Source organism: Triticum urartu, chromosome 3A, assembly GCF_056163025.1.
Source record: "Triticum urartu cultivar PI428250 chromosome 3A, HENAU_Tu73, whole genome shotgun sequence".
NCBI classification, from domain to species: domain Eukaryota; kingdom Viridiplantae; phylum Streptophyta; class Magnoliopsida; order Poales; family Poaceae; genus Triticum; species Triticum urartu.
The window spans coordinates 108,589,678-108,661,766 of record NC_141875.1 but is presented as its reverse complement, the minus strand read 5'-3'; the positions used below and the strand labels follow the sequence as shown (position 1 = coordinate 108,661,766).

Here is a 72,089-nt window from a genome sequence, read left to right as displayed (position 1 = left end):
CATAGTATTCAACACACTCATAAGAGAATTTATTGTTAATCTTGCATACCAAGCATATTAGGATTTTAAGCAAATTACCATGATATTAAGACTCTCAAAATAATCTAAGTGAAGCATGAGAGATCAATAGTTTCTATAAAACAAATCCACCACCGTGCTCTAAAATATATAAGTGAAGCACTAGAGCAAAATTATATAACTCAAAAGATATAAGCGAAGCACATAGAGTATTCTAACAAATTCCAAATCATGTATGGCTCTCTCGAAAGGTGTGTACAGAAAGGATGATTGTGGTAAAATAACAAGCAAAGACTCAAATCATACAAGACGCTCCAAGCAAAACACATATCATGTGGTAAATAAAAATATAGCTCCAAGTAAAGTTACCGATAGAAGTAGACGAAAGAGGGGATGCCTTCCGGGGCATCCCCAAGCTTTGGATTTTAGGTGCCATTAGATTATCTTGGGGTGCCATGGGAATCCCCAAGCTTAGGCTCTTGCCACTCCTTGTTCCATAATCCATCATATCTTTACCCAAAACTTGAAAACTTCACAACACAAAACTTAAAGTAGAAAATCTCGTGAGCTCTGTTAGCGAAAGAAAACAAAAGACCACTTCAAGGTACTGTAATAAACTCATTATTTATTTATATGGGTGTTATACCTACTGTATTCTAACTTCTCTATGGTTTATAAACTATTTTACTAGCCATAGATTCATCAAAATAAGCAAACAACACACGAAAAACAGAATCTGACAAAAACAGAACAGTCTGTAGTAATCTGTAGCTAGCTCAAGATCTGGAACCCCAAAAATTCTTAAATAAATTTCTGGACGTGAGTAATTTATCTATTAATAATATGCAAAAAGAATTAACTAAATAGCACTCTCCAAATAAAAATGGAAGCATTTCTCGTGAGTGCTAAAGTTTCTGTTTTTTACAGCAAGTTCAACAAGACTTTCCCCAAGTCTTCCCAATGGTTCTACTTGGCACAAACACTAATTAAACACAAAAAACACAACCAAAACAGAGGCTAAATAATTTATTTATTACTAAGCATGATCAAAAATCAAGGAATAAAAATAAAATTGGGTTGCCTCCCAACAAGCGCTATCGTTTAACGCCCCTAGCTAGGCATACAAGCAAGAATAGATCTAGGTATTGCCATCTTTGGTATTAGGAAAGAAAAGAGCAAACTTGCTATCTATAGAATTAATCCTTCTATTTTGATAAAGCACATGGCTATTAATGGTAGAAGAGAGATTAAGCATGTTACGGAAGTTTGTATCTAGGCTAGCCTTTATCTCTTTAATAGATTCATTTTGGTAAGAGAGCAAAAGATATGTAGATTCAACTTTCTCATTCATGGGGTGCCCAAATATAGTTTTCATTTTTTTCATAAGTGTCTACGACATCCCCTTCAAGGAAACCTTCTTCAAATATAAATCTAAGACATGCTTAAAAGAAGAAGGAAGGGCAATATAAAAGCTTTTTAGGTAAACTTCAATTTGATATTGAGGAACATAGCTAGCCCTAATCCTTAATAATCTATACCAAGCATCTTTCAAAGATTCATCAAGTAAATAACGAAAAATTCCAGAATCCTCTTCATCAAAATTATTAAGACTCTCATTGATAACTCCGGTAGGTTTTTCCATAGTATCCTTATTTATAAATTTAGCGAGGATAGAGGGGTTGTCCAAAGTACTAAAACTCTGAAGAGAACCCCCAACCCTTTTTGATTCAGACATAGCGGAAGAAAGGCAAGCTGAAAGAGAGGGAGGATAGAGAGAGAGGGCAAATAAAACGGCAAGGGTGAATTGGGGGGAGAGGAAACGAGAGGCAAATGGCAAATAATGTAATGCGGGAGATAAGGGTATGTGATGGGTACTTGGTATGTTGACTTTTGCGTAGACCTCCCCGGCAACGGCGCTAGAAATCCTTCTCGCTACCTCTTTTAGCACTGCGTTGGTTTTCCCCAAAGAGGAAGGGATGATGCAGCAAAGTAGCGTAAGTATTTCCCTCAGTTTTTGAGAACCAAGGTATCAATCCAGTAGGAGGCTACGCGCGAGTCCCTCGTACCTGCGCAAAACAAATAAATCCTCGCAACCAACGCAAATAGGGGTTGTCAATCCCTATAGGGCCACTTACGAGAGTGAGATCTGATAGATATGATAAGATAAGATTTTTGGTATTTTTATGATAAAGATGCAAAGTAAAATAAAGGCAAAGTAAAATAGCAAAGTAAATAACTAAGTAGTAGGAGATTGATATGATAAAGATAAACCCGGGGGCCATAGGTTTCATTAGTGGCTTCTCTCGAGAGCATAAGTATTCTACGATGGGTGAACAAATTACTATTGAGCAATTGACAGAATTGAGCATAGTTATGAGAATATCTAGGTATGATCATGTATATAGGCATCACATCTGACACAAGTAGACCGACTCCTGCCTACATCTACTACTATTACTCCACTCATCGACCGCTATCCAGCATGCATCTAGAGTATTAAGTAAAAACAGAGTAACGCCTTAAGCAAGATGACATGATGTAGAGGGATAGACTCATGCAATATGAAGAAAACCCCATCTTGTTATCCTCGATGGCAACAATACAATACGTGCCTTGCTGCCCTTACTGTCACCGGGAAAGGACACCGCAAGATTGAACCCAAAGCTAAGCACTACTCCCATTGCAAGAAAGATCAATCTAGTAGGCCAAACCAAACCGATAATTCAAAGAGACTTGCAAAGATAACCAATCATACATAAAAGAATTCAGAGAAGATTCAAATATTATTCATAGATAGACTTAATCATAAACCCACAATTCATCGATCTCAACAAACACACCGCAAAAAGAAGATTACATCGAATAGATCTCCACAAGAGAGGGGGAGAACATTGTATTGAGATCCAAAAAGAGAGAAGAAGCCATCTAGCTACTAACTATGGACCCGTAGGTCTGAAGTAAACTACTCACACTTCATCGGAGAGGCTATGGTGTTGATGTAGAAGCCCTCCGTGATCGATGCCCCCTCCGGCGGAGCTCCGGAACAGGCCCCAAGATGGGATCTCGTGGATACAGAAAGTTATGGCGGTGGAATTAGGGTTTTGGCTCTGTATCTGATCGTTTGGGGATACGTGGGTATATATAGGAGGAAGAAGTACGTCGGTGGAGCAACAGGGGGCCCATGAGGGTGGAGGGCGCGTGTGCTCATCGAGAGTCGTAGGGAGGTGGCGTCCGGAATCGAGGGGACAGACGGCGGCAATTCGAGGAAGAAGAAGAAGATGGCGACGACGTAGAGGCTTCCCGGCTCGTTCCGTTCGGCGTAGTCGACGTCGGGGAGGCGTTCGAGCACGTCGGCGAGGCGAACGGGAGGCGGTGGCCGCGGAATCGACGCGGCGACGGCGGCGAGCCTGCTCGGAGGAGCTCGGGCAGAGGGGAAGAAAGAGCGAGGGAGTGGGATGGCAGACGAGTGGGAGGCGAGGGGGCCGATGCGTCGGGCGGTGGAGGCCTTATCCTCTCGTAGGGGTCGTCGCCGGCGAGGTGGTTCGGCGGGAGCCAGCCCCTGTAGCGACACAGCTCGGGGAACAGGAGAAGGCGTCCGGGGGGAAGTGGGCTGGCTGGGCCAGCCTGTTAGGCCAAGGCCCACTGGGGGGAACAGGGGAGGTTTTCTATTTTCCCCTTTTTGCCTTTTCTTTTACTTTTTTTATTTTTCCCAATAGAGTTTTCATTTTCTTTTAGCCACAAATGACTTTGCAAAAATATGCCACTAGCCAAAACAAATTCAAAGAAATATTGGGAACTGTCACAAAAAAGGTTGTGAGGCTTTTGAAATAGTTTGCAATTTTTATAAATGAAAAAGGCATTAATTTATTGCTTAGGTCACTGTTTTAAGCAGTTTAGGCCACTTAAGCATTTTACAAAAATGTTGGTTCACCACCAATATTAACAAGTGATTATTTGCCACAAGATGAAAATTTTAGTTTTCATGTTTGAGCAATTTGAATTTCACTCAAAGTTTGAAATTGAATTCAACTGGAATTTGAAAGAGACAAGAGACAATGATGAACAAACACTTGTTTAGCAAAAGGATTAACTTAACCCCAGGGGTTACTGTAGCATCATTACACAGGGGTGTTACAGCTACTCTCCTGCCGAGTGCCAAAGTATCGCTGACCGCCTGAACTGTCAGCTCGGATCCTTCCCCACGACCTATTTGGGGATCCCCATTAGCGATTCCAGGTTAACTGTGGTTGAACTACACGCCATGGTGAACAAGCTCCAACACCACATTGAGCCTTAGCAAAGGTAGATGGCTATCTAAGGCCACACGAATGGTCATCATTAACTCGTCCCTATCCAGCCTCCTCCTGTTCCTCATGAGCTTCTACAGCCTTCCTGAGACGCTCCACCATCAGATTGCTAAGATTTAGGCCCGTTTCTTCTGAGCAGGTGAGGGCGATAAGCAGAAGTACCATATGGTCCGTTGGCCCGAGATCTGCAAGCCACGAGACTAGGGCGGACTCGGGGTCATGTCATCCAAACGCATGAACATTGTGTTGCTTACCCGGTGGCTGTGGAGGATTGCGTACGGGGAGGGTGGGCTTTGGCTGCACATCATTTAGGATAAGTACCCACGTGGTCAGCCCCTTCCCTTCTGTCATCGCACTAGAGGCTCCTAGTTCTGGCAATCCTTCATCCAACTGCTTTCTGTCCTCCACAACAGGACCTCGATTGCGGTCGGCTCTGGCGCCTCCACCATGTTCTGGTTCAATTGTTGGTCCGGCGACCTCCCCTTCACGGCACGATTCCCAGACCTGTTCGCCATCACGGTCGAACCTAGGATTTTTGTTGAGGTGGCACTTAATGACTTAGGGCACCTTGCGTTCCGGTGGCCATTCGGGCCTATGGAGGCTGCCTCCTGGCAAGACCTCCTCGACTGCATTGCCCTCCACGAACCTGCAATGGACCAGGCCAGTGACCACCTCTCGTGGTGCCTTGAGCCCTCAGGCAGCTTCTCCACTAAATCCCTCTACCAGGCCATTGCGGTGTCTCCGGGTCCAGAGCCTCTCACGGCGATCTAGGAGATCCGTCTTCCGTTGAAAATTAAGATTGTCCTATGGCAATGGATTCATGGTCGCATCCCTTCCGGCGTGGAGGTTCTCAAATGCAACGGCCCAGGTGATGGGCTTTGTCTGCTCTGCGGGTTGGAGGAAGACTTGAACCACATTATCTTCTCATGCATGTTCGCGCAGTTCCTTTGGAGCTGTTTCTGCGAAGTGATGGGTGGAAATTTGTGCCACAACAACTTCCCTGACCTCTTCACCGAACTCCAGGCCCTACCACCCGTGGTTTGCCACATTAGGTGGCTGATCATTGGGGTGCTTGCCTAGACGATGTGGACGGTTCGGAATAAACTTGTGATTCAGCACATACCCCTGCGACGCACTACTGACATTGTATTCAAATGGTGTGGTTATTTGCAGCTTTGGCGGCCTCTTAGCCGCCCCAAGGACCGAGACGCCATCAACTCCATCATTACTCATCTACGCATGATGGCTCTCCGATTGGCACAACCGCTTCCCCCTGCACCACCAAAGCTGGACTAGATCCTCTCCGCCCGCGTTGCCGCCTGTGTTGTGTTGTTGATTTTCTTTGGGCTCGTTGAGCTGTGCCCTCAGCAAAAACCTTCCGCTTGTGTTGTGTTGTATTGTGGTACTTTGCGTGCGGCGGGTGTTTGTGTGTTTTGCTTGTTGGTTACCTTGTTGAACATTGTGCTCAGTGGTTTGCTTTATATATAAAGCGAGGCGAAAGCCTTTTTCGGTAAACCTTGGCTTCTCTTCAGGTTTGTTGATAGGATGGATTGTTCATACATAACATCTAGAACTAGGATTCTTTTCCATTACAATGCGCAAATAATATCTGATACAGGCCGACCCTGAGGGGGACAGGGGGGCGATCGTTGATACATCTTAAATTTATCTATAATTTTTATTGTTTTATGCTATTGCACAAACGTGCAAAAATTTGTTGAAATATCAGTGTGGGCCTAGGGCTCATCTAACAATTTCAGAAAAAACTCTAAGGGCTCATGTGGGTTAAATGGCAATGGATGTGGTGGAAAGTTTAGTCCCATACTGCTAGTTGGAGAGGAGTTGGACCTCCTTGACGCGCCGCGCCACAGGTTGCGGGAATGAGCCGAGCCAACTCAAACCTATGCGCTTATTTTTGCCGTCCAGGAGCGGAGAGTCTTTGACAGATGGACCACGATCTGAGACATCGGATCGTGGGTTATTACCGACTTAGGTGTGGGTCCAGCCCACGTCCCTCAATCCGGACGCGCCTATATATGTGAGGCGTCAGCCAACCCTAGCCGTCACAAGAATCAGATCACATCTACCTCCACGCCCACGTCATCCCATTGCTGCCGCCGCTGGTGATCCCATCCCATCTGCCGCGTACAACGGTCGAAAGAAGAGCAGGCCTGCGAAACCCTGTCTCTCCGAATCCTGTATGGGAGAGGGGCGATTAGGTTTTTGGGAGCATCTCCTACGTGACTGCTCACCGCCGTTCGTCCACGTCTGCGCCGTCTCCGTCGTCATCATGTCCATCGACGCCGAGAGAAGAATATACATCGATCGATGACAAAATTTCCGCCTAAAAACTTAGGGTTTCACGGGGGAGAAGAATACCTAACCAACAGGCAGATGTAGGGGGGAGACGAGCAGACCTTGTGGTGGGGAGGAAGGTGGGGAGAGGGTTGTGGAGACAAGCTTACTCGACGATAGAGGAGAGCTGGTTGGGCTCCATCATCGGCGGCCCTTCGCCAGCAAAGGGACGATCCCCGCCACCTGCTCTTATGTGCGAGGTATTTTGTGCAAAAAAATGCAAAAATAATCCAATAAATCATAAAAGCACTCGCTAATATTCTGGGGAAAATTCAACTCAATTTGAGCAAATGATTGTGATATGTTGACAGTTCTAGTTGGTTGCTGACATGGCAATTTTTTTCTGCCACCGATGCACTTAGAGCAACTCCAACCGGGTGACCCATTTCGTCCGCCCATGTCTGTTTGGGTCACGGCGGACAAAAATGCATGCCCAACGCGGCGACCCAAACACAAAATGCGCCCGCTTCGTGTCCATGCCGATGCTTTTCAGGCCCAAATTTAGGCCTGAAATGCATCGCCGCGGACACGAAGCGGACGCTCCGCGCGTCCCCTCAATGTCCGCCGTGGCCCCACATGGCGGTCGGCCAACCACCGCACATTGTCGTAATTAACGCGGCCACCTACTAAGGCCCGCCTGGCAGTGTGTGGAAGGGTCGCGTGCCCATCCTTTTTAATGGAACCATGCGGCGGCGCCGACCTTATCCACTTCCCGTCCACATCTGGTCACCTTTTCTCCCTCGCCGGCGACCAGTAAACCCTAGCCAGCTAGCCCGAAACCCTAGCAAGCCATGAGATTCTTCAGCAGGAAGGGGAAGGGAAGGTTCAGCGCCGGCGCGAGCTCTTCCCGCGGGCTCCCTCCTTCACCTCCGCCGGCTAGACGCGGCAGGCCACCACGGGAGCGAGAGCGGCTATACATACCCGTCCACCAGGCGCGGTTGCACTGGGAGTACCGCTAGCCCCTGCAGTATCCTGATGTGAACCTGCCACACGGCCGGCATCTGGACCCACAACGCATCCTCATTCCGTCGGCGCCGCGGTCGGCGTGGGCGCACGCGGAGGAGGTTCGCCGGCGGCGCAAGCTCCTTACGCCGGAGCAGCGCGCGATCCGTGCCTACACGTCAGACTCCCCCAACTGGGAGCACTGGTTTGCGCTAGAGCACGAGGAGGAGTGCCGCCGCGGCGTCCACATCGACCACGACGTTGCCCCGCTGTCCTCGCATGTACTGCCAGAGGATGAGAAGGCGGAGACGGAGTACCAAGCCACCCTCAAGGAGGCCCAGCAGCATGCGCTGGAGGCGAGCTGGCTCAAGGAGGACGCCCGTTGGGATGGGCTGGAGCACGCCCTTGACTTGTCGGCGGCGGGGGACCCGTCGACACACCGATGTTCGTCCCTCCACCACCGACGCTGCCGCTCGTCGTCGAGCCTAAGGCCGAGCCGGAGCCGGAGTGCGAGCCCACGCCCACGAGGAACCCGAGGAGTCCTATTCGTGGACCGGCCAGCTCCGCAAGTGGGTGAGCACGTCTCCCTACTACTACGCCTCCACGCCGAAAGAGGGGCGTCCGACCTTGAGCGTTGGAAGGCGCATTGGCTCACCGAGGAAGAGGCCGATGGCGAGCGGCAGATGCGCCGGGAGCAGTATATGCGCCGCGACGAGGAGGCACTGCTCCAGGAGGACGAGGAGGAGCGCGCCCGCCTCTCCGCAATGCCGCCGCCGCAACAGACACCGGAGGAGGCTGCCCCAGCAGACTATCAAGCCGCGTTCAGTTGGGCTGGGCCGCCTCCTGTCTTCATCGGCCTAACTGACGGCAACGACGGCGGCAAGGGCAAGACGGTCTACTAGGGCAGCGTGCGGGCGCTTATTTGGGTTTTTAATATTTAGTTTAAGTGTGGACTTTGGCCGGCAGTTGACCGGACATTTATGTATAATTATGTTTTATTAAGTTTGTTTCGGCCACGTGGCAAAAATAGATATGCCTCTCATTGGGTACACGTGTCAACCCAAATGAAAAAACAGACATAGGCATATGTGGCCAAGCCAAACAGATGAAAAAACAGACAAAACACACGTCTATTTGGGTCGTCGGTTGAAGTTGCTCCTACAAACTAAACTCACTTGTCAGAAATCATATCAACACACCTAAATAATGGATTATACGGTGTTTTGTGCGACAAACCTGTAAAGTATGGCTGACGCGATGGCGAGACAGAGGGAGACAAGCGTTTTCGTCGCCCCGGACTGGCAGCACGGCAGCGCAGACCCCAGACGTGACACGCCCTTCCCCCCTCCCCAGACATGACCGGCGTCCACTCGTAGAGTAACGCTAGCATGGCAAGCAAACCGTGTCACCGCGACCGCATGGCATGCATGCGCAGGCCGATTTTCGTGTTTTGACCTTTTTGCTAAAGTTTAACCGGATCTGACCCCAGTTGAAAATATTTCAGGATCTGATCCTTTTTCCTACCGCCATTGTTTATGGTGGTAGGGTTTAACTACCTATCGTCAGGGTCAATGGCGGTAGAAATTGGTCAATATTCAGACGGCGTTTATACATGACAGAAGCCTACCGTCAAAGATGGTGACAGTAGCCTTCAATACCATCCCGCCATGGCATCTGGCGGTAACTCCTTTTCCATTACACACGGCCGGCCGCTGGCGCTAATGCATGTGTTAATCACCCACAGTCATGTACTAATGCATGTGCTACGCAGCTATAGCAAATGGTATTACGGTCGACCATGTTGGATTTGAACTTGAATCATCCGAAAGCATCATGCGTATGTGAAAGCTAAGCAAGCAAGCAAAGTGCTTGATTGATTTTGCTGGACCAAGTACGTATACGTATGTGATACCTATGTGAACCTGGATCGATTCTATCTTCACGGAACGGAAGAGCTCTCCCTCTCTTCAGCACTCTCGTAACTTAGCAAACAAAATAGAACAGATGAAATATTTTGCGATGGGTGCAACTTGCATGTTTTTATTGATATTTTTTTCTAATATATATAGGAGTACATGGAATTGCCGTGTTCAACACGTAATTTAGTTGGAGACCAACACGACGCGGCCCGGTGTTAGTTTACAGTTTTGCTGCACGCCAGTCGCCTGAATATATAAGGGTGAGTCGATTTCTGTTTGGGAAGAAATAGGCACGCAGAGGTGCAACAGTCGTCGGCTTGCCAGGAACCAGCAGTCTCTAGGTCTATCTTAGGAATGCCGCGGGTGCAGGTGCTCGCCGGGGAGCTGAAGCCTCTGGGTCTATTTTAGGGGTGCCCGGGGGTGCAGGTTCACCGAAGAAGTTGGGTAGTTCGCCGGCTTTAGAGGGATGACCGGGGGCGGCGGCAAGCTCAGCGGTGGGAGGAGGTCGAGGGAGGGCGGGGCGGTGAGGCGGCCGCTGGCAGCGGATGCAGGCGGTGAGGCCTGGGCTTGAAGGCGGCCAGAGGAAGAAGAAGAGTGTGCACCATCCAGAACCACGCTGTCCTCCTCCCCCTTGTCGAGCCCTTCCTCCTCTCCTCTCCGAGTAGCGATGCCGAAGTCCTGGTTCTCCGCGCTGGCCGACGGCCACGGTGGCAGTTCATCGTCAGGCGGATCATGGCGTCACCGTCCTCGCTCACCTGGATCATCAGCATCCACGGTAGCGGGCTCCTCCCACAAGGAGGACATAGTAATCTCCTCCGGTGACGAGGATGACCAGCCGTAGCAGCGGCGTCAGGGGCGCCGGCTACCAGACGGCCGGGATCATCTTGCGCAACTGTAACACCCTCGATGCGACTATAGCTCCCACGTGTCGAGGCATGACTTAGAGACATAATCGCATTGAAGGCATATGTCGCAAGTGAAGTAATCTTCACACAACCCATGTAATACATAAGGAAAAGGGATACATAGTTGGCTTACAATCGCCACTTCACACAATTACAGGAATAAACATTACATCAATCAAATACACTCATGGTCCGACTATGGAACCAAAATAAAAGAAGAACCCCAAATGCGACAAAGGTCCCCGATCGACCCCAACTGGGCTCCACTACTGATCAACTGGAAACGGAACAACACAAAGGACAAGATCTTCATTGAGCTCCTCCTGAGCTTGGTTGCATCATCTGCACGGACTCATCGGCACCTGCAAGCTGGTTTTGGAAGTATCTGTGAGCCACGGGGACTCAGCAATCTCGCACCCTCGCGATCAAGACTATTTAAGCTCATGGGTAAGGTAAAGGTATGAGGTGGAGCTGCAGCAAGCGACTAGCATATATGGTGGCTAACATACGCAAATGAGAGCGAGAAGAGAAGGCAAAGCACGGTCGATAAAAGTATGATCAAGAAGTGATCCTGGACTACCTACGTCAAGCATAACTCCAACAACCGTGTTCACTTCCCGGACTCCGCCGGAAAGAGACCATCACGGTTACACACGCGGTTGATTCATTTTAATTAAGGTCGACTTCAGGTTTTCTACAACCGCACGTTAACAAATTCCCATCTGCCCATAACCGCGGGCACGGCTTTCGAAAGTTCAAATCCCTGCAGGGGTGTCCCAACTTAGCCCATCACAAACTCTCACGGTCAACGAAGGAATAGACCTCCTCCCGAGACGTTCCGATCAGACTCGGTATCCCGGTACAACAAGACATTTCGACAGGGTAAAACTAAACCAGCAACACCGCCCGAATGTGCCGACAAATCCCGATGGGAGCTGCACATATCTCTTTCTCAGGGCACACTCAGATTGTCTTAGGTACGGGTAGGCCAGCCCAGAGTTGCCCCTGGTGGTCACCGGCAGCTGACAGGTTGGACCAACACTCAGAGGAGCACTGGCCCGGGGGGGGGGGGGGGGGTTAAAATAATGATGACCCTTAAGTCCGCGAAACCCAAGGGAAAAAGAGGCTAGGTGGCGAATGGTAAAACCAATGTTGGGCATTGCTGGAAGAGCTTTACTTAAGGCGAAATGTCAAGGGGTTCCCATTATAGCCCAACCGCGTAAGGAACGCAAAATCCGGGAACATAACATCGATATGACGGAAACTAGGGCGGCAAGAGTGGAACAAAACACCAGGCATAGGGCCGAGCCTTCCACCCTTTACCAAGTATATAGATGCATTAATTAAATAAGATATATAGTGATATCCCAACAAGTAAATAAATATGTTCCAACAAGGAACGGCCTCCAATCTTCACCTGCAACTAGCAACGCTATAAGAGGGGCTGAGCAAAGCGGTAACATAGCCAATCAACGGTTTGCTAGGACAAGGTGGGTTAGAGGTTTGACATGGCAATTGGGAGGCTGACAAGCAAAAAGTAGGCATCGTAGCATTGGCATAGCAAAAGAGCGAGCAACCTAGCATAGCAAAGATAGTAGTGATTTCGAGGGTATGATCATCTTGCCTGAAATCCCGCAAGGAAGAAGAACGAGTCCATGAAGAAGACAAACGGACGTAGACGAACGGGTCCTCAAACACACGACGTTACCGGAACCAACCCGAAGAAGCAACACCGGAAAAGAAGCACACAACATAGTAAACAACCAACACATCAACATGGCATGATGCACAAACAATTATGATGCATGTCCGGTTTAATGAGGCATGGCATGACAAAGTGCAACAAACAACACTACAAATTACGTGGAGCTCAATATGCAACGAGTTGCATATTGACGAAACACCACGACACGTTATTTAGTTTGATCTCGTTTATGTACTCAACAATATTAAATGTTGGTTAACATGGCAAGAGGGTGAAGCAAAGTAAAACTACCTATCTAGTTAAGTTTAAATGAGGCCGGAAGCAACGAACAACAATTCCGGAAACTCCTCATAAGCATAAATTAGGTTTGGTACTGTTCTGCCCTAAACAATATTTTAGAGTTGTTAAACATGCAAGATGATGCCACCATGTTAAACTAGGCAAAATTCTACCCCATTTACATATAAAGATTATTAAAAACGGAGCTACGGTTATTTAATTATGAATTAAATCATTTTAACATGGCATAGGAGCAAATTAATGCAAACAGCATTTTAAATATTTTAAACATAGATGAAAGTTGGATATTATTAATCTACACAAAATTCTGAGCAAGTTTCATATATAAAACATTTTAATCCGATGCACCAATTGTGAGTTAGTAAATGCATGAGCATGAGGGTCTAATCTGCAAAACTGGCAATCTCTGGATAAATAGCTAAATTCGTAGAACTGGGAAAAACATGGCACGGGCCGCATCTGAACAGTGCACTGGGCAAGCCCAACGGCAGGGAAAAAAATAACAAGAGGAGGGGGCGCTGGGGGCGGCTCACCCAGTGGGCTCGGCCCGTGGAGGAGGAGGCAGGCCGCGGATCTGGCATGGAGATGGGCCGGACTCGGGCGAAGGGGAGGCATGCTAGGCCTGCTGGATCTGCTCAGGCCCACGAGGCGCGAGGGCGTCCTCCTCCTCGATCCCGCCTGGATCGAGGGAGGCAGGGGGGCGGCGGCGGCGCCGTTCGTCGATGGGCAGCGGCAAGGAGGGGCGGAGGAGGCCGGCGAGTGCAGGGAACGCGCGGATCCGGGCGCGGGGAACGGAGGCCGAGGCTGCGGGGCCCGTTCCCGAGGTCAGCAGGGCTCGGCGACGCCGGCGTCGAAGATCGGAGAGGCGGCGGCGCAGTGTTCCGGCGTGGGCGGCGTGGCCTGGGCGCGGCGAAGCAGGCGCGGGGAGGCGGGAGCCTCGGAGTGGCCCGGTTCGGCCCCGGGGCGGGCCGGATCTGGGCCCCGGGAGGATGGCGGCGAAGTGGGCGCAGGGGAGGTGAGGTGGCGGCTCGGGATAGGCTGGCGGCGGCGGCGAGGTGACGTGGCAGCCTCTGGTTGGCTGGAGCGGCGTGGAGGGGCGCGGACATGTCCGGTGAAGGTGGGGATTTCGTCCGGCGGCGCGGATCTGAGAATTTTTAGGGTTAGGGGAAGAATGAACCGTGAATTTCGGAGGGGGGTTGTATATATAGGCATAGAGGGAGTTAGGAGAGTCCAAATGAGGTGCGGTTTTTGGCCACGCGATCGTGATCGAACGACCGAGATGATGGAGCAGAGTTAGGTGGGTTTTGGGCAAAATTGGAAGGGTGTTGGGCTGCAACACACATGAGGCCTTTTCGGTCCCTCGGTTAACCGTTGGAGTATCAAACGAAGTCCAAATGGTACGAAACTTGACAGGCGGTCTACCGGTAGTAAACCAATGCCGCTTGGCAAGACTCGGTCCAATCCGGAAATGTTTAATCCCCACACATGAAAGAAAGGTAGAAAGGACCACCGGAGAAGAACGGAACGCCGGATTGCGAAACGGACAACGGGGAAAATGCTCGGATGCGTGAGACGAACACGTATGCAAATGAAATGCACATGATGACATGATATGCAATGCACGACACGCAAGCAATGACAAGGCAACAACAACGAATAACTGAACGACACCTGGCACATCGGTCTCGGAGCGTTACAGCAACCGTGAGCTAAAGTTGTGGGAGACTCCACCACGCTGCAAATGCCATTCGCCGCTGCTGGAGCCAATTTAAATCCAAATTTTAATATTTTGTTTCTAGCAACCATCATATTAAAATTCTTATATTAAAATCATGACTAACCTATCATATTAAAACTCTTAATATTTTGTTTCTAGCAACCATCATATTAAAATCAAACAATATATGACATTAGCCATATAGAATATCTTAAATTATTTTGAAATATGATAGCTTTCAAGCCAAGAAAATATGAAATGTACTTAACTTGTCACTCATGTGCAAAGTGCACAATAACTTAATTTCTTTCTTTCCTATCATGACTAATCCATAGAATTAATTTTTTATTGTAGAAGACTTTTTCTTAAGTGCGTGATATATAGGGAGGGAAACAGTCGATCGATTAGCTCTCCCTCCATTCCAAAACAAATGACCCAGTTTTATACTAGCTTTATACTAAAATTAGTACAAAGTTAAGTCATTTATTTTGGAACGAAGGAAGTACTACCATTTTATCGCATAGTGTGCTAGTGCAGGATTGTTGTCAGTCGAGTGCAGGATCAGAGTACTAGTCTTCAATAGCATGCTAGCTAGTGCACATGCTGATCCATATGCTGGGGTGATTAGCACATGCATTAGCGCAGCGGCCGGCGGAAAGTAGCTACCGCGAGGTGCTATGGCGGGAAAGGTACCGAAGGCTACCGCCCTCATCTTTGGCGGTAGGCTTCTGCTATGTATAAACGCCGTCTAAACGTTGACCAATTTTTAATGTCATTGACTCTGGCAGTAGGTAGTTAAACCATACTGTCGCAGACTATAACGATAGGAAAAGAGTCAGATTTCAAAATATTTTTAGATGAAAGTCAGATCCGGCTAAACTCTAGCAAAAGGGTCAAAACATGAAAATCGGCCGCATGCGCACGGCAAACTACTCAATGCGACGCCATCCTGCCACAGCGGCACGGAGGATGCCTTTGCTTTGCAGATCAACAGCGTGGTGCAGTCTACTGCTGCATGCTCGCTCGTCTTCGTGTTAATCCATCCTGGCTTTATGGTGTGAGGAAAACAAGCAGGCCCGTTGCTCTGCCATGCCATCCATGCCGTGAATGCTGACCAATTTAGCCTTATCGGCTTCTATTTGTACTGCTAAATAGGATGATTTTATTTATCATTGCAATAACTTGTTTTCTATTTGGCGCGGGCGAGGACATCTCCAACCTCACCCACAAATGTCCGGATCAAATATGTTCGGATGCAGTTTATCATCCAACATCGCCTCACATCCAGTGGCGAATCTACCAGGGGCTTTCCCCTAAAAAAAATTGGAAAATAAAAATTACTAGTATTCATATAAAAGTTTTGACCTTATTTGGACTAAAGAACTGGGAGTTTTTGAATTTTTCTGCACACCGTTAAGTATTGAGCCCTTCATTTTCTTTTATGATTTGTCACTGCTCACATCGGTCTGTGGACGCGTCCGCGTTTTCGAGTAAAACGGAAGCAAACCAGGGGTCTTTGTCCAAGTCTGGACCTCCAACATGCAAGACTCTGACACCCTCGGCCCACCCAAAACCACACCCGGTGCCCATATTCATCTTGTCCCCCTTGCTCTGCATCCGCTCTCTTTATGGCCGAAGCTGTTCTTGTGCCATCCGGCCGCTTGTCAAGGCCTTTGCCGGGCCTCCACTGCTCCACCGGGTCCCCATGCCGCTTTTCCTATGTCGTTGCTCGGCCTCTCATCCGTCTACCGTGCAAGTATCATCTGCCCTGCAGATGTCGTCCATAGAGTCACCACGTTCCCACAAGTGTTTGATAAAATATCTATGCTCAAATTTTGACGAGTGTTATGCGCGTCATACATAGGCGTGGAAACGTGCAACTACGGTTCATTGTACGCCAGAGAATGAGTATGGGCCTCCGAGGCACCGACTCACATGTCATGCCTAACAACAGGCACAACAGGCGGACGCCACGTCGTCGGAAGGTCGTCATCCATGATCAAATGTGTCTTTACGTAAGAGCATGGTTAATAATATAGCCAATAGTCGGTTATAAGAAGTTGTCATGTCATTTACAGCCAACCTTTTATTCGGCATGCACAATAATAAGTTTTAAATATGTACTAGTTTATTAACCGTTGGTTCATCTTACATCCTCACAAAGCGTCTTGGGTCTCGTGTTGCAGCCGGCTACTAACCAAGAGCCCGCTTCTTTTCTCTCTCCTGCAACTAAGCAGAGATATATTATTTTATTCCTTATAGTCTGCTTATGTTACTCTATTGTACTTGCTCTAAGGCGTCTTCACATGTACTTTAAATATCTGATTGTAAGACACGGATGTGGGGGTAGATACTGAAATAAGTTTTTCCTAGGAGGGGGGGGTAGTGTGCTAATTAAGTTTCTTAAGTGGCCATTTAGTAAAAATAACACCACTAGTAGTCACCTTACTATTGCCACAAGTGACACATGTTCTCTCGCTATCCTGTCCACGACCTTCATCCAAGCGCAGTCTTGACTTTTTGAACCGCCTCTTCGTCCCTTATTTAACATCACCATTGCTAGGTGCAACCAATGAAGCTTAGACCTTTGGTTTTCACCAAGTGATCGCACCTGGTACTCGGAATGCACCCCAAACCAAAAGTCGTCGCGTGTTGCATGCCACCACTCCTCGAAGAAGATGATCTTGCATGGACGGGGCCGCCCACACACCATGATCACGGAGACCCGAAATCCAAACTATTCCATGACAATGTATGTCCGGACAGCTGCTCGCGTGCATAACCTTGACGTGGCATCACCACGTGACCAAAGCCATGCCTTCGAACACAAACTATTGCACCACACGGAGAGTCGGGCATCATCATGGGAATTTCAACACCTCACCCGCACCTGCACCAAAGTCGTTGTGGTAGAGGTCGAAGACATTCAGACGTGGCAACACGTAGCTGCACCATCACAGTTTCACGCCGCTACCATTGATGCTGCATCGCTAAGTCGGGTAGCCCCTAAACAGCTCCCAGACCATCATCGACCACATTAAGGGAGGCACCGATCCGCCGCCAAGCGTCGCCGGCTAGGTCAGCATACCCTGATCTGCCGCAATGGGTGTCTGTGGGCACACGCGACACCTCATGTACTTCACACAAACATCACGGAAAGGGTCGCGGCGCCACGCCCAAGAGCCAACCACCACCGCCGCTCGAGGAGAGGGAGCGCCCGACCACCACATCATTGGCATTTGCGCGAGCTTTGCACGGGGAGTTCTCTGATGCAGTAAGATGGGAGGAAGGAAGTGGCGGTGAAGCAGTCAGCGGCCTAGGTTCCCCATTTGCCGGGCTAGGGCCACACGGGGTCTGGTTGCACCACCCACTGGTATAAGACTATCTTCCAAGGATTGGCCACCGCATGAAAAGACTAGGTTGGGTTTTTTTGAACCGCAGGCTGGATTCTATTCGGCACCTTCTTCATCGGTTAACGTGTATTTCGTTAACTGGCACCTCAAGGCGTTCTCCATGGCCCAACCCACCTAAGCTTTGCAGCGAGACAGAGCTGTTCCGGGTTTTGGGAAGCTTCTCATCCGTTTTTTTTCGTTTAGGTTATTTTAGACTAGTTTTGTTCGTTTTTTATCTTTAGTTATTTTTCTTTTTATTTTTTCTTGTTCCTTTTTAAAATGTGTGACTTTTTTTTGAAATCCAAAACTTTTCTTCAAATCTGTGTACTTTTATCATTTTTGTGATTTTTTTAAAATATAAGACCTATTTTCAAATTCGTGAACTTATTTTTTCAAATCAGTGAACCTTTTTTCAAAATCCCGCGAACTTTTTCAAATTTGTGAACTTTTTTAAATTATTATTTTTAAAATCGATGAACTTTTCTCAAATTCGTAGTTTTTTCATACTTGATGAACCTTTTCTAGTTTCCACATCATGTTTTCAAATTCATGAACCTTTTCGTTTTTATGTTTTTTGAATTTTTTTCACATACTTCTTTTGTGAACTTTTCTCAAATTCGCAATGATTTAAAAAAACGTGAACTATTTTTAGAGTACATTTTTCTCTCAATATTATGAACTTTTTAAAAGGTCCATGGTCAATTGGTCAGCCAGCCAACCGGTGAGAATGAGCTAATTACCGCTTTATAAATAAAGCAACGACCAACATACAATCCGATACAAACACATGCCACCACAACACACACACCCAAGGTAGAATATATAGGAGCTGAAGATCAACAACACCACCTGATACAACTCCAAGCAAACATCAGGCCGACAATAAGCATCACTATGGAGATACCGGGTTCTCAACCGTGAACAAGCCACCGCCAAGAGAGGATGTCAAACACCGACGAGACATGGGCTCCAAGGCGGTGCCTTCAAGAAAGGTACGACACCGGGGCGCCGCCACCGGCCGATCCAAAGGATCAAGATCTTTACCCAGAGCAACTCGAAGGACAGAGAGACGCCGCGACGGAGCCTTTAAGAAGGGTACGGCGCCCATAGACACCGCCACTGTCGGTCTAGCCGAGGCCAGCCAGACATGGTATATCCCCGGCAAACCCGTTCCGCCTCCCATCAAGGTGCGACCAACCACAAGATGAACCACACCAATGCCATGAAACAGTCGAAACCCAGCCTCCACGTCGTCCACACGGCCATGGAAGCCATACAACCCCTAAGCCACGAGATTCGCCCACAAGCATTATGGCTCCCACCACTAAGGCCACCGCCCTGCAACCTAAATTGCAAAAAACCATCACAATTGAGACCCTAATTCAAAAAACCACCACCATTCGTTTTTTTTTTCAAAAAACATCCGGTATTCAGTAATTATTTTGCAAAAAACACTAATAGCATGATTTACAACGTTGAGGCTGAATCTGACAAGTAGGGCCCGCTGCATCTGATGACATGGCATGACGGTGACGGACATGGGAGACGGAATTGTTGCTGAACAAGTAACTCCTTTTTTTACACAAGTGGGGTCCGACTGTCATTGAAACAAAAAATATATAAAGGAAAAAAGCACATCCAGGCAATGGCAGCCCGTGCGCTGGATCCCGGCGAGTACATAGCGTCGCGGCGTCGCTGGGGCTCGCAGGACCGGCCGCAGCTGGGGATGCGGGACGCCGGATCCTGGCTGCTGTCACCGGATCTCGGCTGCGGGCACCGGAGCCGGCCCGTGCGTGCGCAGGATCCTGACGGCGGGCACAGATTGGGCGCGTCGCTGGCGGGAATCCCTCTGGCAGCTCGGGCTCCGGGCACGCCTCGCCGGGCACGTGCACCGCTGGCATGGCGACCTCGACGGGAGGGGCTCCGGCGCCGCCACCTTGGAGCGGTCAAGGAGGTGGGCGAGGGCGACTCCGGCGACCTGGGAGCGGCTTCTGCTCCATTGCGCCACCACCCCGAGCAGGAGGTGCCTCGCTGCTGGCTAGCTGCTGCTCTGACGGCGGACGCCGGATCTCAGCTGCGGCACCGGAGCCAGTCCGTGCGCGGGAGGCGGCCGACGCAAATGGGGCGGCGTCACACACCGGCTGTGGGTTCACTTGATGCGGCTCCTGCGCGGTGCACAGCTTGGGGGGATTTTGACCTCGTCTTGGATTCGGGCTGGATCCAGCGACGGCGCTCGCCGGAGCTGGAGCGGCGCTGCTCGCCGACTCGCCGTTGACCTCGTCTGCCTCCCTCGTCGGGCACCAGCGTCCTCGCCGTTGACCTCATCTTGGACCCGTGAGACGCATGAGACACTGACGAGTGCCCCTTCTGCTAGTGTAACAGGCAGGTGCAACGGTGTCATGTTAATTTTGCCACATCAGCACTTACAGCGGGCCCCATCTGTCAGAAGCGATGTCAACATGCGTTTAGCGACAGATCAGTGTTTTTCGAAAACTGTCAGCACAGTGTTGGCGGTTTTAAAAAAAAATCAAATGGTGATTGTTTTTTGAATTAGAGTCCTCAATTATGATGGTTTTTTACAATTTACTCCACCGAGAGCACCCAAAGGTATAAGCCTCAAGTCTACCGGCAGACCTCGACCACGGCAAAGCCCCCAACGACCAGCCTGCCTCGAACAACGCCGAATTCGGAGCCAGGAAGCACCAGGTCAGGGAAAGTGGGAGGAGGAGGAGCGGAACACATCCATTCCCGGCGCACCACTACGCCGGCGACGGGAGGCCAGAGGTCCGTCGTAGCCCCCATCTCCAGCCAAGCTCCCCACACGGCACACCCCCGTGCCGCCCCACCACGACCTCCCACTCAAATCTATGAGAGGCCACTACCAGTCACCCACCAACCGCCTCGAGGAACCAGATCATCCTCCACCCTCCACCCAAGAGGCTCACCGAGGGAGCCAACACCCGCGCCGCACCAAAGGACACCGAGCCTCACCACAACTGCTGCAACCCTCATCGCCCATGGAATCACAGCACAGCTGAAGCAACCACAACCTCCATGCCACGCACCGCCACCGTTGCCTGCCACTCCGCGCGCCACTGTGCCCGACACACGCACAACGCTCCAGCAAGATGGCGCCGACGCCACCAAGCGAGAGGGCAGGAAGTCCCCGTCGCCGTCGACACCGACCAGCCTTCGCCCGGCCGCGCCCCCTTGGCGGCGGCGAGGGAGAGGATGTGGGGAAGGGAGGGGTCTGGCCGGCGACACTAGGGATTGCTCCCCGTCGCTCGCGGGAGCGACGAAGGAGGGTAGGTGGGGAAATTTTTGTCAGAATGAGCTAATTCAGCCCACTACCCCTCGCATTTGAGCGCCAAGCAGGCTAAGCGGTGCTGAGAGGCTCTCAAAGACTTTTTTGTTTTGAGCAGGGGCGCTCAGAGACTAGCATGAGGCGCCCCCTATCAACTGAGACATAGACAATCCTAAATAGATTTTTTTTGAAAGATCCCAAACTAAACTGTTCCATGCGCAAAACATTTTCCATAAGAGCAACTTTAATGGGGCCATCCATTTCGTCCGCCACCGTCCGTTTGGGTCGGCGCGGATAGAAAAGTCGGCCCAACGCACCAACCCAAACGGATGCGTGTCTGCTTTCGTCCGCCTGCCGACTCATTCCCGGTTCATTTTTGAGTCGGATTTGCATCGACGCGGACACAAGACGGATGCGCGCGCGCTCGCCCTCTCTCCTACCCGGCCCGCTGGTCGGTGACACATTGGCCTTTCCCCATCCAACAGCACACCCTCGCCCACCTGCTTCGTCGCGGGCCATTTTTTCCGATAGAAAAAGGACATATAGATAATTCTAGCATAGACAGATAAAGAAAAGATCAACTATTCGTCGTTTTCTGACTCCAACTCGGTAATGTCCTCCTCCGACATCTGAATGTAGGTGTCAGCATACCGCTCATCCTCGAAGTCCCAGGACGACACTTTTCCTAGCTTCATGTTCAATTGAGTGGCCTACTTCCGCGCATGCTTGTCCTCCCGATAGGCGGCTCGCTCCGTCCTCCTCGCATCCCTCTCCGTCCTCCTTTCCTTGTAGAACTGACGCTCGTCAACAATGTCCTGCAAGAAGCGTTCGCACCACATCGCCATGGCTTCCACGCCTCCGGTGGTCACGACGATCCTCGTCGGTGAAAAGCCGCGGGAGAGGCGCGGGATCTTGCACCCGCTGGCTCGTCGACACATCGGGAAAATTCATCTCTTGACGAGGCCGCAGGAGGCGCCACTCCGCCGCGTCGTACGCGCGGGCCGCCTCCTCTGTGATGTCGAAGGTGCCGAGAATGAGGAGTTTCTCGCCAAACCAGATCTTGGAGGAGAAGGCGCCGAAGCGGCGCTCGCGGATTTCGCGAAAATCCGAAGCGTCCAGGCGGCGCATCGACATGGTGGCGCAGAGGCAGCAAGGCTAGTGAGAGGGGGCGAGACGAGTGGGCGGCGGGCAGAGTGTGGAGGGAGCGCCTTTAATAACGAGCGCCAGCCACGCCAAAACCAACGCATGAACCTTTCCCGCGCATTGGGGCGCCAAAACCAACGCGCAATCATGAAATGGGTCGGCGCGTTGGGCGCACTGTCGACCCAAATCTAAAAAAGACGAACGCCGGGCGGACGGCCAACCCAAACAACCAAAAAACAGACAAAAGCGTCGTCCGATTGGATCGGCCTGTTTGAGTTGCTCCAAGAACTATGCACTTTATAGAGGCTTAGACTCTCTCCGTAGCGTTTTTGACACTACGGTATGTTATTTTGACAGACAGTTGATACGTGACCAGTTTCGGAGCACATTTCGGGACTCTTTGATTCGTAGGATTTCCCAAATGCAGGAATAGGAAAAACGTGGGATTGAATTGGCATGTCATCTTAAATCCTACATGATTGTATGAGTGTTTGATTATGCATAAGAAAACCTTAGGATTTTTTCAAAGAGATTTGAGTGGATGAAAAATCTCCTATGAAATCTAGTGCAAATAAATTCTATGGAAAAATTCCTACGGTTTACAATCCTACGAATCAAACAACCCATATAAAAAAAATCGTAAGGATTAGAATTCTTCAAAATTCCTTTAAGAATCCTTTGAATCAAAGAACTCCTTCGTTTGCTGAGTGTCCACTGTTTATTTGGATGGTCAGATTTCCAAATGACCAAGTCCAAAGAAGACTGATCCCGTTCAAACTACAAGAACTGAGCTCTCTCTACTGAAGTGACAAGTCATGGCAGCAGGTACTCGTAGGCTCGTAGTAGCCTTTTTGCTTGGCACGGTAACGGAGTAAAGACATACTCGTATTTTAGTAGGCGCCCCTGCCATGCAGAGGAGCAGGTGGGCTCCTATGTTCTTCTTCCTTCCATAACAAGGAGCTCCTATCCATCCATCCACACCAGCGACTCAAACTCAATCTCCGACGCCCGGAAGGAACCTTGATGAGCGCCCTCGGCTCGACGGAGATGCGCGCTTGCCAACTCCTGGCGGCGGTGGAGTTTGAGCTGGCGCAGCTCGAGGGGAGGCACGACGAGCAAGCCGACCCTCTGGCGCAGCGCCGGCTCGCGGAGCTCGGCGAAGCGGCGGCCGTGCGGGTGCTCCAGAGGATCGGAAAGTCCGGGAAGCCGGTGCAGAACCTGTTCGCCTACATCCTGTGGATGGTGAAGCACGACTCCGAGGAGCGCGCCACCGGCGGCAGCTCCGTCCCGTCACAGCGAGGAGGTGCGAACACCGCCCCTCTCTTCCCCTCTCTCGCTGCTTGTGTGTTGGATGGTTGATTTTTATTTGCATCATCAAGAACTGGGTTATTTCCAGTACGACTACCGGTGCAAGACATTGTGCTTTGCTAAAAAAAAAATTCTTCTTCCAAGAACCGGTCGCTCGATTTGGGGGATCGATCGATCTGGATAGAAATAGCTTGATTTGGCTGAGTGGAGTGAACATAAGTTGACGGAGACGAGGAAATGGAGGCGCCGGAGTGTTGGGAGAAGGAAGAGAATGCTGTGGATGAACTGTTTTTCTTTTTTGCTACTAGTACATTTGTTTTAGTAGTTGTTGCAACTGTAGTTCTCACTACGGTGAAGATTTTGAGTTTTTTCTTTGGCAAAAGAAAGACTAGGAAGGGAGTAGGGGAGCATCCATTCGTCATCCGGCAGATGGGCCCGGTTGTAGGAGGGGAGGCGAGGGTGTGCTGGCGGCGGCCGGCGGGGTTAGGGGAGCCGGCGGCGCTGAGTTCTTGGCAGGTGTGAGGACGAGGAGGGAGGGAGGGGATGCAGAGGAGCAGTTGGCGGGGGCGGCCCGTGAGCGCAGAAGAGAGAGGGGAAGCGGCGGAGAGGGCCGGGTGAGACTCCGTTGGCATAGCGTCGCGTGGTAGCCTAGGACCTAGGTCTCCTTCATCTTTTATTTCAGCTGTAATCGAGGATTCCAGTTACGTTCAAGCATGATGTTCCTTGTTCCTCTTTGTCAAGCCCTAAAGAAAGTTACTTCTATGTGATTTTGGAGCTTGTTCTTTTGATCCAAGTGTGTGGTGTGACTATTATTAAGAGATTACCTCACATGCCAACATCACATCCACATTCCAGTTAGTTTTCTTTGTCTCTAATCGTCTGAATTTATGATCCAGCAGGTGATGCTGTATTAGGGACAGTGAATCATCACATTCACATTTCCTTGGATCTCCCAACCCATGCCACGATCGATGCCAGGAGCCCTGCTTACAGTTTGCAGCTGCCGGGAAGCCCTGGCCATGGCCCTGTGTCTGGGTTGCAGTATCAGGTGGGGATCGAGAGCCCGGCCCGGAATGCCATTGCTTCGCCTACAAGAAGGGCATCCACCCCATCCACCCCAAGCCATGTGGGGAAAATCATAAAATCCCTGCATCAATTGGGACTGGGAGGCCCGTCGAGACCTGTAGGGGCTGAACGCGAAACACCACCGACACCGGTGCGCATGATGCCAGAAGACGCTTGTGTCAATGCAAACACATCACAGGCAACAGCGAACCTGAAGATGTACCATGATGGCGCTTGGGGAGCTAGAGTTCTACAAGGTTTTCTTGATATATGTGTACCTTGGCCGGTAAATCTCCTTTAGTCCTTCCTGCTTCCAACTTTTGCAAATTATGTTCTGGATGTGTGTTATATTTTTGCTAACCCATATCCTGCCTTTCTCTTATAGCAACAAGATAGAAGATGTGGGTGAGTTACGGGAAGAATATATTAGGTCATTGCATCCACTGTCGATGAATGATTTTGAATCAGAAATTTGGCACAGATTTGGTTGCAAGTTTGTAGCCGAATCAGACAGAAGGAAGGTTGTACTATATTTAAACTTGCTCTCGTCCATTACTATCTGTTATGTTTGCTCAAGGCTGCAGCCGGCATATAATAGTTTTTAGTAGCTTATGATTTCTCAGGTTTGAATTTCATAATCTGGAACATGGACATTTGTAGGATTTTCTGCCCATGATGTTCCACATATTTAAATTTGTCAAATACTAGTATCGTTTGGTTAATTTACTTGATACCCAAGAATAGGATGACTAACTACTGCTAGTACCAAGCTGTCATCTTCATATAGGGCTGGAAAAAAAGCTCGAAGCTCGTGAGCTAAACGAGTAGCTCGTGACTCGGCTCGAATTGACTCGAACTCGAAGAATAACGAGTCGAGCCAAGCTTTAGTTTAAGATCGTTTATAGACCAAGTTAAACGAGCCAATCTCACGAGTACTCGTGTAACTCGTTAGCCTCGGTACAAAAGATCAGCCACTTCCAATACAAAAAAAGATCAGCCACTCGGCACCCTATGTCCTAGGCGCACAACACAAGGCCTAGCCGTTGAAGGCCCAACCGCCTAGGAGACTCATGCATTACAAGGAAATTACTATTGTTAGTGATATATATGTTTAATATATATACATAATCATTTTTATAATATTTGAGGGTTTTATGTTCATATCTTTAACGATCTTAACAAGCTAAACGAGCCAGCTCGCGAGTTATATGAGTCGAGCCAATCTTGGATTTGAGCTCGTTATGATAACGAGTCGAGTCGAGCTAGCTCGTTAACGAAACGAGCTCTAGCGAGTCGAGCCGAGCTGACTTGACTCGGCTCGAATTCCAGCCCTATCTTCATATATAGAACTAATATTAGGATCACAAGTTTGCACTTTGCACGACATCAGGTATTTTCTTCCCAAGATTCGAGGAAAGTGCGTTTTGCTTACCAAATATCTATGTTTCATGAAAACACAATTTTATGAAAAATTTATAGGGAAACAAAATAAATCAACAGTACAGTTATAAACCTTGTCACAGCTTGAATAATGTTTCTATCTGCAAGGCATTATGCATGTCCCGCAACTCGCTGTAGGCTCAACTAGTAGTATATGTATACCCCAGTCTTGATTACTATCTGAATGTAAGTTTCTTGTCCCTGTTCAGATAAGTTAAGTATTTTTCGTTTGTTTATGTGTGTTTTTTTTCAGTATAGTACATGCACTTGTCTTATGGAATTGTTGTTCAACTGATACTTGCAGAACCTTGACTGGGGGGATTCAAGTAAGGCAAGAGTGTATCATTGCTGTTTGGAGATAGCAGATGGCTCCGTAGTTACCACCTTTAAGGTTTAAAAGTTCCTTAGTCTTCCTGACGTGGAAATTTTGATATTTACTCTTTCCTCTGATCTTTTCATATATTTTTTTATCGAAACCTGATCTTTTCTCCTAGTGGAATATTTGTAGTTAGTTAGTTACCTATGATAAAGGCAAGTGCAGCTTGCCTTGAATTGCAGTAGATAAGTCCTGATTGTTGTGACTGTCCAGTGGACACCATCAATACAATGACTTCCTTCATTCTTATTTGTTTTCTAGAACTTATAACCTCTTGTTTGATATTGCACATGGCGTACCAGTACATTCATATATTCCAGAACGTCATGTTGTTTTACTGGGTTTCAGGGGCCATATCTGGAAACCTCGAGGAACAAGCTGCAGAAAGTTGTTGGCGATGACAACATTCTTGTCGTGAAGTTCTCGGAGATACCTGGGCAAAGAAACATTGGAAATGACGCCAGTGCCTACTATAGTGTTTACCATAAGGTTGCTGAAGATGGCATCAGCTTGGGTTTGCGTCGTTACCGTTATCTCAGTAAGTTAACATATCCTGGAATGCAACCTTTACTGGGATATATGTAAATGCCAGACTAAATAACGGATTTTGAAATATTAAGTGCACTAGTATTACACATGCACACTGATGTCAATTGCAGCTTTGTCTAAAAAATGTCAATTGCAACATCCAAAAACAAAGCATTCCAGAGTAACCTATAAAGTGCCCATGATGAATGAATCACCATTAAAGTTACTACTACTGCCAAGGAAACTACAGAAGCACTGTTGCTAAAAATATTGACACATGCTACAGAGTAGGAGACTGAGTTTTGGCTAGAAGTCAGAATATTTAAATCTTGTCTAGACTACCCAGCTAAATCTTATTCTAGTTCAGTCTTTATTTACCATAGAAGAAGAATTATGCTAGGCTGCTACTAGAGATTACATATAGTTTGGTCAAGTAGAAGCTGCTGACCAACCAGCCTTGGCTGTTAATCAGGATGTAGATACCATTCCTAGAAAACATGCTATGATACCAAGGACCAAGAGAAACAAATACAGAGAGATCACATAATACAACACACCCTCTAGCTGGTGGACATCATGGAAATAAATTAAAAGTGTACTTCTTTCTCCTTGGCTAAAGTTTAAATACATGTTGATCGTGGTATGCAAGTATAGTTGCACTCTTTTCATGAGAAAATTATGTCTGTCTTTTTGGTTTCTCAAGTAACGTATTGAACTGTAAATTACGACATAAGTATTCCAGCACATCCTAGTTATGAAAACCATAGCGTAGTAAAATTGAAGTGAATTCATGAGAAGTTCCTCTGCTCTTAAATTGTCATAGAGAATTCTGTCCTATTTCCAAGGAAAAGATAGTTTTCAGTTGACGGTTCCGGATTTTGCAAGAAGCCACTCGGTTACTTGGATAGAAGTGGACAATTCTCTAGTTTTACATGTTTTCCATACTAATGTGAACCATCGGTGCTACTCTGTTATGTATACATATGGAAGAGCTGTTTCTCTTGCTAAGTAGCTACACTGGTTAAGTTCAATTATTTGTCTTGACTTGTCTGCCTGTGTTGCCAGTTCACAAAGATGGGGGCAAGGAGGGGAAACGAAAAGAGGGAACCGAGAAATTTTCTTCCGGTGTTAAATGCTACTTTCTACGCACTGAATCTGGGCGGAACAGAGATGATGCTTATATCCTCTCCAATAAAACAATCGATGAGGCCCGCAAACTTTTTATGCACGTTCACACTGTTCCCACCTTGGCAAAATATTTGGCCAGGTTAAGAATCTTACTTCTTCTGTTTAACAGTAGTACTCCCTCCGTCCCATAATATAAGAGCATTTTTGACACTAGTGTAGTGTCAAAAACACTCTTATATTATTGGACGGAGGGAGTAACTATTGCATACCTTTAACACTAGTGTCAAAAACGCTCTTATATTATTGGACGGAGGGAGTAACTATTAGGATATGCCCTGTTGTCAGTGTGCTCTTGATATCTGCATTAGAGTTTGGACTGCGGACAAAAATAATCAAAAAGATTTGCTCGATTGATAAAACATGGAATTTTAATCTATTTGACAACATGTATGATGTTTCTGCAAAAGTACATAGTCTAGTTTTGTCTTCCAATGTAACTGTGCTTGGGGTGTTTCAACATCCTACACAGTGGAAATAAATAATAGATGCCTTTTGCCTTCTTTTGTGGCTGCAGTCACTCTCCTTATTTGTGGGTAATATTTATATGGTTTCTCTCTGACTGAATCATCAGGTTTACTTTGGTATTGTCCAAAGCTGTGACACTACTAGATGCCAACGACCTATCAAAGGTTAACGTTATAATTATCGAGGACATACCTTGCAAGGTAAATATCTCTCTTCCTCTCTGATGTTTTGGATTGGTACTTGACTGTACCATTTACATTTAGTGGAATATTTCAGGATAGAAATGGAAACATTGTTCTCAGTCATGGGGAGCCATTGATCCACACTGATGGGACTGGCCTAATCTCAGAAGATATAGCCAATAAATGCCCGACAAGTGTCGTCAAGGGAAACTTTTCGATGACACTTGACCTGCAAGTGTGTGATTCTGTTTTTACCCATATCTGCATGATATATTCCAGTATAATATATATTTTTCCCAGTTATTATATCTTTTCTTACAGAAATATTTTTTGGGGATGGTTTAACAGAATGATTGGATATCTTGTCTCAGTTATCATATGTTTTTTAACAGAAATATTGGATCTCTGTGAAGGTTATTGTTTTTTGTGAATACAGGAAACATTTTAATATCTCTGTGAAGGTTATTATCCTCCGCTTGTAAAATCCTGTGATGAACTTGAAGAGTTTGGCATGGCAGTGCCATGTCAACATTAGTTTCCTCCACTTGACAAATATCTTGATGACATTTCAAGTTTCATTAGCAAATGTATCAGTAGGTTGATGATGCTCATGTCATGTTAACGTTAGTTGGGCTATGTAATCCTTGGACTGAAACATCTGACGAGCTTATTTGTTTCTTCTCAAATGCTCTATTATTTAACTAATCAGTCTATTTCACTTTCGCTCCCTCTCTCTAGCCTCTTCTTCTACAGATCCGTATGTTCTATAATGGACTTGCTGTAAAGGGAACCCTTCTTGTTGATAGAAGGGTACATTCTATAATGTTCTATAATGTTCTTTAGTAGGCTTGTTGTTGTTTAGCAAATGCCAGGTTCAATAACCAAATTGTTGCTTGCAATGTTACCTTGATTAGTACCTTTCTTATTTATCATCTCTGTTAATTATACTTTTTGTGCTTTAAACGCTTCTATTTGTACAATCTATGTTATATTTATTTATTGTATTGGCCTGAAATTTGGTTCTATTAATATGACCAAACTTCACAGTAAAGATTATTTATAATTCTCTGTTATATTGTCATCAACATGGATGCGTTGAAGCAAAAAAATTGGGTTCTTTTGCAAGCAAACCATTTTTCTTGACCTTTGGACTGTCAATTTTCTGAACTTTTTCCATGGAAGTGAAGTCTTTAAATTGTATTCCTCTAAGTGAAGTCTTGTAAATTGTATTCTTCTAAGTGAAGTCTGTAAATTGTATTCTTCTCTATTGCAGCTTCTTCCAGGAACTATTAAGATACGGCAGTCAATGATCAAAACAGCATCTGATCCAAATCTACGGGACGGGCAGTCCTTTAACTCACTGGAAATAGTTGGTACAAGGTAAGCAACCTAGACTTGTGCTTAAATCCAGTAAATGCAAACATCCAAACCACTTTGGTTCGAGTAACTGCTGGGAAAGCTCCCATCAATTGTGGGAGCAAGTTCAGTTCCAGGTTCATATTTGATTTGGTTGTCAGACAATAGCTTCTAAAAGATATCAATCTGCTACTGGAGGTGGCCTTCTTCGAGCTTATATGCCGAATAAGTGTTCTGTGTTAATATATGAGTAGGGTTGTTCACGCTTACCCACTGCTTTTGTTTTGGATAAATTGGTTTATATAGCTAATATTCATAAGTCTAATTTCTCTATAGTGGTAATCCTTGGAAGTTTTTTCCATCGAAGTATGCTTTCATTAATCGTACGGATTTTTCCTTGAAAATTTTCTACAGCTGTTGGAATCCTTTCCTTTTGGCTAACACTTGAACACCATTCTTTCTCAGCAAATATCCAAAAAGAGCCTTTACATCAAGGTTTTTAATCGCACTGCTTCATTATGGAGGGGTTCCAGCAGATTATTTTTTGGAGCTTGTAAGGAAGGCACTAAAAGATGTTGACAAAGCTTGTCATAAAGCTAGTGACTGTCTCGAAGGTCAGTTAAAAATATTGTAAATAGAGCTTTTGGTCATGTATGGCAGGCGTTGTTTTTATTTAATGTGAAATTGTGGCTTTCCGACTGTTGTACCTTGTCATACTGAAGCGTTGGCTTGGAGCTTCTGTTAATGTGGCCCCTATTTGCAGTTGCATATAACCATGCCAACATGGACGATTCTATGTCGGCACGAATGATTCTTTCTGGAATTCAACCTGAAGATGATGCATATTTGCAATACCAGCTGGCTTTTATGACTCGAGAAGAAAGAGAAGGAATCAAATTAGGAAGGATTCCTATCGAGGAGAGTTACTATCTGATGGGCACATCAGATCCTACTGGGACACTAAAGCCCAATGAAGTTTGTGTGATACAGTAAGTTTTTGCAATATGCCAATATCCACCATGTCGTCCTGATGTTTTTTGATTTTTCCTGCATCACAATTTTTGAATCTAAAAATATCTTAGTCACAGTTTTACATGAAGAAGACAATGGTTTATCTCAAATCAGTTTTTCATGTTTGTTATTGGGGTGGCCTAATGGCTGCTGGGAGCATGTACTACTAGGATGAATGATAAATTCGCAAAAAAAGTAAAAAAATATCATAAACTTCTGAATTTGTTCATGCATGTACATCTTGTCTTTTATGCGAGTTTAAAGTTTCAGAAAAAGAAGACAAGTTTCATATCCTGAAAAAACAAGCAGTGCTCTAAGAGAAGCAGTTCTAAACACTTAACTTACTTTGTAATACTGGTTGTAATTTTTTTTCATGAAATATTACGCGCACACAAATGATACAAAATGTACATGCATAGTTTGTTTCAGAATTTTTGACATTCGAACTCCTGTGTGCAACTTCGGATTACTCTTTTAATGTTGGCATACCAACTTATACCATCTTTCGAACTTTTGTGTGTAGACCTTATTGTAGAACATCAAGTCTTGTTATTGAATACCCTGCAGTTTTGTACTTAACCTTAGCGTAGATGGTTTTATACTATTTCATATCATGAAGATGTTGAAGAACATTAGAACAATGTTTTAGTCATCAGTAGTTTGACTGTCCTAGTAGTATTAAATAGCTGAAGCAGTATGTTCGACAACTAATTTTTAATTATATTTTCTGGGGTCTGGCTGCATGGTTACTGAACGATATGTAATACTCCCTCCGTCTCAAAATGTAAGACCATTTTTGACACTATCTTATGTCAAAAATGATCTTACATTTTGGGACGGAGGGAGTACATTGTACTAATGATATATTATCACTTTATCAGGTTACCACTGAATGTGGGACTTCTAGAAGTGTAATGCATTTAATTAATGTTGATAGCAAACCTTTTCGAGATCATGCTGAAGGCGAAGTGTCAAATTCTATTTTCTTAACTACTTTTTTATTACATTAAACAGCGAGAATGGACAAATTTCTGGAGAGGTTCTTGTCTATACAAATCCCGGGTTACATTTCGGCGATATACATGTGTTAACAGCAACTCCAATTCCTAATTTGGAGAAGGATATTGTGGGATTTTCCAAATATGTTATAATATTTCCTATTTCTGGTCCACGGTCTTTGGCTGATGAGATGGCTAACAGCGACTTCGACGGTGATATGTACTTTGTATCAAGAAATCCCCAGGTGGGTTTATTTTTTTTTCTAGCATTTTGTAGTGAACTATTCATTTTAATTATATCTGCTTACAAAAGGAATCCACTGGAGAACACTGATTGCTAGTATATTATATTTTTCTTCCATCAAAAGGCTGGAGTTTGGATGGAATTTGCGATGTTGTTTCTGATAGTTGAAATCACATCACTACTTACCACATGCATTGCTTGTTTATCTCAGCTCAATTGCATGTTTATGTTACGATTTAATGTGGATGGTTTCTGCCAATTTATACCATAGATATACTATGTTTTTCAAGAATTATATTATGGTATTCAGGAATATAATGTGATTCATTTTCCCATCTGATATTTGGTATTTTCACCCAAAGACATCATTATTCTTACTTTATATTGTATATTAACAACAAATAAAGTTGTGATAGTTGGGAGAAGATTGTCATTTAGCACCAAACTTTTTTGTATGCCATCATTCTGCAGAATTATCACTTTGCATAAATGACCTTTTCAGTTACTTGAGCACTTCAGACCATCTGAAGCATGGGTTCCAAGAAACCCACCAAAAAAAGTCAAACAAAAGAATCCTCGGGATTGTGATGGACCCCAGCTGGAAAGCCTGTTGTTTGAAGAATTTTTGAAAAGTAGATTTGTACCCAGGTATTATCATCTTATGATTATGTTATTGCCTGGCAAAACCTACATGAAGGCTGGATATTGTCTTATCTTATGATGTTTAATTTGTTGTTAATACATATAGAAAATTTTGTAAAATTACTACTACTGCCACTAGCATTTACCGTAAAAGGCTTTCGCCCCGCTTTATATATAAAGCAAACCACTAGAGCCATAAGATCCAACAAATGTTCACACCGCACACACACACGCAAAGGTAGCACACAACAAAGTACCAGAGGGTTCTGTTACCGAAAAAGGCTTTCGCCCCGCTTTATAAATAAAGCAAACCGCCAAGAGCACATACAAGGACTAGTTCAGACACACACCCAAGACGCACAATAGAGAAGTCCAGAGGTACTGCTGAGGGCACGGCTCAACAAGCCCAAAACACACACGACATAAAAGATAGGATCAGCCGAGGCTAAGGCTGGAGAGCAAACAGACGACTAATCAGGCTCAGGCGGAGGCGGCGGAGGAGGCGGCGACAGGCGGACGGCCATCGAGCGAAGATCGGCGATGAAGGCGGAGATGGCGTCCCGGTCCCGAGGGCGGCTAAGCAGCGCCAGAGCTGCAAGTAACCAGACAGTTTGAAGAGAGCGTCAGTAGAGCGTCGAAGAGGGGAGCGCTGAATCACAAGCTTATTGCGAATAGTCTAGAGCGTCCACGCGAGGGCCCCAATCTCAAGCCACCTAATGTGGCGAGATGGCGACGGCGAGGCCTGAAGCTCGGCGAAGAGGTCGGGGAAGTTGGAGTGGCACCAATCCCCACTAACCGCCTCTCTAAAGCAGCTCCAAACAAACTGAGCAGACACGCAGGAGAAGAAGATGTGGTTCGAGTCTTCGGGGGTAACACAGAGGAGGCAGAGGCCGGAGCCCGGGCCATTGCGCTTGCGGACCTCAACTCCAGACGGCAGCCTGCCACGGATCCATTGCCACAAGAAGATGCGGATTTTGAGGGGCAGGCGAATGGACCATACCGCCTGGAGGGGAGGCGGGGCGGAGGATGGGGCGATAGCCGCGTAAAGGGACTTGGTGGAGAATTGTCCCGAGGTCTCGAGGCGCCAGCGAACCTCATCCGGGCCCGCATCAACCAACGGTTCATGGAGAGCAATACAATCAAGAAGTTCGTGCCATGCGGCCACTTCCGGAGGCCCAAATGGCCTCCGGAACGCGAGGCGCCCTAAGTCAATAAGGGCCTGTTGAACTGAGATTGTAGGGACGACGGCGATGGAGAAGAGGTCAGGGAAGCGGGCTGCGAAAGGAGCGTCACCCGCCCATCGGTCAAATCAGAACAAGGTCGCTGAGCCCGAGCCGACCGAGATGGAAGTCCCAATGCGGAGGACGGGGAGCAGTTGGATGACCGATTGCCAGAACTGGGATCCACCCGAACGTTGGCAGAAGGCTAGAGGCTGGCCACGCAGGTATTTATTCCGGATGATATCTAACCACAGACCTCCATGCCCTTGTGAAATGCGCCATAGCCAGCGGGAGAGGAGGGCAATGTTCATGCACTTCGAGCACATGATGCCAAGGCCTCCCTGCTCCCGGGGCTTGCAGATGTCGGGCCAGCTAACCATATGATACTTCTGTTTGTTATTGTCCCCAGCCCAATAGAAGCGCGACTAGATTTTGGCGATCTCGTGATGGAGGGTCTCGTGGAGGCTGTAGAAGCTCATAAGGAATAGGAGGAGACTAGAGAGCGAGGAGTTGATGAGGATCGTCCGGGCCGCCTTTGAGAGCCACCGACCTTGCCAAGGCTCAATGCGCGTTTGCAACTTAGTCACCGCAGGATGGAAGTCCGCCACAGTAAGCCGAGAGTCACTAATGGGCGTTCCTAGGTAGGTCGTTGGGAAGGAGCCCAGGCGGCAGTTGAGGCGGTTGGCAATGTCAAGTGCCTCAGCCGGAGAATAGCCCATCACCATCACGTCACTCTTGTCGAAGTTGATCTTAAGGCCAGGCATTTGTTGGAAGCAGAGGAGGAATTTAAGGCTAGCGATGTCCGTATCCGAGCCTTCGACCATGATGATGGTGTCGTCAGCGTACTGGAGCAGGGAGATGCCAACACCCCCAGTCAAGTGGGGGGTGATACCTCTAATATGGCCCGCGGCCTTGGCCTTATCCAGAATGGCCGCAAGAGCATCGACCACCATGTTAAACAGGAATGGGGAGAATGGGTCGCCCTGCCTCACCCCACAGAAAGTGGGGAAGTAGGGACCGATCTCCCCATTGATGTTGACGGTGGTGTGCCCACACGAGACCATTTGCATAACCCGCGTCACCCAACGGTCATCAAAACCTTTTCGCAGGAGAACTTCCCGAAGGAAGGGCCAGCTAACAGTGTCATAGGCCTTATGGAAATCGATCTTCAGGAAGACCGCCTTGAGGTGTTTGGAACGGACCTCATGGAGGACTTCGTGAAGGACCGGCACCCCATCCAGAATATAACGGCCTTGGATGAAAGCCGATTGGTTGGCGTGAGTGATCTGGTCCGCGAGCAGGGTCACCCTATTGGCGAACCCTTTTGCCAGAATCCGGAAGATCACGTTGATCACCGTGATTGGGCGAAACTGACGGATGTCAGAAGCGCTAGGGACCTTGGGGATGAGCGAGATCGTCCCGTAATTAAGGCGCCCGAGATCGATGGACCCAACGTAGAACTCGTCGAAGAGGGCCATGACCTCCGGCTTGATCACATTCCAGAAGCTTTGGAAGAACTTGACTGGAAGGCCATCCGGGCCAGGGGCCGAGGCAGGGTTCATGCCTTTGATGGCGGCCCAGACCTCAGCCTCTGAGAAGGGGGCCAGCAGGGCTGCGTTCTCAAGTTCGGTGACAAGATGGCGACCAGACCAGCAGTCTAGAGCCAAAGATGGGCCGCTCCGAGGAGCGGCCGTGAACAGGGCCCTATAGAAGCCGTCGACGTGGGACCTAATGTCCCGGGGGGACTGCAGGAGGGTCGGGCCATCCCAAAGGAGAGGGATGGTGTTGCGCCTACGACGACCATTAGCAATGGCCTGAAAATAAGCCGTATTCGCGTCGCCCTTCAAGACCCATTTTTGAGCACCACGCAAACGCCAGTAGGCCTCTTCATCAGTGTAGATAACAGAGAGCTGGTCTTCCAAGTCGTAGCGGGAAAGCCACTCCTCGGGAGAGAGGCCGGTAGCATCAGCGCGCAGGTCTAGGGCTTGGATCGCAGACAGCAGGGCCTTCTTACGCTCGCGGAGGTCGCGCCCCAGATTGGCGCCCCACCCCTTCATGAACTGCCTGCCTCGTTTGGCACAGGCGTGCCAAGAGTCGACAGCGGAGGAAGGGCGAGAAGGGGTCCGCATGAGGGCGCGAGTCTCCAGCCAGCGCGCACTGACCGCGTCGATGAAGCCAGCTTGGGACAGCCAAAAAGTCTCAAACCGGAAACGGGGGGGGGGGAGCGGGGGGCGCTCATCGGTGGAGGAGAGGAGGAGGGGGACGTGATCAGAGCCAATCCGGGTGATGGCCCGGAGGGAGGCAAGGGAGCAACGGAGGTCCCATTCCGGAGAGACTAGGACCCGGTCCAGGACGGACTGGGTCGGGGCTGCCTGGCGGTTGGTCCAGGTGAACCTGGCACCAACCCGGTCAATCTCACGGAGGCCAAGATCGGCAATGCAATCGTTGAACATTTGCATCAGAGCAAAGTTGACGTTAGCATTGCTCTTGTCCTCCGCGCACCTAAGGAGATTAAAATCACCCCCCACCACAACCGGCAGAGAGGCGGCCGACACCTTCCTGTTGAGCTCCTCGAGGAAGGAGGCGGATCGGCTGTGGTCGGCGAGGCCGTAGACAATAATGACCTCCCACTTAAAGTTAATGGAGCGCTCAAAAATCTCCATGCTAACAAAGAACTGTCCCCGGTCCATACTGCCCACCTCGAAGGTGGCATCCTTCACACCTAGCAGGATGCCAGCGGAGTGGCCCGCGGTCCCACTAGAAGGGAGCCAATGCCAGGCGAAAAGGTGGGAGCTAAGGCGGTCAAGCTCAAGGAGGGAGAAATCCGTACGCATGGTCTCCTGAATGGCCACAATATCAATGTGTTCGTCCCGAATGTACTCGATGAGTTGGCGGCGGCGGCCGTCATGGCCGAAACCGCGGATGTTCCAGAAAAGGGCACGCATCACGCAACCATTGAGGGGCTGCTTGACCCCAGGACACGAGATGCGCTTTGGGCGGGGAGAGCGGCAGTCCAAGAGCGGGTACGACCCCGAAGCTCGGAGGCAATCAGAGGGGGAATTCCACCAATCCTCCAAGGAGGGGGTGGCATGGGCGCCGCCGACTCGGACGTCGAGCCGGGGGGCGAGAGCAGGGATGCTCTAGCCTCAGCTAGCATCCCGTCAAGGATCTCGCGCGCTCTAATGGCCGCAATCTGGACTAAGGGGGGGGCCGACCTCCCCCCTAAAGATAATCGCGGAATCAGTCGCGATCTTCACAAGGTTTCCAAGAGGCACCGACTCAAGAGCAGAGAAGGAACAAGTAGCTGCCGAGGGGGGGACTGAAGGGGTACCTGGCTCCAGGTTCCGTGCCGCAGCACGAAGCTCCGCCCGCTCGCGGATGGGCAGCGCCGGGCTCCCCTAGAAGTAGGGTGGTTTGTTGGTTGTGACAACGAACACTACGCCAGGAGAGGGTTCTGTTGAGGGCACAGCTCAACAAGCCCTGAAGAAAAAACGAAAACAAAGGCGGTAGCACAGGCCTTGAAGAGGCTAATCCGGCTCGGGAGGTGGTGGAGGAAGCGGCGCCGCCGGCGCCAAGTGGAGAGCCATCGCGCGAAGATCAGCAATGATGATGTTGATGGCGTCTCGGTCCTGAAGGCGGCTAAGTTTCCGCCATAGCTGCAAATATCCACACATTTTGGAAACCGCGTCAGTAGCACGTCGAAGAGGCACACGTTGGATCACAAGTTTATTGCGGACCGTCCATAGCTTCCAAGCTAGAACCCCAATAACCAGCCACCTAATGTGGCGGACATGCCGTGGAAACGCCTGGATTTTCGCGAAGAGGTCGGGCAAGTTGTTGCACCAACGACCACCGACCACCGACCACCTCCTGGAAGCAACTCCAAAGAAATTGTGCGTTGAAATTGTGCGGACACGCACGTGAAGATGTGATTCGAGTCCTCCTCCGCCCCACACAGGGGGCAAATCCCATCGCCAGGGCCATTCCTCTTGAGTACCTCCACTCTTGAAGGGACCCGGCCCTAGATCCATTGCCACATGAAGATCCTAATCTTCAGTGGTAGTCTAATCGCATAAATCGCAGCTGCCACTAGCATTTTCATTTTGTGAGTCAACATCAAGGCTAGTCGAGAACTGAAATGAGTAAAATCTTATGTGCTCTTTCTTTAATGAAACTTGGCATGCACTATCCTTCCAAAATCCTCTCAGCTCGTACATTTAGTCCTCAATTTTGACTATTTGGTGTGTGTTATGTTTACAAATTCTTCTGATTTCATCTCTACGTAATATAATGATTTAGTCGTTCATCATCTTGGAAATAGTATATGAGTTCAGTAGTACATAACTATATATACGACCACTTAGTACTATATGTGAGATGGATATAATTATTATTAGCAAGATATGCATGTGCGGACATCAGATCTGATCAGTATGCGTTAACTGTCTAGTTTTGAGTGACCATTTTGTAGGCTTTATCAATACATATTAATTGTACAAGGAATATCGTCTAACATGATTTGAGTTTTTCCTTGCTTCAGTTATGCGATAGGTACATCTGCAGACTACTGGATGGCATATATGGATCAACTGTTGGCAGGTCAAGTTCAAGAAGACAAAAGTGAAATGGAAATAAAGAATAAGACACTTGACTTAGTTGACATATATTACGAGTCTCTGGATGCCCCCAAGACAGGGATCAAGGTTATTTTCAATCCTGATCACATTTGCATTGTAGCTATGTCGTCCTTTAATTTTCTTACTGTCCATGTGCTGTTATTATAGCTGGTTTGTGCTTTAATATCCGAAAACGCTGTTTTGTGGCGTCCAGCTCAGGAAGGAAAGTCCAAAAGGGTCAGTAATCTAGGTGCAATGGTAGATTCTTTTGCGTTCTATCATGTGGCGTCCAGCTCAGAATCCAATTAGAGGCAAAATTTGGTGAAGAACTAGGGGAATCCAGCTGTAGTTGAATGTAGGTGCAGTTGCAGATTCTTTTGCATTCTATCATGTCAAAACTTTAATTGCCCCGGTGCTAATGAATTTTTGTACGGGAACAGTAGGGAGAGCCCTACTGAAGAAAAATATTAACATGGAAGGAAATGAAAATAATTCATAGGAGATCAAAACCGTCACATGCCAGTTATAACAAGTATGGACATAAAAATTCTCTCGCTGTATACTTCTTCTGCATGTCCCAACTACTGCCCGCGCCGCCAGTGCCATGGATTGCCCATTGAACCATTTTTCTGTCCGGAAGAATTCCTTAGCTAGTGAAACATTGCAAGTCTCTAATGCCGAAAAGGATGATGTGATGTAGATTACAATTTTGGTAGTATGATAATTATGATATCATTTGTAAGAAAACGACCCCTTATTCTACTTTTAACTGGTGTTTAATCTTCCCTTCTCCGCCTATCTTTCAAATAGGTCGATGTCCCCGACGAACTGAGGCTCAACAAATATCCCCACTATATGGAAAAAGGAGATGATCGGTCCTACCATTCAACGTCCGTGCTCGGACAGATCTATGACGAAGCAAAAGCATTGTCAGAGCAGTCTAAAGATATTCCTCCAATCAGTAAGTTGCCATATCCAGTTTGCTCATGCCAGTTCCTTTTGTGTATAACCCTCTGTGGCTCTACCTTCTTTGAAATGGATCCTTAGTTCCTTACTGATCACACGTTATGTGTCCAGAGATTACAGTAGAGAAGTGGTATAGCTTAGCATGTGCTAGGATTACTAGATCATACTTCCTCTGTTTCTAAATATAAGTCTTTTTAGAGATTCTAATAGGGACTATATACGGAGCAAAATAAGTGAATCACACTCTAGATTATGTCTATATACATCCGTATGTAGTCTATGTTGAAATCTCTAAAAGAACTTATATTTAGAAACGGAGGGAGTAGAAGTTAGTACCCAAGGACATTGAGACACAGGTGTCAACTTATTTTTACTTACTTTTGTATACACTGTTACAATAGGTTAAGTTGTTTTGTGTAGACTCTGCTATCATGACATTGATTGGGTGTGCCATACACGAATCCACCTTTTCAGACTGCACTTTTTTTTTGCTGAATAGGGGCTCGCGCCGCCCCGGTCTCTGCATCATCGTGATGCACACAATCATGACTGTGCCCACCCTTGATTTGTTTCCCATATCCATTATGTTTTTCAGATATATCACCCCTGGCGTGCTTTTCAGAGGTGGCCGTGGGGGTGACCAAAGAGCGCAAGGACCTGTGGAAAAGGCTTTACGACGAATATCGAGGAGAGAGCACAGCCCTCTACGATAAGAAGTACAGCAAAGAAGAGAGAGACACGGGGTTTACGAAGCTTTACCAAAAGTATAGGCGGGTAAGCATCCTGCGTAGTCAATATGCAGAGATTGGCTCCCGTCAAAAACTCTAACCCGGTTACCCTTACTGCCTTACAGATGCTGTACGACGCCGCAGAGTTCGATGACAGCCTGAGGAACTACAACGAGGTGTTCGGCGAGGCCTGCGCCATCTACCAGATCGTCTACGAGTACGCGCAGAGTCAGAACAAGGTTACATTGTGCGGCTTTGCATGGAAGGTCGCCGGCCGCGCACTATGCCATCTCCACGCGATCAAGCGTGGTGGGGAGACGATGCTCTGCTCACACTCCGTCCTCCGGGACGCCTTCAAGAAGAACCGTTGAGGTCACCTGAGCTCCGCGGTGTACAGTCACAAGCGTGTTATGGTGCCCTTGCTAGTGATCTAGTATCCGTGAGTGGGTTTTGTGAACTCTAAACCCTCAACCCTAAACCTGATGCATGTGTATGTGTGGTATGGAGTTTACTACCTGCTGAATTGATGATACTACCTCCTTATTGATCAGTATCGTCCTTTTGTGGAGCTTTTATGCATATTCTGAGTTTCGAGGAAACTCTTTCGTTTACATGATCACTAGCAAAAGGGCCATGCGTTGCAACGGATGGACGACAAAAAAGTTAAGAAATTTATAGCCCCAAAATAAAAACAATTTGAATTCAGCGAAATTACACCAATCTGCCATTAATTTTACAAATTGATAATTATTAATAATAATAACTCATGCAAGAAAGTGAAGAACAATAGAGATCTAATTTTTGACCCAAGGAAAAAGAAATAGATTGGCGGACAAAATGGATCAAGGATCTTTATTGGGTATATAGTTTTTTTACTGTAGAGCAATTGTTCTACCATATATTTTCGTTAATATATAAAATTATATGCAAAATTACAATACACTGGAAAACTATCAACAGCCTGCAGGCTGTAACTAGCCAATGACAGTTTTTTCCAACATGAGGAACTTAGATTTATGGACAACTTGTTCATTGTTCGATATAGCTGAAAAAGGGATATAGTTGAAAAAGGGGGAAATTCATGTAATAATAGTGTAAGACACAACCCCGTCGCTCTCGAACAAAATGTCACACAAACACACGGCACACCCAATCTACAACCATTTTCTTAGCGTGTATGCTATCTGACAGGGACCTGAAAAAATTTCAGGCGTTATTCAATTTTCAGTGCGGGTGCAGGACAGGGCTAGTCGCCCGTGCCGGAGAAGACGAGGCTTAGCGGGGTGGCCAGGCCGGCGGAGTAGGCGGCTCGCATAGAGCAGGGCAGCAAGGCGGTTCAAACGACGGTAATGCGGAGGAGGGCGAAGAGACAGGGACATGAGGAAGGCGAAGTGATTTAACGCGAATAGTTGGCCCCTTCTCCTAGAGGTTTCCTCAAATGCCCTCTCTTTTTAGGGTAAAAATGCCCGCTCTAGTTTTGCTGCCTGATGGAATAAGGCCGCTTGGTTCGTCGTTTCCCAGACCAAAACCTCCTTGTTCATCCTTTCCCGGAGCAAGTAAAAAGACCGGCCCATCCCCAGAACAACGCTTGTATCTCAATGTTCATTCACCTTTTCTGTCTGTTTAGGTCACAATATGACATACCTCTCAACTCATGCATGCTTTAACAGTTTCAAGGCTGTCGATGCTACAGTACCAAACAGCCTCCTGGATTGATGACTATTTGTCAATCGTGGAATTCTTCCCGGCAAACCAAGATTGTTATTTGGAATTGGAGAGGATCCTTCGGCTGCCTTATTCCGAATTTCTTCCATCTCTCTCATGGTTTTCAATTCTATCAGGGTGCTGCGAGGCTCCACCTTTGCGTTCAACTGGGATAATAACACGGATTTCCCGTAGCTTCTCCTTGCATGTTCGGCCTCCCATCCTCTAGGTTGTTTCTTTCTGGCAGCCTGTATCATTGGTCAAGTAAAGTTGGTGCTAAAAACACCAAGACTCACAAGCATTGAGTAAACCCAACGGCATAGATCATTTAGCATCACTACTGATCATGCAAGTTACGAAATAAGCAGACAATACGGCACTTAGTTTAAATACGTGTAGTTAGTGTTTCTTCTGTTCATTCTACCTTTTTCCTTGTGTGCGGCTTCATGTGAAACATTTAAGTTCCATCAGCATTTTGGACACATGCGGATCACAATTGTGATACTATAAAATGGAAAATGGACCATTAGATTTTATAGGCAATACAAGCTGACCACAAATGACAGGGCATAAACTACAAAGTAAGATTCGTCATACTAGAAACCCTTATTTCAGAAAATATTTCAATTCCCTGTTCCAAAATTATTCGAAAGTAGAAATTACTGAGTAAAATAGCATTATGATTTGTTGATAAGTTTTATCTACCTTTTGACCTGTTATCAATAAAAGGCACAGATAAATATCACACTATATAACAAAGAATTGGCAATCTAACATGTCTCATCTTTAGTACCATCTGAAGCAATGTAGATCTTTCTTCCTTTGCTAGTTATGTATCTCTACTATTCTCCTTTTACAGATGACATCACACAGTTTGGACTAGCCCATGGAATTCAGATCATTTTAGCTAACAAATTAGCACATTCAACCCATGAGAAATCTCACAAGAAAAATGTTGAAAGAAGATTGCTGGTCATTGCATAAAGCCAAATTAAGAACATTAAAGATTATGTCTCTAATGACAGGATACTTTCCATTTTTTCAACGTATTAAGTTTTATTTTGATACCCTGCCGGACAGAATTTGGATTATGAACAAGCATACTGCATACAAATTAAATAGAAACACTCCAGTTTTAGAATAGCTTTACCTTCTCCGTTGTAGCAAACCCATCATGTTTCTTGGACAACTTTTCATCGGACAACCTGGACGATTGTTGATCATATGGGCAGCCGTAAGAACAAATTGAATAGATTAATGAACATGACTCGATGGTGTAGTTTTATGCAAAAATATAATAATGAAAAAGATGGAAAACAAGTGTAGAAGATGTACAGATTTTCTATGTTGATGCATTCTCCAGTAGGACAAAAACCATGGTTATTCAGAATCGATGAGACACGTTGCAGAACCTCATCGTGAGCCACCTGCTTGGCATAGGGGACCTGCATGACACATTAAACTTGTATAAGAAAACGCCCGTGAGTGTAACCGTTAGTGGCTGTGTGTCAGAGTACCACATGAATCAGCCGATGGAATTAACCGAGAGATGATGGAATCAATGGTTGCGATGGAAGCATTTAGTAATTAATACAATATAAGATGTCAAAATCATGGAAGTTTAAAATATAATTGCAATATGGATGCATTCAAGTTCACTAAATAATTATGTTCCTTGCAGAAGAACCATCTACCAAGTATTATCAGGAGGAACTATACTTGCAGGTGCTGGTACCCATGATGGATTTGATAAGCACCGGAGTGGTTTCTACTGGAACTCGGTTGATAACAAAAGAAAATACAGTTTGGTGAAATGGAAAGTTATATATGTGCAGACCTAAAAGCATTGGGGGGCTGGGTATTATACACACTGCTATCATGAACAAATGCCTCATTATTAAATGGTGGTGGGGAATCCTAAACTCCGGCCCTGGCTCTGGTATGACATCCTCAAGGCTAAATACTTCCCCAATTAGAGCCCTCTCTTTGCCTCTGCTGCTGGTAGCTCTCAGTTCTGGCGCCAGCTAGTTAAAGTTCGTGATGACTTCCACTCTCAGGTCAACTCTGTGGTTAACAACGGTGCCTCGGTTCGATTTTTGCTTGATTGGTGGCACGGTGATGGTCCCCTTAGTTCCTCTTTTCCTGTTCTTTGTTATTACTGCTCCAACCCGAAGATCTCCATCTCGGATCTTGCAGGTAATAACTGGGACCTAGGTCTTCGTCGTTCGCTACCTCCTGCAGATTAGAAGACTGGCAGCGTCTTGCTGCTTCTTTGCCGTGCTTTCAAGAGGTGCGGACACGGTAGTTTGGCCTCACTCCTCCTCTGACAAGTTTTCGGTTAAGTCGCTTTATGGTAGGTAGAGTTCAGGTTCTCCTTCGAGGTTTAAGTGCATCTGGCACGCCCCGTGTGCCCCTAAAGATCAGAATTTTTCTTTGGCAGGCTGCCAGAGGCAGGCTTCCCGCGGCTGATCAAATTCGTAAGCGAAATGGCCCTGGCTCTGCATTTTGTGCTCTGTGCGGTTCCTTTGAGGATACTGATCATATTATTTTTTATTGCGACCTTGCCAAGTTGTTATGGAGTTGCAGCCAGTCGTGGAGGTTGTGAACTGGGCTCCTACCTCTTTTGCTAATGTTATCGACCTGGCTAAACCCTTGTCTGGGCAAATGAGTAGGATCTTTTGGTTTGGTTTCACGGCTTTATCTTGGGCCCTTTGGACTGCAAGGAATAAGTTCTCGATTGAGCATATTTTCCCTAACTAGCCTTCAGTCTGTATCTACAAATTACCGAACCTTTTGACGCTCGTTAAAGCTGGGGACAAGGAGGCGACGGAGCTCCTAATTTCTCGTATGAAGGCCATGGCGGCTGATCTTATCAATCGAGACCGGGACTCTATGTCGGCCTGAAGCTTGTTGCTGCTGCATTCTATCTTAGTACGTAGGTAGTGCCGTTTTGTCTCTTAAGACCTAACCCTGCTGCGTGTGCAGCTGTTGAACCTGTTTGTTTGCTACTTTCATGTATGTGTTTCGGATGCTGCTTTATGGCTTTATTTATAAAGTCGGGCTGTTGCCTTTTGTCTAAAAAAATCTATGGAGTCTATTAAGCACGCTGGATGTTGTGCTCTTTCTTTAATCAATGTTAGTATTTCCATAGTTTAAGTTGATCAGATTAATGCATTGATTTCCTATAAGCCCATGCTTACCTTAATATTAGTACATATTTAGTAGAAAGACAAGAACAGAGGCACTATAGCTGAAAATATAAACGGTTTGGTACCTCTGGATGTGCCCGAATGTATGCAGCAAGAGCTTCGCCAGCTTCGCAAATTACAATAACATGAGTAAGAAAAAGAAACAGGAGAGGAGAGAAATTATCATATAGCCAGGTGGTTTGGTTACTGCACCTGCTTCATTAATTTGGTATGCTCTGCCAAGTCTTTGGCAGGACCATGAGCACATTTGTATGGAGGATTCCACGGATCGTGTTCTTCCGTGCTTGGTATCATAATAACTGCCGACCCTTTAGGATTGGTCCTGGCTATCCGATGTATGGAAGCAGAGCACACTCACGAAACAGAAACAGGATAAGACGATGGGGCGCACGCCGTCGTTGGCTACTTACCGGCCAGATGTGCGCGCCGCCAAGTGCGGAGTGCGTAGGACGTGGAGAGGCGATAGATCGGCGGCGATCCGCGATGGCCGACGGACGACCTAGAGGCGCCCCGATGGATGTGCAGGCATGCAGCGATTGCCCAAGTTTTACTCTCGCTCCGTTGCGGCAGTTCGCTCAGGTCAACTTCACTGCGCCACCCTATCCTGTTCGCTTCTGTCCGTTTGAGATAAAACGGACAAAGGAGGCGGCCCAGCACGTGACGGCCCGGACCCATCTTGTCCGTTTTGTATTCGGGCCGACCCATTTCAAGCACAAACTTGCGCCGGATTTGGGTCACGATGGACACCACGGACGCGTGCCTCGTCCGCATAGAGGCCGCGTGGCAGGCGGCCACCTACCTCCCACCCGCCCACATCAATGCACACGAGCGGGCGGCCCCACCTGTCATTCGCACGTCGAACGGTCGCCGTCCTTCTTTAAGTGGAAAGCGTGGACGGGTTGTCGTCCACACTGCCCCACGCCATCCCGCGGCCTTCTCGAAACCTGACAGCCCCCATCCCAAACCCTAGCCAACACCTCGCCGGCCGGCCGCCCGCAGCCATGGGCCGCAAAGGCAAGCACGACCGCGAGGCTGGTTCCTCGTCGGGACGCCGCCGCGGCTCACCATCGCCACCACGCCGGCCCCCCGCGCCGCCCGCCTTCTCCATCGCGCCCACGTCCGCCGGCGGCCGTGACCGGCATTACGTCCGCTCGTCGGTGTGTCGCCGTTATTGGGAGACGAGGACGCCGCTCCCCTGGAGCAACGTCCATCTCCCCAATGACTGGCATCTCTCCGTCGACCGGGTCCCGATCCCGCCGGTCCCGACGAGCGGCCGTGCGTGCGGCAGGGAGATCGAGCGCCGCCGCCGCCTCCTCCCCGACGACCTCTTCTACGACCCCAGATACGCCCCCGACTCCGGGCTCTGGGACACCTGGTTTCGTGACGAGCACGACACCAGGCGCGCGTCCTTCTTCGCGGGCACCTCGACGGGGCCACGGCGGCCACTGCAGGAGCGCGGGCGTAGGCGGGTGCGCGGCGTCACGCCCACGCCGTCGCCTTCGCCGTCTCCACCACCGCCTCGCATGACGGATGAGGAGGAGGCCCGTCTCATGGCGCGTGTCATGGAGGACTCCATGTACACGCACGATGAGCGGCAATGGGAAGGCCTGGAGGAGATGACGGCCCGCTCCGCTGCTGGCGAGGTAGCCATCCCCGAGGAGGAGCCGCCGGTGGCCGCGTTCCAGCAGCTGCTGGGCCAGGGGTGGGGCTGGTCCTGCACTGCTCCGGAGATGGCCGTTGGCGTGGGCGTGAACTGGTGCCCCACTCCGCCGCGGTCACCGGAGCGGGAGGCGTCGCCACGGGAGGAGGTGGTGCAGGCACCTCAACGCACCGCCGGCCCACCTGTGGACGCCGCCGGCCTACGTCGACCTCGTCAGCGACGACGACGACATCGGCGGCCAGTGAAGATGACGACGGCCACGGCACCGACGGGCGCGGCAGGAGCGCGCGGGAAGCGTTTTTTATTTTGTTTTTATATGTTAATTATGAAACTGGGCCTTTTAAGTGGCCGTGGAAACTTGGCCGTTTTGTGGCCGACCCCTATATATGTTTTATGTTTCTTTTAAATGCGTTTATTTATTTTTTTAGTTATTTCATTCTAGTTTTTTTATTTTTTTTATTCACGTCCACCTCGGACACGATTTAGGGTGCGGCCGCGCGATGGGCGCACGCATGACCCATCTGACAAAGCCGGACATGGACGAACCCATCGACGCCCCCAAAAGGACAAAATCAAGCCAATCCGAACGTCCGTTTGAGGTCGCGCGGTGGAGTTGGCTTCAGTCACACATGGGCTGTCTCGCCACATCGGCCAGCGGCAAAAGCGTCAACGCCCAGTATCACCGATCGGGCGCCCCTATGTCTCGCATTCAGCCCAGGCGCATGGGAAACAACAGCTTCGTTTTCTATTTTTCTTCACATTTTTTTCCTTTTTGCTTTCTATTTTTACTTTTTTATACTTTCAAATATTGTAAACAAATATATTATGAAAACCACTCTGCATAAAACATTTAAAAAATGTTGCCCAAGTATTTGAAAAAGGTTAAATGTGTAAAGAGAAAATGTTTATCACATATATGAAAAATATATAAAAAATGTTTAAGAAACAATTTGGCCATGTATTTAAAAAACCTAATCAAGCATTTAAAAAATGATGAACAAGTGTTTTAATAATGTTAAGCAAGCATTTGGAAAATATCAAATGTGTATAGAAAAAAATGTTGACCATGTATTAAAGAAATGATGAATTATTTTTGATAATGTATATAGAAATGTTAGTCCAGCATTTGAAAAAGTGTTGATCAAGTATTTGAAAAATGTTAAATGTGTATATAAAAAATGTTGCCCATGTATTAAAAAATGATGAAAAAATATGATCATGTATATAAAAATATAAATCAAGCATTTGAGAAAATGTTGAACAAGTATTTGAAAAATGGTAATCAAACATTGGAAAAATGTTAGATGTGTTTAGAAAAATGTTGACCATGTCTTAAAAATGTTAATACTGCATTTAGAAAATGATAATCAAGCATTTAAAAAATGTTAAATGTGCATAGAAAAAATGTTGGCAATGTATTAGAAAATGTTAATCTTGTATTTTAAAATTGTTAATCAAGCATTTGAAAAGGTTTAAAAGTGTGTATAGGAAAATGTTGGCCATGTATTAAAAAATATTAATCTTGTAGGAGTATTTGAAAAGTGTTAACCAAGCATTGAACAAATGTTTAAAATGTGTATAGGAAAAAATAATGGTCATGCATTGATAATATTAATTTGTACTTGAAAATTGGTAAATGTGTGTTATAAAAATGTTGCTGGCATATACAAAAAATGTAGAATGAAAACCAAAAGAAACAAAGAAAACCAAAAAACTAAAACTGAAAAGGAAACAAAAACAGAAAAAGATATAAAATGGAAGGAAAATGTGTAAAAATCAAATCTTTTTCTCCTAGTACGTCGTGCCCTACGTATTGTACAGGTACGCGATGTTGGCGCAGTGGCAAACAGTGTTGCGAAGCAATGAGGAGTTCATAGGATCAATCCCTCGCGCTCACCCATTTTTAACTCTACTAGCAAACATGTCCGTGCGTTGCAACGGCGGAAAGAAATATCATAAGCCCCTATGGCTTAATAATACACACAAAACCAAATGAAACATCTTGTTTGTTCCCTTGTAGACACGAAGGGTGCAAAGAAAAAAAGAAGCAAAGACTAATGAGAAAACTATAGTTGCATACCGTAAGGCCATTTAATAATTGAATCCCGTGAGTAAATACCCGTCGCAAGAACCATGGTTGCCGGGGGCGAGGAACTGGTCGTTTGTGTCCTCGAGGTTTGGAGTGTGGCCCCAAGATTCCCCTTTCTTCTTTTTATATGAACACACTCCATATAAAACAGAGTTAGAGGTGAAAAAAATTAACCAACACATGTGGTAAATAATCTCACGGTATAAAGAATAAGGAGTTAAGAGGTGAAAACAGAGAGTATAGAGAGATCACGGCGTTTTGGTTCCTAGGTGTAGATACACCTATTATGAAGTATGTATAAAAACATATTTTAAAATGTTAAAAAATTTCAAGAAAAAAATCCCACGTGTACATCCGGACACCCTATGTTCGCACACAAAATTTCGGTGAAAAGGGACAGTTTCTATGACATGTATAAAAAATAACTCGTGAATAGCTGTAATCAAGCATAAAAATTTGTCTTTTTTACACAAGCCAGAAAAAACGTCCTTTTTCATCGAAATTTGGTGCACACACATATAATGTCTGGATTTACACGCGGAGTTTTTTCTCAATTTTTTTAATTTTTTAAAATGTGTATTTAGACAATGGATGCATATACACCTATGAGCCAAAGTGAATTTCGGAAGGACATGTACCTTTACTTTGCCATGGGTATAGACAGTCCACTGCAGACCAACACATGTGGTAAATAATCTCAGATTTGTAATTCCTGCTAATGCATTTTATTGAAAAAGGATAGCAATTACAATTGTCACATTTAAATAGATTTTTTGAAACGAAGGCTTAAGAAGAGCCCGGCTTTGAGTTAACGAAGCCATCAACCGGCCAGGAATTACATCGGTCGCACACAACGGAAAAGAGAAACAAAGAAACTGAAAATGGCAGATACAAGGTGCTACAAAAACAGCTTACAGGCACCACAACAAACAGCACAAGAGATCTACAGGAGGACTAGCTAAATGTTGATGGAGCCCTTCGACGCGAATGAAGCGCCAAAGCATGACATCAAGCGAGCTTCAAGAGGAAATTGATACGTCTCCGTCGTATCTACTTTTCTAAACACTTTTGACCTTATTTTGAACTCTAACTTGCATGATTTGAATGGAACTAACCCGGACTGACGCTGTTTTCAGCAGAATTACCATGTTGTTATTTATGTGCAGGAACAAACGTTCTTGGAATGACCTGAAACTTCACGGAGCAACTTTTTGGAAAATATAAAAAATACCTGCAAAAGATGAAGGCCAGGGGGCCCACCACCTCTCCACGAGGGTGGGGGGCGCGCCCCCTACCTCGTGGCCCCCCTGTTGCCTTTCCGACTCCAACTCCAACTCTATATATTGTGTTTCGGGGAGAAAAAAAATCAAAGATAAGAATTCATCATGTTTTACGATATGGAGCCGTCGCCAAGCCCTAAAACCTCTCGGGAGGGCTGATCTGGAGTCCGTTCGGGGCTCCGGAGAGGGGAATCCGTCGCCATCGTCATCATCAACCATCCTCCATCACCAATTTCATGATGCTCACCGCGGTGCGTGAGTAATTCCATCGTAGGCTTGCTGGACGGTGATGGGTTGGATGGGATCTATCATGTAATCGAGTTAGTTTTGTTAGGGTTTGATCCCTAGTGTCTGTTGGGGAACGTAGCAGAAATTCAAAATTTTCCTACGTGTCACCAAGATCTATCTATCGAGAGACCAGCAACGAGGGGAAGGAGAGTTCATCTACATACCCTTGTAGATCGCTAAGCGGAAGCGTTCAAGAGAACGGGGTCGATGGAGTCGTACTCGTCGTGATCCAAATCACCGGAGATCCTAGTGCCGAACGGACGGCACCTCCGCGTTCAACACACGTACAGCCCGACGATGTCTCCCACGCCTTGATCCAGCAAGGAGAGAGGGAGAGGTTAAGGAAGACTCCATCCAGTAGCAGCACAACGGCGTGGTAGTGATGGAGGAGCGTGGCAATCCTGCAGGGCTTCGCCGAGCACCGCGAGATATGAGGAGAAAGAGAGGGAGGGCTGCACCAACAGGCAGAGATCAGATCGCGTGTATTGGGCAGCCCCTAGGCCTCATATATATAGGGGAAGGGGAGGAGGGTGCGCCCCCTCTAGGGTTCCCACCCCTAGAGGGGCGGCAGCCCCAAACCCATCTATGGGTGGCGGCCACAAGGGGGGAGGAGAGGGAGGCGCAGGGAGTATGGGCCTTAGGGCCCATCTGCCCTTAGGGTTTGCCCCCTCTCCCCTTCTAGGCGCATGGGCCTTAGTGGGAGGCGCCCCAGCCCACCAAGGGGCTGGTGCCTTCTCACACTTGGCCCATGTATGCCTCTGGGGCCCATGGCCCCCCCGGTGGACCCCCGGACCCCTTCGGTGGTCCCGGTACATTACCGATAAACCCCGAAACCTTTCCGGTGACCAAAACAGGACTTCCCATATATAAATCTTTACCTCCGGACCATTCCGGAACTCCTCGTGACGTCCGGGATCTCATCCGGGACTCCGAACAACATTCGGTAACCACATACAAACTTCCTTTATAACCCTAGCGTCATCGAACCTTAAGTGTGTAGACCCTACGGGTTCGGGAGACATGCAGACATGACCGAGACGTTCTCCGGTCAATAACCAACAGCGAGATCTGGATACCCATGTTGGCTCCCACATGTTCCACGATGATCTCATCGGATGAACCACGATGTCAAGGACTTAATCAATCCCATATACAATTCCCTTTGTCTAGCGGTACGATACTTGCCCGAGATTCGATCGTCGGTATCCCGATACCTTGTTCAATCTCGTTACCGGCAAGTCTCTTTACTCGTTCCGTAACACATCATCCCGTGATCAACTCCTTGATCACTTTGTGCACATTATGATGATGTCCTACCGAGTGGGCCCAGAGATACCTCTCCGTTTACACGGAGTGACAAATCCCAGTCTCGATTCGTGCCAACCCAACAGACACTTTCGGAGATACCCGTAGTGCACCTTTATAGTCACCCAGTTACGTTGTGACGTTCGGTACACCCAAAGCACTCCTACGGTATCCGGGAGTTGCACAATCTCATGGTCTAAGGAAATGATACTTGACATTAGAAAAGCTTTAGCATACGAACTACATGATCTTGTGCTAGGCTTAGGATTGGGTCTTGTCCATCACATCATTCTCCTAATGATGTGATCCCGTTATCAATGACATCCAATGTCCATGGTCAGGAAACCGTAACCATCTATTGATCAACGAGCTAGTCAACTAGAGGCTTACTAGGGACATGGTGTTGTCTATGTATCCACACATGTATCTGAGTTTCCTATCAATACAATTCTAGCATGGATAATAAACGATTATCATGAACAAGGAAATATAATAATAATCAATTTATTATTGCCTCTAGGGCATATTTCCAACAGTGTCCACTATGTTCTGAGATTGATGTTGCTATGACTTTGCTATGCTTAATGCTTGTCACTAGGGCCCGAGTGCCATGATTTCAGATCTGAACCTATTATGTTTTCATCAATATATGAGAGTTCTTGATCCTATCTTGCAAGTCTATAGTCACCTATTATGTGTTATGATCCGTTAACCCCGAAGTGACAATAATCGGGATACTTATCGGTGATGACCGTAGTTTGAGGAATTCATGTATTCAATATGTGTTAATGCTTTGTTCCGGTACTCTATTAAAAGGAGGCCTTAATATCCCTTAGTTTCCGTAAGGACCCCGCTGCCACGGGAGGGTAGGATAAAAGATGTTATGCAAGTTCTTTTCCATAAGCACGTATGGCTATATTCGGAATGCATGCCTACATTACATTGACGAACTGGAGCTAGTTCTGTTTCACCCTAGGTTATGACTGTTACATGATGAACCGTATCTGGCATAATTCTCCATCACCGATCCATTGCCTACGAGCTTTCCATATATTGTTCTCTGCTTATTTACTTTTCCGTTGCTATTGCTATCATCACTACAAAATACCAAAAACATTACTTTTACTACTGTTACCTTTTGTTACCGTTATCACTACTATCATATTACTTTGCTACTAAACACTTTGCTGCAGATATTAAGTTTCCAGGTGTGGTTGAATTGACAACTTAGCTGCTAATAATTGAGAATATTCTTTGGCTCCCCTTGTGTCGAGTCAATAAATTTGGGTTGAATGCTCTACCCTCGAAAACTGTTGCGATCCCCTATACTTGTGGGTTATCAGAAATCGCGCCCAGCGAAGATGAACATGCCCTCATCTACTCTGAAAGGAGACCACCATGATCAAACCCTCCTTCTTCAATTCCAAAGGGGACCCCTGCCCAAGGTTGTCAGAATCGCGATTTTGAATCGGATCGGAGCTCCGATGGTAAGATCGCAAATCGTAGAATCTTCACTATCAGGATCATAGAAACGTAGATTCTATGAACTAAAATCGTAGAATCATAGGGGTTAGTTTGGATCGTAAAGTCGTAGAATCGTATAACAGAATCGCGATTCTGACAACCTTGCCCCTACCCCTCGCCCTGGATCGAAGGGCGCCGGACCGTCGCAAATTGAAGCAGCTCACCCTAGAGCAAGAATGGTAGAGATGCTGTGGCACCTTGGGAGATACTCAGCGTGACCAACCCACTGTGCAAGATCACCAAGAGAAGAACCTCACCGTAGCTCAATGGTCCATAAACGAAGAAATGAAGCTGTTTAAGGACGAGGGCATCAAAGAAACAAACGCAGAGTTGATAAACAACTGGAGCATATGCGAGATTAGAGCTCAAAAAATTATAATCCATGTCCGAGGCTCCCACATCGTGCATCTGCACATAGCGGAAAGGAACCCTATCCCCTCCCCCAACCATGGCAACCCACAAGTGAACACGGACAGCCACAGGGAGCTGATCTTGCGAATCCCAGTGAAATCGGCAACTACGATGTCGCTGCGCGTCGGAGAACCGCATTGATAACCCACAAGTATAGGGGATCACAACAGTTTTCGAGTGTAGAGTATTCAACCCAAATTTATTGATTCGACACAAGGGGAGCCAAATAATATTCTCAAGTATTAGCAGCTGAGTTGTCAATTCAACCACACCTGGAAACTTAATATCTGCAGCAAAGTATTTAGTAGCAAAGTAATATGATAGTAGTGATAGCGGTAGCAAAAGGTAACAGTAGCAAAAGTAATGTTTTTGGTATTTTGTAGTGATGACAGCAATAGCAACGGGAAAGTAAATAAGCGAAGAATAATATATGGAAAGCTCGTAGGCAATGGATCGGTGATGGAGAATTATGCCAAGTGCGGTTCATCTTGTAACAGTCATAACCTAGGGTGACACAGAACTAGCTCCAGTTCATTGATATAATGCAGGCATGTATTCCGAATATAGTCATACGTGCTTATGGAAAAGAACTTGCATGACATCTTTTGTCCTACCCTCCCGTGGCAGCGGGGTCCTTATGGAAACTAAGGGATATTAAGGCCTCCTTTTAATAGAGAACCGGAACAAAGCATTAACACATGGTGAATACATGAACTCCTCAAACTACGGTCATCACCGGTAAGTATCCCGATTATTGTCACTTCGGGGATAACGGATCATAACACATAATAGGTGACTATAGACTTGCAAGATAGGATCAAGAGCACTCATATATTGATGAAAACACAATAGGTTCAGATCTGAAATCATGGCACTCGGGCCCTAGTGACAAGCATTAAGCATAGCAAAGTCATAGCAACATCAATCTCATAACATAGTGGACACTAGGGATCAAACCCTAACAAAACTAACTCGATTACATGATAGATCCCATCCAACCCATCACCGTCCAGCAAGCCTACGATGGAATTACTCACGCACCGCGGTGAGCATCATGAAATTGGTGATGGAGGATGGTTGATGATGATGATGGCGACGGATTCCCCTCTCTGGAGCACCGAACGGACTCCAGATCAACCCTCCCGAGAGGTTTTAGGCTTGGCGGCGGCTCCGTATCGTAAAACGCGTTGATTTCTTCTCTCTGATTTTTTTCTCCTCGAAACTCAATATATGGAGGTGGAGTTGGAGTCGGAGAGACAGCAAGGGGCCCACGAGGTAGGGGGCGCGCCCTAGGGGGGCAGGCGCGCCCCCACCCTCGTGGCAAGGTGGTGGGCCCCCTAGCCTTCATCTTTGGCAGGTATTTTTCTTATTTTCTGAAAAGTGTCTCCGTGAAGTTTCAGGTCATTCCGAGAACGTTTGCTCCTGCACATAAATAACACCATGGTAATTCTGCTGAAAACAGCGTCAGTCCGGGTTAGTTCCATTGAAATCATGCAAGTTAGAGTCCAAAACAAGGGCAAAAGTGTTTGGAAAAGTAGATACATTGGAGATGTATCAACTCCCCCAAGCTTAAACCTTTGCTTGTCCTCAAGCAATTTAGTTGACAAACTGAAAGTGATAAAGAAAAACTTTTACAAACTCTGTTTGCTCTTATTGTTGTAAATATGTAAAGCCGGCATTCAAGTTTTCAGCAAAGATTATAACTAACCACATTCGCAATAACGCATAGGTCTCAAGTTACTCATATCAATAGCATAATCAACTAGCGAGCCATAATAATAAAACTCGGATGACAACACTTTCTCATAACAATCATAATATGATATAACAAGGTGGTATCTCGCTAGCCCTTTCTGAGACCGCAAAACATAAATGCAGAGCACCTTTAAAGACCAAGGACTGACTAGACATTGTAATTCATGGTAAAAGAGATCCAGTCAAGTCATACTCAATGTAAACTAACAATAATGAATGCAAATGACAGCAGTGCTCTCCAACTGGTGCTTCTTAATAAGAGGATGATAACTCAGCATAAAAGTAAATCGATAGGCCCTTCGCAGAGGGAAGCAGGGATTTGTAGAGGTGCCAGAGCTCGGTTTTGAAACAGAGGTGAATAATATTTTGAGCGGTATACTTTCATTGTCAACATAACAACCAAGAGATGGCGATATCTTCCATGCTACACACATTATAGGCGGTTCCCAAACAGAATGGTAAAGTTTATGCTCCCCCTTCCACCACAAGCATCAATCCATGGCTTGCTCGAAACAACGAGTGCCTCCAACTAACTAGAGTCTCAGGGGGAGTTTTGTTTGCAATTATTTTGATTTAGTTTGCATAAAGCATGGGACTGGGCATCCCGCTGACCAGCCATTTATCTCGTGAGTGAGGAGCGGAGTCCACTCCTCTTGAGAATAACCCGCCTAACATGGAAGATACAGACATCCCTAGTTGATACATGAGCTATTCGAGCATACAAAACAGGATATTTATTTGAAGGTTTAGAGTTTGGCACATACGAATTTACTTGGAACGGCAGGTATATACCGTATATAGGTAGGTATAGTGGACTCATGTGGAATAATTTTGGGGTTTATGGAGTTTGGATGCACAAGCAGTATTCCCGATTAGTACAGGTGAAGGCTAGCAAAAGACTGGGAAGCGACCAGCTAGAGAGCGACAACAGTCATGAATATGCATTAAAATTAATCAACACCGAGTGTAAGCATGAGTAGGATATAATCCACCATGAACATAAATATCGTGAAGGCTATGTTGATTTTGTTTGAACTACATGCGTGAACATGCACCAAGTCAAGTCGCTTAAATCATTCAGAGGAGGATACCACCCTATCATACCACATCACAACCATCTCAATAGCATGTTGGCACGCAAGGTAAACCATTATAACTCATAGCTAATCAAGCATGGCACAAGAAACTATAATCTCTAATTGTCATTGCAAACATGTTTATTCATAATAGGCCGAATCAAGAACGATGAACTAATCATATTTACAAAAACAAAATAGGTCGAGTTCATACCAGCTTTTCTCATCTCAGTCAGTCCATCATATATCGTCATAATTGCCTTTCGCTTGCACGACCGAACGATGTGAATAATAATAATAGTGCACGTGCATCGGACTAAACTGGAATCTGCAGGCATTCAATAAACACGAGAAGACAAGGCAATATGGGCTCTTTTGTAAGATCAACAATAATGTATATAAGAGCCACTTCAACAATTTAATCATGGTCTTCTCCTATCGCCCCTCAAAGAAAAGAAAAGAAATAAAACTATTTACACGGGAAAGCTGCCAACAAGTAAAAGAAGAACAGGAAATATTTTTGGGTTTTCTTTTTAATTACTACTACAAGCATGGAAAGTAAATTAATTAAAAGCTACAACTAATTTTTTTTGTTTTGCTTAAGATTTATTAAACACACAAGAAGAAAGCATAAAAAAGGAAAGTAAACTAGCATGGATGATACAATGAAAAAGTATGAGCACCGACATTTAGCAATGAGTGTGTGAACATAAATGTAATGTTGGTGGGAAATACGTACTCCCCCAAGCTTAGGCTTTTGGCCTAAGTTGGTCTATGGCCACGGATGGCCTGGCGGATATCCATAATAATAGTTGTTGGGGTCGTACTGCGATGTAGACGAGGAAGGCTCTGATTGCCACTGGCTGACAATCATCTCCAGATCCCACTGTTATTAGACTGTCGTGAAGGATCAAATTGTGGTTCCGGCTCTGGCTCCTCGGTTGGTGCAGGGTTCCGGTAAGCGTGAATAGCCTTCAATGGAACAAGGTACATGCCTACAGTCAAATCAAACAAAGAAGGAGCAGGCAAGGTAATAGTCTCAGGATGATGTTTATTAAAGAACAATTGATATTTAAGCTCTCCTTTCCTATTCTTAACAATAAAATCATGTACTACCATACTTTTATAATCTAAATAAACACGAGGCAGCACCTTTTCTTCCTTCTCATAATGCCTAATAGGTATGTTAAAATGTGCAGCTAGGCGTGTAACATAGATGCCTCCAAAGATGGGGCCCTTGGTACGGTTCGAACTTAACCGTTTGGCAATAATCGTTTGGTGAGTTCCTAGAATGAAAATGAAAGTTTTGCACAAAGGTATTTGTGAGTAAGAGATACTGATCGCATTGGTCGTGGAGGAAACGGTGAGGCTTGCATTATGAGCCAACTCATGAATATCTTTATAAATCTCGGCTGCTCTCAAGAAATCCTCGAAAGGCCATTCACACGCCCGAACCTCCGCGGTGCGAGGAAGATTATACTTAGGCTTTGGTGCCTTCTCCTTCGAGCTTTGGCTCGATGAGCCCCTCAAAAGTCTCCTCATCATTTTCTGAAAAATTCTGAAATTTTTAGTAACTTCAAAATAAAAGTAAACCAAACTCAATAATATTGATAGCAACTACTCCTACAAGTGCCTAGGGCCTATATCATGCATCAAAACTACTTTTGACCATATAAATTTGACATGGAAGCTTAAGAATAGGGTCACCTAAGCAGCAAAATTTTGCAATGAATAAAGCACTAGAACAAAAACTAATTGGACCAATGGAGGAGTCACATACCAAGGAACAATCTCCCCAAGCAGTTTTGTGAGAGGTGCTTTGAGCAAGGAGATCGAAAATGGCAGCAAAATGAGCTTGGGCTCGGGTTTGAGCTGGTTATTCGTGTTTGTGGGAGGAAGCAGGAGTGTGTGGGTGCAGGAATAAGTGGAGGAGGGCCACCATGGGCCCACGAGGCAGGGGGCGCGCCCTCCACCCTCGTGGCAAGGTGGTTGGCCCCCCTGGTGTGTTCTTTGTTCCATAAATCCTCAAATATTCTAGAAAAAATCATATTTAATTTTCAGGGCATTTGGAGAACTTTTATTTTTGAGGTATTTTTATATTGCACGGATAATCAGATAACAGACAGAAAAATATTTATTTTTATTTTATTTAATGTAAATAACAGAAAGTAAAAGTGGGGTACAGAAGGTTGTGCCTTCTAGTTTCATCCGTCTCATGATCATCAAAAGGAATCCACTAATAAGGTTGATCAAGTCTTGTTAACGAACTCATTCCGAATAACATGGAACCAGAGAAATTTCAAATAACACTATGTTACCTCAACGGGGATATGCACATCCCCAATAATAAGAATATCATATTTCTTCTTGACAGTAGGAAGAGGAAATTCAAAACCTCCAAATATAATCGATGGAATTTTTCCAATAGAGTTGATACTATGAACTTGAGGTTGTTTCCTCGAAAACTGTACCGTATGCTCATTACTATTAACATGAAAAGTGACACTGCCTTTAGTGCAATCAATAACAGCCCCTGCAGTATTCAAGAAGGGTCTTCCAAGAATAATATACATACTATCATCCTCGGGAATATCAAGAATAACAAAGTCCGTTAAAATAGTAACGTTTGCAACTACAACAGGCACATCCTCACAAATACCGACAGGTATAGCAGTTGATTTATCAGCCATTTGCAAAGATATTTTAGTAGGTGTCAACTTATTCAAATCAAGTCTACGATATAAAGAGAGAGGCATAACACTAACACCGGCTCGAAGATCACATAAAGCAGTTTTAACATAGTTTCTTTTAATAGAGCATGGTATAGTGGGTACTCCTGGATCTCCAAGTTTCTTTGGTATTCCACCCTTAAAAGTATAATTAGCAAGCATGGTGGAAATTTTAGCTTCTGGTATCTTTTTTATTTGTAATAATATCTTTCATGTACTTAGCATAAGGATTGGTTTTGAGCACATCAGTTAATCGCATACGCAAAAATATAGGTCTAATCATTTCAGCAAAGAGCTCAAAATCCTCATCATCCTTTTTCTTGGATGGTTTGGGAGGAAAAGGCATGGGTTTCTGAACCCAAGGGTCTCTTTCTTTACCGTGTTTCCTAGCAACAAAATCTTTCTTATCATAATGTTGATTCTTTGATTGTGGGTTATCAAGATAAACAGCAGGTTCAATTTCTATATCATTATCATTACTAGGTTGAGCATCATCATGAACATTATCATTAACATTATCATTAGTTTCAGGTTCATTACCAGATTGAGTTTCAGCATCAGAAATAGAAATATTATTTGGATTCTCAGGTGTTTCAACAGTAGGATCACTAGAAGAATGCAAAGTCCTATCATTTTTCTTTTTCTTATTTTTAGAAGAGCTAGGTGCATCTATATTAGTTCTCTGATAATCTTGCTCAATTCTTTTAGGATGGCCTTCAGGATACAAAGGTTCCCGAGTCATTCTACCACCTCTAGTCATAACTCTAACATCATTATCATTATTCTTACTGTTCAATTCATTGAGCAAATCATTCTGAGCTTTAAGTACTTGTTCTACTTGAGTGGTAACCATAGAAGCATGTTTACTAATAAGTTTAAGTTCACCTTTAACATTAGCCATATAATCACCCAAGTGTCCAAGCATATTTGAATTGTATTTCAATTGTCTACCAAAATAAGCATTAAAATCTTCTTGCTTAGCCATAAATTTATCAAACTCATCTAAGCATGGGCTAGCAATTTTAGTAAATGGGATTACAGCTTTATCATATCTATATATAGAGAGAATTTACCTTTACTACCTGTGTCGGGTTATCAAGACCATGAGTTTCTTCAGTAGGAGAAGGATTAAGATTATATGTTTCTTCAACAGGCGGTAAATTAAGATCATGTATTTCTTCAATAGGAGGTAAATTCTTAACATCTTCAGCTTTAATACCTTTTTCTTTCATAGATTTCTTTGCCTCTTGCATATCTTCAGGACTGAGAAATAGAATACCCCTCTTCTTCGGAGTTGGTTTAGGAATAGGCTCAGGAATTGGCTCCGGAGGTGTCCAATTATTTTCATTGGTCAACATATTATTCAATAGAATTTCAGCTTCATCCGGTGTTCTTTCCCTGAAAACAGAACCAGCACAACTATCCAGGTAATCTCTGGAGGCATCAGTTAGTCCATTATAAAAGATATCAAGTATTTCATTTTTCTTAAGAGGATGATCAGGCAAAGCATTAAGTAATTGGAGAAGCCTCCCCAAGCTTGTGGGAGACTCTCTTCTTCAATTTGCACAAAATTATATATATATATCCCTTAAAGCAGCTTGTTTCTTATGAGCAGTGAAATATTTAGCAGAGAAGTAATAAATCATATCCTGGGGACTACGCACACAACCAGGATCAAGAGAATTAAACCATATCTTAGCATCACCCTTTAATGAGAACGGAAATATTTTAAGGATGTAAAAGTAGCGAGTTTTCTCATCTTTAGTGAACAGGGTAGCTATATCATTCAATTTAGTAAGATGTGCCACAACAGTTTCAGATTCATAACCATGAAAAGGATCAGATTCAACCAAAGTAATTATATCAGGATCAATAAAGAATTCATAATCCTTATCAGTAACAAAGATAGGTGAAGTAGCGAAAGCAGGGTCAGGTTTCATTCTAGCATTTAGAGATTTCTTACTCCATTTAGCTAATAATTTTTTAAGTTCAGTTCTATTTCTGCAAGCTAAAATGGCTAAAGAAGCATCTTGACCAAAAACATAACCCTTAGGAATAGCAAGTGGTTCTTCATCATCAGTATCATCAGATTCAATATTTTCAATTTCTCTAGCCCTAGCAAGTTGTTCATCAAGAAAAGCACTAAGTGGCATAGTAGTATCAGGCACAGAGGTAGTTTCATCATAAGTATCATGCATAGCAGAAGTGGCATCATCAATAACATGCGACATATCAGAACGAATAGCAGAAGCAGGTGTAGGTGTCGCAAACTTACTCATAACAGAAGGTGAATCAAGTGCAGAGCTAGATGGCAGTTCCTTACCTCCCCTCGTAGTTGAGGGATAGATCTTGGTTTTTGGATCTCTCAAGTTCTTCATAATGATAAGAAGATATATATCCCAAGTGACTCAAAGAATAGAGTTATGCTCCCCGGCAACGGCGCCAGAAAATGGTCTTGATAACCCACAAGTATAGGGGATCGCAACAGTTTTCGAGGGTAGAGTATTGAACCCAAATTTATTGATTCGACACAAGTGGAGCCAAAGAATATTCTCAAGTATTAGCAGCTGAGTTGTCAATTCAACCACACCTGGAAACTTAATATTTGCAGCAAAGTGTTTAGTAGCAAAGTAATATGATAGTAGTGATAATGGTAACAAAAGGTAACAGTAGTAAAAGTAATGTTTTTGGTATTTTGTAGTGATGATAGCAATAGCAACGGAAAAGTAAATAAGCGGAGAACAATATATGGAAAGCTCGTAGGCAATGGATCGGTGATGGAGAATTATGCTGGATGCGGTTCATCATGTAACAGTCATAACCTAGGGTGAAACAGAACTAGCTCCAGTTCGTCAATGTAATGTAGGCATGTATTCCAAATATAGCCATACGTGCTTACAGAAAAGAACTTGCATAACATCTTTTATCCTACCCTCCCGTGGCAGCGGGGTCCTTACGGAAACTAAGGGATATTAAGGCCTCCTTTTAATAGAGTACCGGAACAAAGCATTAACACATATTGAATACATGAATTCCTCAAACTACGGTCATCACCGATATGTATCCCGATTATTGTCACTTCGGGGTTAACGGATCATAACACATAATAGGTGACTATAGACTTGCAAGATAGGATCAAGAACTCTCATATATTGATGAAAACATAATATGTTCAGATCTGAAATCATGGCACTCGGGCCCTAGTGACAAGCATTAAGCATAGCAAAGTCATAGCAACATCAATCTCAGAACATAGTGGACACTAGGGATCAAACCCTAACAAAACCAACTTGATTACACAATAGATCCCATCCAACCCATCACCGTCCAGCAAGCCTACGATGGAATTACTCACGCACCACGGTGAGCATCATGAAATTGGTGATGGAGGATGGTTGATGATGACGATGGCGATGGATTTCCTCTCTGGAGCCCCGAACAGACTCCAGATCAGCCCTCCCGAGAGGTTTTAGGGCTTGGCGGCGGCTCCGTATCGTAAAACGCGATGATTTCTTCTCTCTGATTTTTTTCTCCTCGAAACTCAATATATGGAGGTGGAGTTGGAGTCGGAGAAGAAACAAGGGGCCCACGAGGTAGGGGGCGCGCCCCCCACCCTCGTGGCAAGGTGGTGGGTCCCCTGGCCTTCATCTTTGGCAGGTATTTTTCTTATTTTCTGAAAAGTGTCTCCGTGAAGTTTCAGGTCATTCCGAGAACGTTTGCTCCAGCACATAAATAACACCATGGTAATTCTGCTGAAAACAGCGTCAGTCTGGGTTAGTTCCATTCAAATCATGCAAGTTAGAGTCCAAAACAGGGGCAAAAGTGTTTGGAAAATTAGATACGTTGGAGACGTATCACGCATCCAAGTGCCAACGCACACCCCCAACTCGCCCAAGAAGACACCTTCAGGAAGGTGATGACGCAAGCCGCGCCGCTGTCCCCCAGACCAGAGTTGGATGAGGTTTTCACCCGGGTATGAGAGGGGAGGGAGATGGGAATGAACCTCGACGGCGCCTCCGAGAAGGGGAACGGCGCCAGCAGGCGTCGCCGCCGTCGTGGCCGGAGCCACCAGCCAAAGATTTCTTCCGGTTCGAGCACGCAAACTCCGGCATCCCCACCTTCAATAGATCCGGCGACCGGCGGCCGCCACGACCCAAATCCAGAGGGGAAAAGGCATATGAAGTGGGAGGAAGAGAGAGGATCCGGCGACCGGCGGCGGCTTGTATGGTTTAGTTAGGGCACACGTGGAGGACACCTGGGGTGAGTTTTTTCTAGGTGTTGCAATCGTGGGTAAAAAAGATTGAAGGAACAACGTGTCCGCCTCAACACCTGAGTCGGCAAGCCGCTTTTCTTTCCCCGATTGGAACTCTCTGTGCGCAAGGATGCAAGCCGGCGGGTTGTAGATCTACTATTAAATCTTAGCCGTCAATCTTATAAAACTAACGGATATTAAGAGGTGACGTATAGAAAACTATGAAAGGTTTCATCCTTTAATATTAGGTAAAGTTTTTTTTCCAGAAATATGCACTAGCGGGTCGGCCTGATACGGTAGCACTCAACATGAGAGGTCCTTCCTTTCATTTAATGCGAGATAGCGCTCACCCATTTTAACTCTATTTTTCCAAAAATATACACTAATGGGCTGGCCTGATACTGTAGCACTCAACGTGAGAGGTCCTTACTTTCTTTTAGTGTGAGATATAACACTCGCGTCACCGATCAACCAACCGTGAACTCGTTAGATCATCTCCAACCGGACCCTCCATAGCCGCCCTCTAGGTGGGGTGCCCGATCAATTCCCGGACAAGAAAATGTCATCAAACCAAATGCACCATATCTCGCCCAAACGCCCATATTAACTGACACTCCCCATATCCGGCCCATATATGGGACGGATATAGGGACGCCCGGCTGCGCCTGCCACATAACTGAAGGAAATATGCCCTAGAGGCAATAATAAAGTTATTATTTATTTCCTTATAATCATGATAAATGTTTATTATTCATGCTAGAATTGTATTAACCGGAAACATAATACATGTGTGAATACATAGACAAACAAAGTGTCACTAGTATGCCTCTACTTGACTAGCTCGTTAATCAAAGATGGTTATGTTTCCTGACCATGAACAATGAGTTGTTATTTGATTAACGAGGTCACATCATTAGTTGAATGATCTGATTGACATGACCCATTCCATTAGCTTAGCACCCGATCGTTTAGTATGTTGCTATTGCTTTCTTCATGACTTATACATGTTCCTATGACTATGAGATTATGCAACTCCCGTTTACCGGAGGAACACTTTGGGTGCTACCAAACGTCACAATGTAACTGGGTGATTATAAAGGAGCATTACAGGTGTCTCCAAAGGTAGATGTTGGGTTGGCGTATTTCGAGATTAGGATTTGTCACTCCGATTGTCGGAGAGGTATCTCTGGCCCCTCTCGGTAATGCACATCACATAAGCCTTGCAAGCATTGCAACTAATGAGTTAGTTGCGAGATGATGTATTACGGAACGAGTAAAGAGACTTGCCGGTAACGAGATTGAACTAGGTATTGGATACCGACGATCGAATCTCGGGCAAGTAACATATCGATGACAAAGGGAACAACGTATGTTGTTATGCGGTCTGACCGATAAAGATCTTCGTAGAATATGTAGGAGCCAATATGGGCATCCAGGTCCCGCTATTGGTTATTGACCGGAGACGTGTCTCGGTCATGTCTACATTGTTCTCGAACCCGTAGGGTCCGCACGCTTAAGGTTACGATGACAGTTATATTATGAGTTTATGCATTTTGATGTACCGAAGGTTGTTCGGAGTCCCGGATGTGATCACGGACATGACGAGGAGTCTCGAAATGGTCGAGACGTAAAGATTGATATATTGGAAGCCTATGTTTGGACATCGGAAGTGTTCCGGGTGAAATCGGGATTTTACCGGGTTACCGGAACCCCCCGGGAGCCATATGGGCCTTCATGGGCCTTAGTGGAAAGGAGAAAGGGGCAGCCAAAGGTGGCTGCACACCTTCCCCCTCCCCTAGTCCTATTAGGACTAGGAGAAGGTGGCCGGCCCCCCTCTCTCTCTTTCCCCCCTTGGGAATCCTAGTTGGAATAGGATTGGGGGGGGGAGTCCTACTCCCGGAAGGAGTAGGACTCCTCCTGCGCCCTCCTCCCTGGCCGGAGCCCCCCTCCCCCTTGGCTCCTTTATATACTGAGGCAGAGGCACCCCAGAAACACACAAGTTGATCCACGTGATCTATTCCTTAGCCGTGTGCGGTGCCCCCTGCCACCATATTCCTCGATAATACTATAGCGGAGTTTAGGCGAAGCCCTGCTGCTGTAGTACATCAAGATCGTCACCACGCCGTCGTGCTGACGGAACTCTTCCCCGACACTTTGCTGGATCGGAGTCCGGGGATCGTCATCGAGCTGAACGTGTGCTCGAACTCGGAGGTGCCGTAGTTTCGGTGCTTGATCGGTTGGATCGTGAAGACGTACGACTACTTCCTCTACGTCGTGTCATCGCTTCCACAGTCGGTCTGCGTTGGGTACGTAGACAACACTCTCCCCCTCGTTGCTATGCATCACATGATCTTGCGTGTGCGTAGGAAATTTTTTGAAATTACTACGAAACCCAACAGTGGCATCCGAGCCAGGTTATTTATGTTGATGTTATATGCACGAGTAGAACACAAGTGAGTTGTGGACGATACAAGTCATACTGCCTACCAGCATGTCAACTTTGGTTCGGCGGTATTGTTGGACGAGACGACCCGGACCAACCTTACGCGTACGCTTACATGAGACCGGTTCCCTCGACGTGCTTTGCACATAGATGGCTTGCGGGCGACTGTCTCTCCAACTTTAGTTGAACCAAGTATGGCTACGCCCGGTCCTTGCGAAGGTTAAAACAGAGTCTATTTGACAAACTATCGTTGTGGTTTTGATGCGTAGGTGAGATTGGTTCTTACTTAAGCCCGTAGCAGCCACGTAAAACATGCAACAACAAAGTAGAGGACGTCTAACTTGTTTTTGCAGGGCATGTTGTGATGTGATATGGTCAAGGCATGATGCTGAATTCTATTGTATGAGATGATCATGTTTTGTAACCGAGTTATCGGCAACTGGCAGGAGCCATATGGTTGTCGCTTTATTGTATGCAATGCAATCGTGATGTAATGCTTTACTTTATTACTAAACGGTAGTGATAGTCGTGGAAGCATAAGATTGGCGAGACGACAACGATGCTACGATGGAGATCAAGGTGTCACGCCGGTGACGATGGTGATCATGACGGTGCTTCGGAGATGGAGATCACAAGCACAAGATGATGATGGCCATATCATATCACTTATATTGATTGCATGTGATGTTTATCCTTTTATGCATCTTATCTTGCTTTGATTGACGGTAGCATTATAAGATTATCTCTCACTAAATTATCAAGAAGTGTTCTCCCTGAGTATGCACCGTTGCCAAAGTTCGTCGTGCCCAGACACCACGTGATGATCGGGTGTGATAAGCTCTACGTCCATCTACAATGGGTGCAAGCCAGTTTTTGCACACGCAGAATACTCAGGTTAAACTTGACGAGCCTAGCATATGCAGATATGGCCTCGGAACACGGAGACCGAAAGGTCGAGCGTGAATCATATAGTAGAGATGATCAACATAAACGATGTTCACCATTGAAAACTAATCCATCTCACGTGATGATCGGTTATGGTTTAGTTGATTTGGATCACGTAATCACTTAGAAGATTAGAGGGATGTCTATCTAAGTGGGAGTTCTTTAGTAATATGATTAATTGAACTTAAATTTATCATGAACTTAGTCCCTGATAGTATCTTGCTTGTTTATGTTGATTGTAGATAGATGGCTCGTGCTGTTGTTCCGTTGAATTTTAATGCGTTCCTTGAGAAAGCAAAGTTGAAAGATGATGGTAGCAATTACACGGACTGGGTCCGTAACTTGAGGATTATCCTCATTGCTGCTCAGAAGAATTACGTCCTGGAAGCACCGCTGGGTGCCAGGCCTGCTGCTGGAGCAACACCAGATGTTATGAACGTCTGGCAGAGCAAAGCTGATGACTACTCGATAGTTCAGTGTGCCATGCTTTACGGCTTAGAATCGGGACTTCAACGACGTTTTGAACGTCATGGAGCATATGAGATGTTCCAGGAGTTGAAGTTAATATTTCAAGCAAATGCCCGAATTGAGAGATATGAAGTCTCCAATAAGTTCTATAGCTGCAAGATGGAGGAGAACAGTTCTGTTAGTGAGCATATACTCAAAATGTCTGGGTATAATAATCACTTGATTCAATTGGGAGTTAATCTTCCGGATGATTGCGTCATTGACAGAATTCTCCAATCACTGCCACCGAGGTACAAGAGCTTCGTGATGAACTATAATATGCAAGGGATGAACAAGACTATTCCCGAGCTCTTCGCAATGCTGAAAGCTGCGGAGGTAGAAATCAAGAAGGAGCATCAAGTGTTGATGGTTAACAAGACCACTAGTTTCAAGAAAAAGGGAAAAGGGAAGAAGAAGGGGAACTTCAAAAAGAACGGCAAGCAAGTTGCTACTCAAGAGAAGAAACCCAAGTCTGGACCTAAGCCTGAAACTGAGTGCTTCTACTTCAAGCAGACTGGTCACTGGAAGCGGAACTGCCCCAAGTATTTGGCGGATAAGAAGGATGGGAAGGTGAACAAAGGTATATGTGATATACATGTTATTGATGTGTACCTTACTAGAGCTCGCAGTAGCACCTGGGTATTTGATACTGGTTCTGTTGCTAATATTTGCAACTCGAAACAGGGACTACGGAATAAGCGGGCACTGGCAAAGGACGAGGTGACGATGCGCGTGGGAAACGGTTCCAAAGTCGATGTGATCGCGGTCGGCACGCTACCTCTACATCTACCTTCGGGATTAATATTAGACCTAAATAATTGTTATTTGGTGCCAGCGTTGAGCATGAACATTATATCTAGATCTTGTTTAATGCGAGACGGTTATTCATTTAAATCAGAGAATAATGGTTGTTCTATTTATATGAGTAATATCTTTTATGGTCATGCACCCTTGAAGAGTGGTCTATTCTTATTGAATCTCGATAGTAGTAATACACATATTCATAATGTTGAAGCCAAAAGATGCAGAGTTGATAATGAAAGTGCAACTTAATTGTGGCACTGTCGTTTAGGTCATATCGGTATAAAGTGCATGAAGAAACTCCATACTGATGGACTTTTGGAACCACTTGATTATGAATCACTTGGTACTTGCGAACGGTGCCTCATGGGCAAGATGACTAAAACACCGTTCTCCGGTACTATGGAGAGAGCAACAGATTTGTTGGAAATCATACATACCAATGTATGTGGTCCGATGAATATTGAGGCTCGTGGCGGATATCGTTATTTTCTCACCTTCACAGATGATTTAAGCAGATATGGATATATCTACTTAATGAAACATAAGTCTGAAACATTTGAAAAGTTCAAAGAATTTCAGAGTGAAGTTGAAAATCATCGTAACAAGAAAATAAAGTTTCTACGATTTGAACGTGGAGGAGAATATTTGAGTTACGAGTTTGGTGTACATTTGAAAAACTGTGGAATAGTTTCGCAACTCACGCCACCCGGAACACCACAGCGTAATGGTGTGTCCGAATGTCGTAATTGTACTTTACTAGATATGGTGCGATCTATGATGTCTCTTACTGATTTACCGCTACCGTTTTGGGGTTATGCTTTAGAGACGGCCGCATTCACGTTAAATAGGGCACCATCAAAATCCGTTGAGACGACGCCTTATGAACTGTGGTTTGGCAAGAAACCAAAGTTGTCGTTTCTTAAAGTTTGGGGCTGCGATGCTTATGTGAAAAAGCTTCAACCTGATAAGCTCGAACCCAAATCGGAGAAATGTGTCTTCATAGGATACCCAAAGGAGACTGTTGGGTACACCTTCTATCACAGATCCGAAGGCAAGACATTCGTTGCTAAGAATGGATCCTTTCTAGAGAAGGAGTTTCTCTCGAAAGAAGTGAGTGGGAGGAAAGTAGAACTTGATGAGGTAACTATACCTGCTCCCTTACTGGAAAGTAGTACATCACAGAAAACTGTTTCAGTGACACCTACACCAGTTAGTGAGGAAGCCAATGATAATGATCATGAAACTTCAGATCAAGATACTACTGAACCTCGTAGATCAACCAGAGTAAGATCCGCACCAGAGTGGTACGGTAATCCTGTTCTGCAAGTCATGCTACTAGATCATGATGAACCTACGAACTATGAAGAAGCAATGGTGAGCCCAGATTCCACAAAGTGGCTTGAAGCCATGAAATCTGAGATGGGATCCATGTATGAGAACAAATTATGGACTTTGGTTGACTTGCCCGGTGATCGGCAAGCAATTGAAAATAAATGGATCTTTAAGAAGAAGACTGACGCCGATGGTAATGTTACTGTCTACAAAGCTCGACTTGTCGCAAAAGGTTTTCGGCAAGTTCAAGGGATTGACTACGATGAGACCTTCTCACCCGTAGCGATGCTTAAGTCCGTTCGAATCATGTTAGCGATTGCCGCATTTTATGATTATGAAATTTGGCAGATGGATGTCAAAACTGCATTCCTGAATGGATTTCTGGAAGAAGAGTTGTATATGATGCAACCGGAAGGTTTTGTCGATCCAAAGGGAGCTAACAAAGTGTGCAAGCTCCAGCGATCCATTTATGGATTGGTGCAAGCCTCTCGGAGTTGGAATAAACGTTTTGATAGTGTGATCAAAGCATTTGGTTTTATACAGACTTTCGGAGAAGCCTGTATTTACAAGAAAGTGAGTGGGAGCTCTGTAGCATTTCTGATATTATATGTGGATGACATATTGCTGATTGGAAATGATATAGAATTTCTGGATAGCATAAAGGGATACTTGAATAAAAGTTTTTCAATGAAAGACCTCGGTGAAGCTGCTTACATATTAGGCATTAAGATCTATAGAGATAGATCAAGGCGCTTAATTGGACTTTCACAAAGCACATACCTTGACAAAATTTTGAAGAAGTTCAAAATGGATCAAGCAAAGAAAGGGTTCTTGCCTGTGTTACAAGGTGTGAAGTTGAGTAAGACTCAATGCCCGACCACTGCAGAAGGTAGAGAATATGAAAGATGTTCCCTATGCATCAGTCATAGGATCTATCATGTATGCAATGCTATGTACCAGACCTGATGTGTGCCTTGCTATAAGTTTAGCAGGGAGGTACCAAAGTAATCCAGGAGTGGATCACTGGACAGCGGTCAAGAACATCCTGAAATACCTGAAAAGGACTAAGGATATGTTTCTCATATATGGAGGTGACAAAGAGCTCACCGTAAAAGGTTACGTTGATGCAAGCTTTGACACTGATCCGGACGATTCTAAATCGCAAACCGGATACGTGTTTACATTAAACGGTGGAGCTGTCAGTTGGTGCAGTTCTAAACAAAGCATCGTAGCGGGATCTACATGTGAAGCGGAGTACATAGCTGCTTCGGAAGCAGCGAACGAAGGAGTCTAGATGAAGGAGTTCATATCCGATCTAGGTGTTATACCTAATGCATCGGGTCCAATGAAAATCTTTTGTGACAATACTGGTGCAATTGCCTTGGCAAAGGAATCCAGATTTCACCAAAGGACCAAACACATCAAGAGACGCTTCAACTCCATCCGGGATCTAGTCCAGGTGGGAGACATAGAGATTTGCAAGATACATACGGATCTGAATGTTGCAGACCCGTTGACTAAGCCTCTTCCACGAGCAAAACATGATCAGCACCAAGGCTCCATGGGTGTTAGATTCATTACAGTGTAATCTAGATTATTGACTCTAGTGCAAGTGGGAGACTGAAGGAAATATGCCCTAGAGGCAATAATAAAGTTATTATTTATTTCCTTATAATCATGATAAATGTTTATTATTCATGCTAGAATTGTATTAACCGGAAACATAATACATGTGTGAATACATAGACAAACAAAGTGTCACTAGTATGCCTCTACTTGACTAGCTCGTTAATCAAAGATGGTTATGTTTCCTGACCATGAACAATGAGTTGTTATTTGATTAACGAGGTCACATCATTAGTTGAATGATCTGATTGACATGACCCATTCCATTAGCTTAGCACCCGATCGTTTAGTATGTTGCTATTGCTTTCTTCATGACTTATACATGTTCCTATGACTATGAGATTATGCAACTCCCGTTTACCGGAGGAACACTTTGGGTGCTACCAAACGTCACAATGTAACTGGGTGATTATAAAGGAGCATTACAGGTGTCTCCAAAGGTAGATGTTGGGTTGGCGTATTTCGAGATTAGGATTTGTCACTCCGATTGTCGGAGAGGTATCTCTGGCCCCTCTCGGTAATGCACATCACATAAGCCTTGCAAGCATTGCAACTAATGAGTTAGTTGCGAGATGATGTATTACGGAACGAGTAAAGAGACTTGCCGGTAACGAGATTGAACTAGGTATTGGATACCGACGATCGAATCTCGGGCAAGTAACATACCGATGACAAAGGGAACAACGTATGTTGTTATGCGGTCTGACCGATAAAGATCTTCATAGAATATGTAGGAGCCAATATGGGCATCCAGGTCCCGCTATTGGTTATTGACCGGAGACGTGTCTCGGTCATGTCTACATTGTTCTC

General features: G+C 45.8%; 1 protein-coding gene and 1 pseudogene across 3 annotated transcripts; one reads left to right on the top strand and one right to left on the bottom strand.

The window, feature by feature from the left end:
• Window positions 1-22,884: 22,884 nt before the first annotated feature.
• On the top strand, window positions 22,885-40,875 carry LOC125543114 (putative RNA-dependent RNA polymerase 3; annotated as a pseudogene). The gene is made up of 17 exons (XR_015618331.1): window positions 22,885-23,310; window positions 24,215-24,666; window positions 24,766-24,901; window positions 26,125-26,211; window positions 26,545-26,734; window positions 27,790-27,991; window positions 28,484-28,577; window positions 28,654-28,794; window positions 29,833-29,939; window positions 30,381-30,529; window positions 30,679-30,904; window positions 31,941-32,169; window positions 32,671-32,816; window positions 38,571-38,733; window positions 39,457-39,607; window positions 40,208-40,386; window positions 40,466-40,875. The product of XR_015618331.1 is annotated as a putative RNA-dependent RNA polymerase 3 (transcript).
• Window positions 40,876-41,812: 937 nt separating this feature from the next.
• LOC125548076 (meiotic drive suppressor JIEYAO-like) lies at window positions 41,813-45,800 on the bottom strand. 2 transcript variants are annotated; one of them, XM_087546552.1, is made up of 6 exons: window positions 45,664-45,800; window positions 45,446-45,579; window positions 45,319-45,359; window positions 43,380-43,489; window positions 43,195-43,249; window positions 41,814-42,292 (listed from the first exon to the last, which is right to left on the bottom strand). In XM_087546552.1, exons 2-6 carry the CDS (start codon window positions 45,498-45,500, stop codon window positions 41,993-41,995), a joined length of 561 nt encoding a protein of 186 aa, XP_087402678.1. In that variant the 5' UTR covers window positions 45,501-45,579; window positions 45,664-45,800; the 3' UTR covers window positions 41,814-41,992. The 2 variants fall into 2 exon arrangements, with proteins under 2 accessions (XP_048567719.1, XP_087402678.1); XM_048711762.2 differs by having other exon boundaries at window positions 41,813-42,292; window positions 45,446-45,792.
• Between the last annotated feature and the right edge of the window lie 26,289 nt (window positions 45,801-72,089).

Bases quoted from the DNA above. Each gene is read 5' to 3' on its own strand.
- LOC125548076 (XM_087546552.1), bottom strand. From the start codon at position 45,500: ATGTGCTCATGGTCCTGCCAAAGACTTGGCAGAGCATACCAAATTAAT. The intron at 43,490-45,318 runs GTACCAAACCGT...TGTGTCATGCAG, and splicing joins ACATTCGGGCACATCCAGAG to GTCCCCTATGCCAAGCAGGT. The intron at 42,293-43,194 runs GTAAAGCTATTC...CCAATGATACAG, and splicing joins GGTTTGCTACAACGGAGAAG to GCTGCCAGAAAGAAACAACC.